Source organism: Tachypleus tridentatus, chromosome 3 (genome assembly GCF_004210375.1).
Source record: "Tachypleus tridentatus isolate NWPU-2018 chromosome 3, ASM421037v1, whole genome shotgun sequence".
Lineage (NCBI taxonomy): Eukaryota > Metazoa > Arthropoda > Merostomata > Xiphosura > Limulidae > Tachypleus > Tachypleus tridentatus.
This window is the reverse complement of record NC_134827.1, coordinates 100181831-100253919: the sequence shown is the minus strand read 5'-3', so window position 1 is coordinate 100253919 and position 72089 is coordinate 100181831. Positions and strand designations below refer to the sequence as shown.

Genomic DNA, 72089 nt, shown 5'->3' with positions numbered 1-72089 from the left:
TTGGAACTGTTGACAACTGTTGTATATGTTATTCTATAAATAACATATATACAGTTCTACTTCACAGTGAACGTATAAAATTTGCGGCTTTTCTGTTGACTATGTCAAAGACAATACCTTGTGTAATAATATGCATAACTAAAAAATGATTTTACATATCAAAATGTCAGGCAAAGAAACACATTTCAACGCTATCATTTCGAATTATCTATATGTTTGTTATGTTCATTTCCTTAGAAATTATTCATGACTTTTGTTGTGATTAATGTCGAACTTTTGATAACACACATTAATGATTTTGATCTTTAGCCCATTGGTAACTCAGCGTTGTTTAACTATTTATAATGTTAGAAATCGGGTGATGGGCAGAGCTCAGGTAACACATTATTTGGATTCGTACTTAATAAAAACAAACCATAAACAATTTTACAATAATTAATTAGACATTATACTATATACAATTAAGAGCAGTAATCTTCTCCCAGAAAAGATAATGTGTACTTGTGTAACAATAAACAAAACTTTTGTCAATTCCGTTTCACCTTTTATTTCAAAACCACTTGTTGAATTTCTTTTGATTTGTGATGTTTTCTGCGACGTCAATGGTCGATTCAATAATGTAACAGGAAGAAAGACACGGAACGTAATTTTATCCTTCTTTTACTTGGGGCTTTTGACCAGCGTGATTGAAATTATTTATTGCAACCTGTACATTTAGAGTAACGTGCAAGCGTATGTGGTTTTTGTAATAAGTGTAATGAAAATTTACTCAAGTCAACTGAAAGTATAAATGGATGAAAAACAATTATATATATATATTTCTTTGGTCATTTTAGCCTCTCAAACACCGACTTTGCTGTTGTAACCTTAAGAGCTATTTCATAAAAATAATCCTACGATAATATTGTGCCAAGGAAATTCACAGTTGTAATTGTGTTTTGGAATCAGGCCAGCTCAACAAGGGCATTTTAAATATATAATACACTTTTATAACACATACCTCGCGTATAACGGATGTTTCCATCTCTTGTAGTTCTGGTATCATTTGGTTTGTAATTATATTCCCACAACTAGTCTACTGATAAAGACAAATAACAAATTACCTGACACAATATATTTAAAAGTTCATCTGCAGCCTTTATATTAAACAATAAAAAAGTGTTATATTACCAGTCAAAATAAAACTTCGATTTGCATATATAATGTTCAACTTGTCACATATAAATGTGTGAGTTCAGCTATCAAGTTTTGGTGTTTAAAACACTTTGCACATAATACAATTTACAACCTTTTTTTAACAAAAATATTACTTTGAAAATAAATGGCACTGATGGCTTGTTTTCTTCGTCTTTTTATCTCTCTTATTTTACATTGTCCACCAATCACATTCCACGTAGGTTATGAACTCTCGTCTTTTAGTTGAGCCATACTTATAGTACCACTGAGTCATAAGATTCTCTTCCTCCTCATGTCCCATCTTGTCTTTAAAGTATCAGTTGGTAGAAAGTCATATATGATTCTTTTAGCAATATACATTTCATGATATAGTTTTGTTTCATTCTTCATGGTGACGTAATCAATGATCGAGTCTCCTGCACCTCTGACATAGGTCAGCTTCCCTTCATAGTTGCTTTTGACTCATCCATATCAAATTACAATTCAGAAGAGTAAGGGCAAATAAACTCACTGAGAGAAAAAGAGATATTCCACAAGTACAAATCCTGGTCATGGTGTCAAATTAACTTCTTCCTACTTACCCTGCAGTATTTTTAGGTGACTGATCTCTCTCAGAGTGATTAAGTAAGTTCTATAGAATAACAGGAGGTTTCAAAAGAAAACATACTGCAGGGAAATTCTGAATTATTTTATCCTCGACTGCATATGAAACCAAGAAAAAGACTGAATGCAGTGTATAACACAATTAAACAATATTTATTTGAAACAGACAATAATAATCAAAGACGAAAGCAAGTGTATTCTGTGGTGATTTTGCTGAAGAGTTTATAGCATTGATTGAAGCAAATCAGTATCTGTAATAATCATTATACTGTATTCTAAAAAAATTGGATTATATAATGAAAGGAACAATTCCATTCTTCTCATGGTATAGGTGCTATCCATGTGACTAAGAGCCACTTCCACTACAAAATAATGTATGTTGTTTCATTGAGGTGTCACCTACCTGACTTGCTAGGTGCTATCCATGTGACTAAGAGCCACTTCCACTACAAAATAATGTATGTTGTTTCATTGTGGTGTCACCTACCTGACTTGCTAGGTGCTATCCATGTGACTAAGAGCCACTTCCACTACAAAATAATGTATGTTGTTCCATTGAGGTGTCACCTACCTGACTTGCTAGGTGCTATCCATGTGACTAAGAGCCACTTCCACTACAAAATAATGTATGTTGTTTCATTGAGGTGTCACCTACCTGACTTGCTAGGTGCTATCCATGTGACTAAGAGCCACTTCCACTACAAAATAATGTATGTTGTTTCATTGAGGTGTCACCTACCTGACTTGCTAGGTGCTATCCATGTGACTAAGAGCCACTTCCACTACAAAATAATGTATGTTGTTCCATTGAGGTGTCACCTACCTGACTTGCTAGGTGCTATCCATGTGACTAAGAGCCACTTCCACTACAAAATAATGTATGTTGTTTCATTGAGGTGTCACCTACCTGACTTGCTAGGTGCTATCCATGTGACTAAGAGCCACTTCCACTACAAAATAATGTATGTTGTTCCATTGAGGTGTCACCTACCTGACTTGCTAGGTGCTATCCATGTGACTAAGAGCCACTTCCACTACAAAATAATGTATGTTGTTCCATTGAGGTGTCACCTACCTGACTTGCTAGGTGCTATCCATGTGACTAAGAGCCACTTCCACTACAAAATAATGTATGTTGTTCCATTGAGGTGTCACCTACCTGACTTGCTAGGTGCTATCCATGTGACTAAGAGCCACTTCCACTACAAAATAATGTATGTTGTTTCATTGAGGTGTCACCTACCTGACTTGCTAGGTGCTATCCATGTGACTAAGAGCCACTTCCACTACAAAATAATGTATGTTGTTCCATTGAGGTGTCACCTACCTGACTTGCTAGGTGCTATCCATGTGACTAAGAGCCACTTCCACTACAAAATAATGTATGTTGTTTCATTGAGGTGTCACCTACCTGACTTGCTAGGTGCTATCCATGTGACTAAGAGCCACTTCCACTACAAAATAATGTATGTTGTTTCATTGAGGTGTCACCTACCTGACTTGCTAGGTGCTATCCATGTGACTAAGAGCCACTTCCACTACAAAATAATGTATGTTGTTCCATTGAGGTGTCACCTACCTGACTTGCTAGGTGCTATCCATGTGACTAAGAGCCACTTCCACTACAAAATAATGTATGTTGTTTCATTGAGGTGTCACCTACCTGACTTGCTAGGTGCTATCCATGTGACTAAGAGCCACTTCCACTACAAAATAATGTATGTTGTTCCATTGAGGTGTCACCTACCTGACTTGCTAGGTGCTATCCATGTGACTAAGAGCCACTTCCACTACAAAATAATGTATGTTGTTTCATTGAGGTGTCACCTACCTGACTTGCTAGGTGCTATCCATGTGACTAAGAGCCACTTCCACTACAAAATAATGTATGTTGTTTCATTGAGGTGTCACCTACCTGACTTGCTAGGTGCTATCCATGTGACTAAGAGCCACTTCCACTACAAAATAATGTATGTTGTTTCATTGAGGTGTCACCTACCTGACTTGCTAGGTGCTATCCATGTGACTAAGAGCCACTTCCACTACAAAATAATGTATGTTGTTCCATTGAGGTGTCACCTACCTGACTTGCTAGGTGCTATCCATGTGACTAAGAGCCACTTCCACTACAAAATAATGTATGTTGTTTCATTGAGGTGTCACCTACCTGACTTGCTAGGTGCTATCCATGTGACTAAGAGCCACTTCCACTACAAAATAATGTATGTTGTTTCATTGAGGTGTCACCTACCTGACTTGCTAGGTGCTATCCATGTGACTAAGAGCCACTTCCACTACAAAATAATGTATGTTGTTCCATTGAGGTGTCACCTACCTGACTTGCTAGGTGCTATCCATGTGACTAAGAGCCACTTCCACTACAAAATAATGTATGTTGTTTCATTGAGGTGTCACCTACCTGACTTGCTAGGTGCTATCCATGTGACTAAGAGCCACTTCCACTACAAAATAATGTATGTTGTTTCATTGAGGTGTCACCTGCCTGACTTGCTAGGTGCTATCCATGTGACTAAGAGCCACTTCCACTACAAAATAATGTATGTTGTTTCATTGAGGTGTCACCTACCTGACTTGCTAGGTGCTATCCATGTGACTAAGAGCCACTTCCACTACAAAATAATGTATGTTGTTCCATTGAGGTGTCACCTACCTGACTTGCTAGGTGCTATCCATGTGACTAAGAGCCACTTCCACTACAAAATAATGTATATTGTTTCATTGAGGTGTCACCTACCTGACTTGCTAGGTGCTATCCATGTGACTAAGAGCCACTTCCACTACAAAATAATGTATGTTGTTTCATTGAGGTGTCACCTACCTGACTTGCTAGGTGCTATCCATGTGACTAAGAGCCACTTCCACTACAAAATAATGTATATTGTTTCATTGAGGTGTCACCTACCTGACTTGCTAGGTGCTATCCATGTGACTAAGAGCCACTTCCACTACAAAATAATGTATGTTGTTTCATTGAATGTCACCTACCTGACTTGCTAGGTGCTATCCATGTGACTAAGAGCCACTTCCACTACAAAATAATGTATGTTGTTTCATTGAGGTGTCACCTACCTGACTTGCTAGGTGCTATCCATGTGACTAAGAGCCACTTCCACTACAAAATAATGTATGTTGTTTCATTGAGGTGTCATCTACCTGACTTGCTAGGTGCTATCCATGTGACTAAGAGCCACTTCCACTACAAAATAATGTATGTTGTTTCATTGAGGTGTCACCTACCTGACTTGCTAGGTGCTATCCATGTGACTAAGAGCCACTTCCACTACAAAATAATGTATGTTGTTTCATTGAGGTGTCACCTACCTGACTTGCTAGGTGCTATCCATGTGACTAAGAGCCACTTCCACTACAAAATAATGTATGTTGTTTCATTGAGGTGTCACCTACCTGACTTGCTAGGTGCTATCCATGTGACTAAGAGCCACTTCCACTACAAAATAATGTATGTTGTTCCATTGAGGTGTCACCTACCTGACTTGCTAGGTGCTATCCATGTGACTAAGAGCCACTTCCACTACAAAATAATGTATGTTGTTTCATTGAGGTGTCACCTACCTGACTTGCTAGGTGCTATCCATGTGACTAAGAGCCACTTCCACTACAAAATAATGTATGTTGTTCCATTGAGGTGTCACCTACCTGACTTGCTAGGTGCTATCCATGTGACTAAGAGCCACTTCCACTACAAAATAATGTATGTTGTTTCATTGAGGTGTCACCTACCTGACTTGCTAGGTGCTATCCATGTGACTAAGAGCCACTTCCACTACAAAATAATGTATGTTGTTTCATTGAGGTGTCACCTACCTGACTTGCTAGGTGCTATCCATGTGACTAAGAGCCACTTCCACTACAAAATAATGTATGTTGTTTCATTGAGGTGTCACCTACCTGACTTGCTAGGTGCTATCCATGTGACTAAGAGCCACTTCCACTACAAAATAATGTATGTTGTTTCATTGAGGTGTCACCTACCTGACTTGCTAGGTGCTATCCATGTGACTAAGAGCCACTTCCACTACAAAATAATGTATGTTGTTTCATTGAGGTGTCACCTACCTGACTTGCTAGGTGCTATCCATGTGACTAAGAGCCACTTCCACTACAAAATAATGTATGTTGTTCCATTGAGGTGTCACCTACCTGACTTGCTAGGTGCTATCCATGTGACTAAGAGCCACTTCCACTACAAAATAATGTATGTTGTTCCATTGAGGTGTCACCTACCTGACTTGCTAGGTGCTATCCATGTGACTAAGAGCCACTTCCACTACAAAATAATGTATGTTGTTTCATTGAGGTGTCACCTACCTGACTTGCTAGGTGCTATCCATGTGACTAAGAGCCACTTCCACTACAAAATAATGTATGTTGTTTCATTGAGGTGTCACCTACCTGACTTGCTAGGTGCTATCCATGTGACTAAGAGCCACTTCCACTACAAAATAATGTATGTTGTTTCATTGAGGTGTCACCTACCTGACTTGCTAGGTGCTATCCATGTGACTAAGAGCCACTTCCACTACAAAATAATGTATATTGTTTCATTGAGGTGTCACCTACCTGACTTGCTAGGTGCTATCCATGTGACTAAGAGCCACTTCCACTACAAAATAATGTATGTTGTTTCATTGAGGTGTCACCTACCTGACTTGCTAGGTGCTATCCATGTGACTAAGAGCCACTTCCACTACAAAATAATGTATGTTGTTTCATTGAGGTGTCACCTACCTGACTTGCTAGGTGCTATCCATGTGACTAAGAGCCACTTCCACTACAAAATAATGTATGTTGTTCCATTGAGGTGTCACCTACCTGACTTGCTAGGTGCTATCCATGTGACTAAGAGCCACTTCCACTACAAAATAATGTATGTTGTTCCATTGAGGTGTCACCTACCTGACTCGCCAGTGAAACATTTCAATGTCTATTTCTATACTATATGCCCCAATTTACAGAAATCTTTCCCATGAGAAAGTTCAGTGAATGACCTAGTTTAGTAGGAATTAGGGAGAGAGGAAGTTAGTGGTTCCCTTGATTGACATTTTACACAGTATGTTTAAAAATTTTGAACATATTATGTTAAATAAAGGAAACATGTACAATGCATACATACCACAGAGAGACAACATCAACGTTGTGAATTACAATGGTGGAGGTTAGGGAGATTAACATGAACAGGGGTTTGTCCTGTTGCCCTTTTAATATCTGGAAAGTGATTTTTAAAAATGCCTTAAGAAATCCAAATTTTTTAATAAAATAGAATAAAATATAAACAATAGTTAATAAGTCATAGCTGCATTACATTTTTGGAATTACATCCAAATATTTCAATAACAGCAAGATGGCAGCAGATTAGCAGTAAAAAAATAGAATGTAAAATAATTAGTAATTAGTACATATTAATTTAATAAACAAAAAAATAGACAGACTATTAATTATTACAACCAGAGAATATACATTTTATAACATAACTAACACTATGGAACACACAAAGGTATTATACGTAATTTCTAAAACGTTAAAACAATACATATTTACAGAAGTACTGGACAACCTCTCATGCTAATAAAAACCCATAGTTTATAAGTGTGATTTATTGGGCATTTGCATTTTTAATCATAATTTACCATTAACATAATTCAATAACATATACTAATTTAGCCATGACAAGAACACCTGAACTATCATTTGTTTCTTGAGTATTGTTGATTATGCTTCTTTTAACCCCTTCCACGATTTGCATGAGATAATTTCATGCTTCAAAAAATACTTGCCTGAGTTAAATAGGACAAACCGTTTTTTGATATATTTTCAACTATTTGTCTGAATGTATCATGTATAACACTAACATATCAAAATGTTAAATAAAAAACTGTCTATTTCTTTAGAAATTCACTTAAAAAAGAAAATAAATCATTATAAACCTGACACTGAAGGGCCTAATTCAACATATATTTTATTTGTCAGTGTTATAATAAGTCATATTTTTGCACACTCAGATGTTGGGTCAAGACTTCAATGTAAAAATTAAGTCAATAAGGAAATAAATGTATGGCTACCTTGTTTGATAAGCACAGCAGTATTATGGAATTCTTAGGTATTTGCTCTCCCCTTCCTCCCATGGTACAGCAGAATGCCTGTGGATTTACAATGCTAGAATCTGGATTTTGATGCCCATGGTGGGCAGAGAAGACAGGCTCTGCTGGTGGTGGGTTAAAATTTCTAATTTGAAATTATATCAGTTGTGCTCCTGTTGAAATTGCACCAGTTGGTCCAGTAAGATGCTCATGGGTGATTGCAGTTATTAATTCCTTTAAACATGCCAACTTTTTGGTTTACAATCCATGAGATACTTTAGATTATTAACAGTTGGTTTGTTTTAATTATTTGAAGCATTCAGAACTATTAATGTTTGCTGATAAAATATTATTGATGTTATATGTTACCCAATGAGTCAATTGAATATTTTTAAACAATGAACACGGTTCCAACTAAATTTGAATTATTTACAAATTCAGATGTCTGAAAGGATCCCCTTTATTAGTTTTTAGCATTGTGTTGATTATTAAATTTCAATCCAGTTCTCACAGTTCAAATTTGGTAACTATACCTTTGATAGTGCAACTGAAAAAGGAATACTGTCAAAGTGGAACCACACTCAAAACATTGAAGCAGTTTTTTGTTGTTAGCCACACTCAAAACATTGAAGCAGTTTTTTGTTGTTAGTCATAAAGTTTACTGAAGTTTTGGATGTATTGCAGCTATACTGATTACATGCCAAAATGTTGTAATTATCTCTATAAAAATCATAATGTATATATATCTATGTCTGAGAGTTAGAACTTTGTAAATTGTATTAAATAACTGAGTTGTACTTCATCTAGCACTTACCTTTCATATCAGAGCATTCTTATTATGAAATTGCTTCCATTTTATGATCTAGATAGTAATGAAGCAGCTTGTTTGTGTTCACACATCATCTAGTAAGTGTAACAGCAGTTACATAGTGGTAGAAGTGCAGGCTGGTATGCGTGTGAAAGAAGTTGGTAGATATGTGTTAATACCTATTAACAGGCTACTGATTTTAAGATAGCACCTACTGATGAAAAGAGTACGTTTTAAAAAGAGAATAATTTTATTTTATGAGATTTCATATTTTGCAAAAATGTTCTAAATGTCAAAGTCGCATCTTAAATTATTATGGTGTTTTTGTTTCTTTTTACGTTCTGAGTGTTTCTTGTTCTGTCTACGAATTGTAAATTATTATGGTGTTTTTGTTTCTTTTTAAGTTCTGAGTGTTTCTTGTTCTGTCTACGAATTGTAAATTATTATGGTGTTTTTTGTTTCTTTTTAAGTTCTGAGTGTTTCTTGTTCTGTCTACGAATTGTAAATTATTATGCTGTTTTTGTTTTTGAGTGTTTCTTTTTAAGTTCAGAGTGTTTCTTGTTCTGTCTACGAATTGTAAATTATTATGGTGTTTTTGTTTCTTTTTAAGTTCTGAGTGTTTCTTGTTCTGTCTACGAATTGTAAATTATTATGGTGTTTTTTGTTTCTTTTTAAGTTCTGAGTGTTTCTTGTTCTGTCTACGAATTGTAAATTATTATGCTGTTTTTTGTTTCTTTTTAAGTTCTGAGTGTTTCTGGTTCTGTCTACTTTTTGTTTCTTTTTAAGTTCAGAGTGTTTCTTGTTCTGTCTACGAATTGTAAATTATTATTCTGTTTTTGTTTCTTTTTAAGTTCTGAGTGTTTCTTGTTCTGTCTACGAATTGTAAATTGTTATGCTGTTTTTTATTTCTTTTAAGTTCTGAGTGTTTCTTGTTCTGTCTACGAATTGTAAATTATTATGCTGTTTTTTGTTTCTTTTTAAGTTCTGAGTGTTTCTTGTTCTGTCTACGAATTGTAAATTATTATGCTGTTTTTGTTTCTTTTTAAGTTCTGAGTGTTTCTTGTTCTGTCTTTGTATTAAATTTATTAATTTTGCTTTTTTAAGTTCTGAGTGAATATCTTATGGGTTAAGATATTGAACCAAATATAATATAAATTATACTGCAAAAATAGATAATGTATAAATTTACCAAGTATTTTTAAGTTCTGAGTGTTTCTTGTTCTGTCTACGAATTGTAAATTATTATGCTGTTTTTTGTTTCTTTTTAAATTCTGAGTGTTTCTTGTTCTGTCTACGAATTGTAAATTATTATGCTGTTTTTGTTTCTTTTTAAGTTCTGAGTGTTTCTTGTTCTGTCTACGAATAGTATTAAATTTATTAATTTTTGCTTTTTCTCATACAAACTGTCTCAAAGAATCTATGTATAGCAGTAAAATATCTCCAACTATCACAAGTTATAACAGTGAATATCTTATGGGTTAAGATATTGAACCAAATATAATATAAATTATACTGCAAAAAATAGATAATGTATAAATTTACCAAGTATCTCAACTGTGGAACCAGAGAACTAAATGAAAGACATAAAAATAATTATAACTTAAACAAAATATTATGGAGATTCCAATAAAAATAAAATTAGCCATGACATTACAAAAACACATAGGTTCAAAAAGTCTTAGCATAAAACAGTAAAAACTACAGGGTGGCACGTAAGTTCCTATCCGTCCATATATCTTATGTATCCAGTGTATCTGTGTGCTGTCCCTCATTCTCGCTGCATAATATTATGCGATGCCATGTTCTGTGAGACATTTTAGTGTAAATGGGCTTACATCGGCCATATTTCTCTGAAAAAAAGAAACAAATTTATAATACATGCGTAATTGAATATAACATAATAATATATGGATGGGTAGGGACTTACGGGCCACACTATACAACCTGAGCACTTTCAAGAGATTGATCTATATTCTTCTTCTGAAAAATGGTCCACCTTTCTAAAGCACTTTGGTTATAGGATTTTTATCATTTTAAAGTAAAACTACTTATATGAAAAGCAGCTAAATAAAAACTACAATACACGAAACTAAAATTTGGAAGTATTTAATGAAAAGTAAGAAACAGGTAAACAAACAGAAGCAGTCAGAAATGAAACAGAAATGGCATTATGGAATTGTTATATGAAAAAATAAAAACATTAAATTAAGTATGAAAACAGGACTACAAACACATCAAAGTTAAATTCCAACATCCAAGATGATCAACTATGAAAACATGACAACAAACACATCAGAGTTAATTTCCAACATCTAAGATGGCCAATTATGAAAACAGGACCACAAGCACATCAAAGTTAAATTCCAACATCCAAGATGGTCAACAATGAAAACAGGACCACAAACACATCAAAGTTAAATTCCAACATCCAAGATGATCAACTATGAAAACATGACAACAAACACATCAGAGTTAATTTCCAGCATCCAAGATGGTCAATTATGAAAACAGGACCACAAACACATCAAAGTTAAATTCCAACATCCAAGATGGTCAAAAGTTAAACAAAAATACATAAATTAAATAACTGTTTTGAAAGAACTTAGTTCTATTTCAAAGAGATATATTAAAACTGAGAGAAATAATGCAAACAGCAGTGGCACAAAAGATGAAAAACAGATGTATGTTAAATAAATATTATGGTTTATACAGTATGAACTGTGACAATGAAAAACTACTACAAGTGAAATAATAGTGGGAAAAAAAGTACTGACAAACTTCGTAAAATTATACGTATGTAATAAGCCCAGAATGTATAAAATGAACTGAATAACTTGGGCAATTATATATAATCAAAACACTGTCATACTCACACATAATGTATATCTACAAATAATTGACATTCAAAAAGTGGATAAGCTACACACACCACACTAGTTTTCAAAGATTGTACTTTTTAAACAAATAGAATACAGACAAACAAAGAGTGAGGTAACTGAAGGCTAGTTTTTCTCATTGTAAATGGTTTTCATTTCTTGGTGGATAGAGGATGATTGTTTGTTTTGGACTTTGACTGTGTGACCCTTTTCACCATGCCAGGGTTTATGTTATGCCTTTTTCAACATCAGTGACATTCTTCTCCTAAACTTCAGTCTATCTTAACTGTCTAGAATTAATTGTAATGTTTCAAATGCAACATGGATGTGTGCTGTGATGTACTGGTATGAGCACTCAAGCAACTGAAGACAAAGTTTGATTTGACTAGAGTGGATGGCTTTACTTTAAATGCAAAGGTTATTGGTTTTCATCGTAGTGTTTCAGCCCAAGAACGTTTCTTTGGTTCTATGTTCTTGTGACCTTTGTGAAGGTGAGTATATGATTTTTTTTTTAATACCACTGATGTACTGTACATCATTCTGCAGAACCTTGTCATCTTTGGCTGGTACATCTGATGATAGCTGAACAGTAGATTTTTTCATCATTTCTTCAGTACTGATTAGTGACTGATGGATTAGAAGTTGTCATAGCTAATGTGGTTAGATGTTCTGTCCAATATGCTTATAGCTTACACTCTTTAAAATATAGTTTATAATAAGGTGTTATTGTATTTATATTTACCGTTAAAGATATTAGTTTTTATTATCAACCTCCTTGGGACAATTCATAATTGATAACTTCTAATGACCTAAAAAGCAGAAGAGAAGAGAATTATTTTTCTAAATCAAGTATTTTTTGATTGGTCAATTCCAAATGCATATTTCCAACTCATATATCACTAATATTTCTTCATGGAATTTTTTTTTTGTATGAACCTTTTTCCTTGACAAAGACTGCTTTTGGTTCTAAAAACAATTAAGTAACACATATGCCTCAACAGTTTTCCATAAGTTAGATCATTCAAGCTAAGAATTAAAACACACTAAACTTTTCCAGTAAAATGTTTTTGTACAAAGATGAATGAAAGTTGTTAAAAATCATTTCAAACTAAAAATCTCCTTCATAATTTCTTACATCTCAAATAATTTCTTACATCATCTCAAAAACAGTGCAAAAGTAGTCTTACAAAATTCTAGCCCTAAAACCTATTTTTCTCAGTAAAAATAGAAATAAGTTTTAGTAAATAACTTCAGATATGAAAACAATTCTGATATCAACCACCAGTTAACTGGTTTTATATGAGTGAACTGCATACATATACTTTACATCTGCTTAGCCATGAAAAACAAGACACTGGTTCATTTTTGTTCCCTTTTCATGTAACTTTCAGTAGTGGATTGTTTTGTTTTGTTAGTAGGGAACAAGAAAAGTGTAGATTGTTTTGGATGGTTGGGATATTCTAAAGCTAGGTTCATAGTGTAACTCACCATTCACAGAAGGTATTCTTTTAATGAATAAAGCACAAATCACAAAATCAGTTTAATTAAACACAAGTACAATATTTATATTAATATTCAGCAGTTTTTGTAATAAACAATCCACATCTACAGTTTTTGTAAATTGCTTCACCTGTAATAGTAAGACTTGACCACTGTTTCATATTTTTTAAAGAGATACCTGGTTAATTATCAAGTATACAAAAATTTTTCAACTAACTATTTTTGGGGTAATGGACTTATTTTGTTTCATCTCTAACAATGTGGCATGATCATGCACAACAATCAAAGTCTTTCACTGTAAGGGTAAATTATACACAAAGCATTATTTAAAACACACCAACATTAACCTAAACAGTCATGCCACTAATTCGTAGCTACAATGTTGGTAACAGCAAACAGATTTGCAGGGCCAAGTGGAGTAGCTTGCTTGTACATTTTGGGTGTGAAAGTTGAAGTGATGAATTGGCTCTCCACTAGGTGGTAGATGTATAGAACTAGACTCCTACAAAAATTATACAGTAGTACTGGAGTAAAAGTGAGAGAGGTTGTGTGCTTCAGACTTTCTCATACTATATTCAATAAAAACATGCAACAAACACTGGCTAGTTTGTTTTATTTGCATTTTCATGCATTTAATTAATTTAGGTAAAAAGACATGTCTGTTTGTTTTGAATTTCACGCAAAGCTACACAAGGACTATCTGCACTAGCCCTCCCAAACTTAGCAGTTTAAGACTAGAAGGAAAGCAGCTAGCTATCACCCCCAACTCTTGGGCTACTCTTTTACCAATGAATAGTGGTATTGACCATCACATTATAAAGCCCCCACGGCTGAAAGGGTGAGCATGCTTGGTGTGACAGGGATTCGGACTTGTGACCCTCAGATTACAAATCGAGTGCCTTAACTACCTGGTCATGCTGGGCCAAGAAGAAGACATGTCAATTTTGTTAACTTGCATTTCTTTTTTTTTAAGTTTACACTGTGTGGGGAGGGTCCCCATTGGCTCCAGAGTGAATATTACCACTGGTAACCTTGTGAATATTTTAGACTCGGTAGTGATTTACTAGTATAAAATTAAGTGATAAAAGTATGTACTCTTATAAAGATAAAAAAATTTAGGATTTTCCTTCAACCTCTAATCACACAAACAAATCACATATAGACAACAAGGAACCACCTGATCCTCTCCAGGGCTGTTTCTGTACACCTACACTTGAGATAAGCAAAAATTTACTTTTTTTTAGGAAATCATCTGTCCTCCTCATACACTGCTGTGAAGTACCAGCTTCAACTGATTCTGACAGCATCTCATTTTGCAAGCCAATCACTCAAAACTGCCTTAGCTGTGGCCTGGCCTGTCTTTTCAAAATCTTAAGAATGTATCCTCCCTTCAGAATACAACAGAAATAAATAAAAGACCTTTAATCTATTGGTTATACAATTCATATTATGTAAGAAAATACCATATTCTGCAGTAATCTGAGAGACTAAATAGATATACAGACAAGGAAGGAATCATACTGGCCAGTGTTCATTTTCTACACAAAAACTAATAATAATTTGAGAAGAGCTACAGCTAGCTTATAATGGGACAAACTTTTGTTCAGTGTGTATATATATATATATATATATCTTAACTAGGTTAAATAGACTTACTGAGCTTTCATAAAAGACACTACAGCAACATTCTAATTTTCTAGGTAGAATATTCAAATGCATCAAAAATAAACACTATTCTTTCCTTGTGAAAGTAAAAATTGTCTAATAAACAATGAAATCTACTTCAGATCTAGCCACCAAGGCACCATGGTGGATCATAAATATTTTTGAAGGTTCTGTACATAAATAAATAATATGCAATTATGTATGCACATTATTTGGGGCCATTTAGCTGACATTTATCTGAATAAAAGCTTATGAAAAATAATTATAATACAAGTATTTTATTCACTTGTTGTTCCAACTTTTGGGGGGAAAGTCTGTAGTTTCTTTAATTAACAATAAAAATAATTATAATAATGAATTGTTACCAAATTAACTAATATTTCATGTAAATATTTCTTTTGTTCAAATAAATGTAGTTAATATACGTAAATGTAAGAAGTGCAAAATAAACATTTATCTGATGTACATTTTGAAACTACTTGTGTTCATAATAAGATATTTCTTTCTTTCCTAAGGTTTTGTGATAAAACCATCAACATTGCATTCTCGGGAGTGTATTTATATACAAATATTTTGAACTATACATATTAATCTCACACAATCACATTTTACAACTGGATCTAAAATACTTGAAATTCTGCAAATAACCATACTACATGAAAATACATGCACAATATTATTTATTTTCAAGAAATTCACCAAAACACTATGCATGTTAGCAAGGTATTGTTACTTATTCATAGAATCAATGTACAGAGTTTCCTGGTATATCTTTAACAATTTCTTGAAAGTTATCTTTTTTTTTTTTTTTTTCCTTTTAGATGACTCTCTCCACCCACTGGCACATTGTCATGTCTGTGGTTACACTGCTTGAAACTGGGTTTTTATACCTGTGGTGGTCAGAGTACAGACGGCCCTTTGTGTTTAATACAAAACAACTTTCTGATGGGTTGATTAATCATAAAAAAACACACACATTAAACGAGATTATAATATTTCTAGAATATAAAAAAATATCAAAGGTAGAAACTGAACAAGATGTGAAGAAATAAGTGCAAAATTTATTTATTTCAGTTGGCTACGAAATGTGAAGTTAGGGTATATTATGGGGTGGATATAGTATTATTTGCCCTGTCATATTTGACGGACTGTACGGTAGTTGATAAATAAAAATTAAATATTGAACGTTTATGAAAAGATATGGTAAATGCAAAACTGTTCTCTTGAAATTGGAATATAATATCAGAGCGCATTTTATGAAAATGACGAATATGAAATAATACAATTAACAAATATATAAAAACAAACATTTATTGCAGCTATAAATTAATTCACTTAATTATCTTCGTGCAGGAAGCGAGGATCGAATATAAGTATAAGAAATGTGTCAATTATCTGTTAAAAGTTACTAACGTTGAAAATATTGGGGCTTAAACCTAATACTTTTTCTTAATTATTCTATCACTGACAAAAAGTTCGGACTTGATTTAGTAACTACGTTATCAAGCCTGCAAAATCCAAAATAAACAACGCTCCATTTGCTATCGGTTAATACAATTTGCTATACATTGTTAGTAACTTAAACGTTTGAAAACCATTACTACGATACCAGTATATGTTGTAGTAGTGGTGCACTCATATAAACAGGACTTTGAACTCTCTTAAATTTCATTTGCTGCTTATCACAGCCATCTCTCGGCCGAAGGCTATAAAAGCCTGTTTATGCAGTGGCTAACAGTGAGAGAAAGTCATTCCCAAAGCTACCATACAAATGAAAGCTTCTTATTTTCCATGATGGTGAAAACAGATGCGACAACAGAATGTTAGTTTTTAACGTATATTTCAACATTTTCATACTAATGGCTATTTGTACAAAAACTGATAAATATTGTTAGCATACATTTTTATTCATAAATAAGTCATACATATAAATGCCCATTGCATTGTTTTGCAAAGCAAAACTATACATTAGTAATTTTTAAAATATGGTTGCTCATTTGTTTTAAATTTAAAATTATATTAAAATTGTACTTTTAATTACAGCGAAGTAAAAAATCTGTAAAGTTTTACTTCCACCATGAAATTAAAATTTTTCCCACGTTTAAATTCACTTCAAAACTTTCAAGTCACAACATAAGAAAACTAGGATTATGGGATTGAAAGGCGTAACCAATAATATACTCTACTCTCTAACTAAGACTATTTCAAGAAAACCAATCAGTGTTTGCTCTACACAGTGCCTGTTATCCACCTGTACGTTATTCGTTTAATGGTGATCATACTCTTAGCGAAGTAGTTTGAGGCACCTGTGAAGTAGGTAGTTTGATACGTTTAAGTAAGTGATACGATTTGATGTATTCAAACGTTAACTATCTTGGGTAATGACGTCAACATGTCGAACAATAATCATTCAAAATCAACTTTAGATGGACTTCCCAAGACATTTGTTTCAGCGATGCGCACGTTATTTGAAATATTAGACGATAGGAAGACAGGATTTGTAAAGTTCACTGACATTGAATCTCGATGGCAAGAAAATGGCACAAAGGAGTTGCCCAGAGGTGTTCTGGAAAGCTTACGAAAAGTCACTCCACCTAATGGATACCTAAGTTTTGAACGATTTTGTGCTGGTCTTAAAATTTGTTTGCTTCGTCATAGATCGAATAACTCAAATGAACCTACCTCACAGAACAAGCAAGGTGTATTTCAAGGCTCAAAACTACCATATTTTCCTCGGCAAGATTCTTCTATGTCTCATCGGCCCGCGTCAGTACCTCTTCCCGACATAGAGAGAAGACAGGCCCCAAAAACTAAGCTATTGCCAGCGGCAGTTATACGAACAAACAGTGTTTCGCCAGAAACTATGCCTCAGCAAAGACAGTCCGAACAACCCAAAAGCGCCAACACCGCAACCGTCCGTCCAAACAACGCTATAGTGCAACAACGAGCTGTCAGTATGCCACAGCTACAGACTGAACATCAAGGCTTGCAACCGAATAGTCATAGCGAACGTTTGCGTGGTATGAGAGGTTTCAAAAGTGAACTGCGTATAAATATTCCCACCAATTCTTCAAATTCTGCAGATGCACAAGTTATGGGACAACGAAGAAATGGTAGGCTAGACAAAAATGGAATTATGGATGCATTACAGAACTGGCGTTTAGGCATGATAATGAACAACGATGTCAGTGGTTTTCAAAACAATATAACAGAAAAGCCCTACTATGATGGAAATGAATTTCTCCCTAAGTATTACCTTGCCAACAGAGAATATAACCAGATTGATCCTCAAACCACTTCGACAAAAATGAGGGATAACAACAATCTACTTGGAGGAGCAGTGAGTGATGGTAAGTTTTGAAATGTGTAAGTGTAAACATCTCAGTTAGTCAGTAACTGAGCAATAATTTTATTCATTAGCTGAATTTATACATCTACAAAGTCGGCCAAATAAATTTCATATACGTTAACAAATCTACATCGAAATTAATTTTAGTCTATGCTTTGTTTTGGAATTTCGCACAAAGCTACTCGAGGGCTATCTGTGCTAGCCGTCCCTAATTTAGCAGTGTAAGACTAGAGGGAAGGCAGCTAGTCATCACCACCCACCGCCAACTCTTGGGCTACTCTTTTACCAACGAATAGTGGGATTGACCGTAACATTATAACGCCCCCACGGCTGGGAGGGCGAGCATGTTTGGCGCGACTCGGGCGCGAACCCGCGACCTCAGATTACGAAGCGCACGCCTTAACGCGCTAGGCCATGCCGGGCCAATTTTAGTCTAATACAGAAGCTTTATTATCCCTTTTTTGTATTTAAAAGTATTTGTCATGTAAAAATATCAATAAAAATACAGAGTCTGTTAAAATAGACAAAAAGTGTCGTCAGTAAGCAATTTGAGTTTCTCAACAAGCTGAATATTTGTAAAATAATACTTAACTTTCAAGTTGAACTTTATATATTTAAACAACATTATTTGACTGTAGTAGCTTCCACCTTCGATTGGACAGCTAAGGCTAAAAGTATTACATTCATTTTTTTATGCTTAGGTAGTACATGTGTACAAAAACTTTTTTATATTGTTTAGTGAGATGTTATTAACACACACACACACCTTTGCATTCTTTCACAGCGCGGTTTGACTTAGCATTCTGTTTTATTCATGTTACAGTGGTGTTTGTTTTTGAATTTCGCGCAAAACTACACGAGGAATATCTGCGCTTACAGTGGTGCATATCAGAATATAAAAGACTTTTTCTCACATTGGAAACCTATGCTATACCATTTGTGCTACAGTGATACTATTCACAGCTTATTACATACAATAAAATATGTATTTAACGTCACAAATTTCGTGGACAGAACTCAATAAATCACTCTCACTGGTTCTTCACAGCTGTCTTCGGGAAAAGATGAAATTTATACTCACTTTGCTTTCCAGGATATCTTTGATTAAGTTCTTAAACTCTTGTAAAGTGTTCCTCTTCACACTACTGCCGGGCCCGGCATGGCCAGGTGGTTAAGGCACTCGACTCGTAATCTTAGGGTCGCGTGTTCGAATCCCCGTCACACAACAGCCCGCCCTTTCAGCCATGGGAGCGTTATAATGTGACGGTCAATCCAACTATTCGTTGGTAAAAGAGTATTCCAAGAGTTGGCAGTGGGTGGTGATGACTAGTTGCCTTCCCTCTAGTCTTACACTGCAAAATTAGGGACGGCTAGCGCAGATAGCCCTCGAGTAGCTTTGCGCGAAATTCAAAACAAACCAAACCACTACTGCCGACAGCGAGCCATTCACCTTATAAAAATACAGCTTTTAACTCTTAATCTCTTTTATCTCCCAAATCTTAAACTTGTGTCCTCTGATCCTGTTATCTTTAAAGTATAGTACAAAGAAGTTCGACGCCTTTATTCAGTCGATTCCGGATAATTTTAAGCTTCAGTAAGAATACCTTTTACTTCTCTTTATCAAATTAAGAGAACTTGGCAGTAAAATTATATTGAAAAAAAAAAACGGCCATTACTTTTTACATATTAATAAAATAGTTTTTACCAACGTTTCACCGTTAATGTTTATCAGGGCTGAAAGTTCGAGAACTATTCTTGCAAGATAACTATTCCACTTCTAGAAATATTTTAGCAGCCTCTTCTCTTAACAGTTTCTGGCAAGTCTTTACACATTATTTTAATTTGTTTATTCTCGTTTTCCAAGCTAAATTTAAACTGTCATCCATGGATATATTTAATTTCCCTGAACAACTTACTCACTACAAGCCCGTAGTCAGGGGGTGCGAAGGAACCCTCATTCCTGCCGGACTTGCGCCCACTTATGAAATTTACTTTTTTATTTTTTTGATGATGGATTTTGATTATAAAATTTCTTCTGTAATACGTAGTAGTCTGCACATACATGTGAAAATAGCATTTTCATACTTATCAGAGGTCATTTACTAGAAATGTTGTTTGTAGTGTTAATAAAGGAAGTATTACGTATTTTGAAAAAAAAATTTTTTTTTCTTTCCTGGACACTAACGTCACACCTGAAACGGGTTCTAATTTGGATAAAAATAGAACTTCCTATCCGCTTCCAGCTCTGGCTATTAGGCTTGCTTACTATCTGACGTACCTGAGTGGAGTCCATTTTTTAGAATATAAATTATTTTCCGTGTATATTTTCACACAGGTCCAACTATACCACTTGTTCTTCTAAGCACATATGTTAAATTTTTCACTCAAGTCTTGTATCTTGCTAATTAATTCACTCCAACATTTGGTCTCAGGAAGTACTTTCGAAAGGATTACGTTAATTTTATCCTTATGGCATTAATTTTATCTTCTGTTAGCTTAACCTATGAAATCAAGTTAGTTTCTTCCAGTTATATAATTGTTATATTTATCACTGTTACTACTTTTTAATTTTGCCTAAATGGTCATTGTTAATGTTTTCTGTCTTATATCTTATCACTTTAACATTTCGGATAATTCTCAATATTTAACATAAATTGAAGCTGAGTTTGGCCAGTTGTTAATGTACGAGACGATGGATTGGCGACCCCATTTGTGTCCTTTTCATTCCTCACAAAAAAAACTTAACAACAAAAAATAACGCGATGTGTGCTTTTTGGCTGTGGGTTCGCTGTTAAGAGTGTGGTCTAATTCCACTTTTTGGTCAGTCAAATGGTTTAGGATTTGGTTGTGGGAGCTGTTAACTCACAAACCACTTTATAGGGGTCAAAATTAGGGACCACTTGCGCAGACAGCCCTAGATTAGTTTTGTAGGAATATCCTAAAACAATCAAGTAAACTTGTAAATTGACCATGTGTGTAGGTGGAATCCAGGACATTTTGATAACACTTGTTTATTATACAATTAAACAATAATTATACGAATTATCTCCATTATATGAACTGTATATATATCTAGGCCTACTATATTACTATTGTAATTTATTCCGTTATATAAACTGTATAAATCTAAGTCTATTTTATTTAATTTTTAAATTTGCATTACGTGACTTAAATTAATTAGATATATGTTTATTATATTACCAGTTTAAGTTACTTCATTATTTGACCCTAATGGTAACCGGACAACTAAACAATTATTAGGTTCTAACAACTGTCCGGTTTCCGTTTAAGGTATGCGCTAGAGTCGGATTTGTTGTGTTATACACTTTTCATAACATGATAGTGAGTTTTCTTTCGGTTATATTTAAACTGGTTATTTAAATATTTCAAATATTTATTCCACGATTTTTTTGTTAAATTTTGTTGTACATTCGTACTCATTAGGTTTCCGCTGGATTATCTAGCTACCCGATTCTGTAATTAATCAGTTAACACGTGTCGTAGCCATTTATATCTGATCTTAAGCTATTCGTGAGTTACGCTGTTCAAGTTGTTAACCAGCCCTTCGCTGATCACTGAGGGTTGGTTCAATAGGTTGATATTAAGTTTTACGTATTTTGGTAAGTTACATTCTATCTTTAATGTTAGTTTCATTAATAATATAAGTCCAATATTATTATTTCTGTTAACGTGAATTTTGTTATTAGACATACATTTATTATAATAATTATTATTCTGCGTTAGTTTGATGTATTGGCTTAGGACTAACAAATATATATGTTAAGCTATTATTGGCAATCCTACCAATTACCGCAAAGTACACCAAACACACATGCAAATGAGCAAAAATATTATCCGTCACAACTATATTGTAATTTCGTTTGCAGAAACCGTCAAAATGGCTCATAAGAAAGGATATTAAACCGTTTTATCGATTAATCACAGTATATTCTGTGAAATCTTCTGGTATTATTTTGTTCTATCTGAGATGTCTGTTATTTCGTTTATTTTAATTACCTCTGTTGTACATATGTATGAAGACATAAGTTACGTGTTCTAGTTTATATATTGTAACAAGGGATATTTGCTCAAATGATAATATATACATATATTTTCTTTTATTTATTTATTTTTCATTGTGTAGTTTGTGGTAATTTTTAATCAGTTTGTGGTATCTGTGTTGTACTTTGTGGTAACTAGTTGGACTTGTTAGCGGCTGTATAGCCTAAAATATCGTTGAAAGCGAGAGTGCACAACTGATGAATCAGTGAATCCTCATATTATGTGTATATGTTTTATGATGTTGCCATCGTCCTAGTTAGACCGATATATATTAAATTAGGTACATAAATTATTTAGTTAATTTTAGTTGTGATCTATATAACTAGTTTTGATAATTAGTTGAGTGCTATGAATCAATCCCGTCTAGGTCGAATCAAAAGGTTTCTTTGTTTTGAATTCCGCGTAAAGCTACACGAAAGCTATCTGCGCTATCTGTCTCTAATTTAGCAGTGAAAGACTAAAGGGAAGGCAGCTAGTCATCACCCCTCACCGCCAATTCTTGGGCTACTCTTTAACTAGCGAATAGTGGGATTCAGCGTCACATTATTTACGTCCCCACGGCTAAAATGGCGAGCGTGTTTGGTGTGATGGGGATTCGAACCCGCGACCTTCATATTATATATTGAGTGCCCTATCCAAAAGGTACTTTTATGTGTTTAGATATATTGTCCACCGCTGGGACAGCGGTAAGTCTACGGATTTGCAACGCTAAAAATCACGAGTTTAATTCCCCTCTGTAGACACAGCAGATAGCCCGACGTGGCTTTGTAAAAGGGAAAAACAACAACAAAAAGACACACTTTAGATATAATGTACATTTAGTGTAACACTTTTTTATTCTTTTGTAACCCTTAATCCCCTAATAAAATGTTGAGTTAAAATTAACTGGGAAGCAATTAAAAACATAAGCGTCATATTTTGTCACAGAGGGTTTTCTCTACAGAGAAACAGAGAGAAAAAAATCTCCACATAATACTAACAGAGAATAATGACTCGAATAGTTCATGACCGCAGTAGAAGGGTAAGGAAATTCCTTTCTTACCTACTCACTTCATAGAAAGGTGTTCAAAAGATACGTGATGAACAAGTCAGTACAATACACACAGGAGTAGGGGAGGGATTTCTAAAGTATGTGGTTTAGTCTGCCAGGAGTTGAGCATAACCTGTACAGTTTTCAGCCCCACCTCCATCTTTTCAAACAGGCCCCCACAAAGCATGAACTACAGAACTACGCCACGCGTTCTGATGTGTTGCTAGAGAATAGCTGTGTGGCCTTGATGTGTGTTGTTGGTTAGTGTGTGGAAAGAATATATTGTTAAAGTGGAATTAAAGAATAGTCTGTTGGCACTCACGCGCCACTCGAGTTTCCTGGAGGAAGGAAATCAAACGTACTGCTCCCGGACATTGAACTTTTATTTTTCTTCTCTTCACTCAACACAAATGAAATGTTTATAACAGCTAAATAATCTTGACCATGCGTATAGGTCGTTTCAACTGAAACGACAGAAGAGGTATTATTTTTTAACACCTGTTTTGAGCTCAGCGCAGTTATCGTCACATAATTTCTTATAGTTATGATTTCATTAAAATACTTTTGGGAATCAATCGTCTAAAGGTCATGAAACCCATCAACGTATCAAGTAAATATTGTTAACACAACGAAATTGTTAAATTTAAGAGTTTAAAACCCACACATTAACACAAATTGTAAGAAAACAGAAATTGGGGAATCGAAATAAAATGATTGAGGTATTTATATTTAACATTGTCAGTGTTAGTACGTTATATATTTAAAAAACTTAACTAAGATTATTTTGTTTTTAGTTGAGCGAGTAAATCGTTTCAACTGACCCCTGGAGGATCAGTGGCAAGTCTTTAGGTTAGCAACGCTAAGATGTTGATTTGTTAACCTCTTATAAAATCTGAAAAACAAAACACTAAAACATTGTAATGCCATCGATATTAGCTTGTAACAAGAGCCACATTTTTTAATCAGGAGCAAATAAAACTTTAATTTTTCTTCTCGATTAGAATATAGCTACACGTGACTTTCTATAAGAAAACTCAAACATCGCTTCAGCCTCGAGACATTTATGAACAACTAAAATCATAAATCATAATGACTAAATTATAACAGCTCTTATTTATCGAAACCAGTACTGTATATTTTTACGGGCATTTATTAGTGTTGACGAGCTGGATTGTGAATCCAAAAGTTGATGGTTATCGTTCTATTGCAGAAAGTAAAAGAAGTTGTGCGACGCAAATAAGTGGCAACAAATGTGATATAAGTGTGACAATCATATCGCGCGTTTTGGTTACAATAGCTCAAGAGTTGGTAGATTGTGCTATTGACTAGTTGCTTTCTCTCGAATCTATATTATTTCAAATCAATGGCGGTTAGCACAGATAGCTGTTGTGTAGCTTTGTGCGAAAATGGAAAGTAATTGTATTTCCAAATTGATTTTATTCTGTACTTAAATATTTTTCTAAATGTAATATATTTGATATCGTAGGTTAGTTTGAACTTAAGCATAAAACTACACAATGGGTTATCTGTGTTCTACCCACTATTGGGTATTGAATTCCGATTTCTAGTGTTATAAGTCTGTAGACATACCATCCTGCCACTAGGGGCTTTTGTTGTAGGAAAAAAACAAAAAACAACATACATTAAGAACTTATAAATTCGAACAATTAGCAGATAAGAAATGAAGAACAACAAACACGTTTTTTTTTTAATACTGCATAAACAATTAATACACGTGGAATCATTATAGTTGATTTAGATAGCTTTAAAATTACATTTTATGTATGTTCATATAATGTAAGGCCCAACATGGCCAGGTAGTTAAGGCACACGACTCATAATCTGAGGGTCGCCTGCTCGAATCCCCGTCGCACCAAACATGCTCGCCCTTTCAGCCGTGGGAGTGTTATAATGTGACAGTCAATACCACTGTTCGTTGGTAAAAGAGTAGCCCAAGAGTTGGCGGTGGTGGTGACTTGCTGCCTTCCCTCTAGTCTTATACAGTTAAATTAGAGACAGCTAGCGCAGATAACTCTTGTGTAGCTTTGCGCGAAATTCAAACCAAACCAATTATAGTTTATTATATAGCTCAGAAACCACATTTGGTATATGTTCATATAATGTAAGGCCCGGCATGGCCAGGTGGTTAAGGCACTTAACTCATAATCTTAGAGTCACGGGTTCGAATCCCCGTTACATCAATCATGCTCGCCCTTTCAGCTGTGGGGTCGTTATAATTTACGGTTAATCCAAATATTCGCTGGTAAAAGAGTAGCCCAAGAGTTGGCGGTGGGTGGGGATGACCAGCTGCCATCTCTCTAGTCTTAAACTACTGAATTAGAAACGGCTAGCGCAGATAATCCTCGAGTAGCTTTGCGCGAAATTCAAAACAATATAATGTTAAGAAAAGAAAACAGTAAACAGGTTTCGCTGCTGTTGCGTTGGTGCACAAATGACTTGACAGAGGGCCGTTATTAAAACTATATTTTTGATTTTTCATTATCTAAATTACTTCCAGGAGATCAAGGACATCTGTCGCGTGGTAAAGATCTGTCAGAACTAGTGTGTTCATTCTAAAAAACTTTTACGCAGTCTAACTATAAATATACCATTCGCTAATTGGTTATATTTTATATAAATAAATTGCACTGTTATTACGAATGTTATCACAAGCCACTTCGTCAGGATATTTTTTTTGTTAAGTGGTTAACAATAATAAACTATTTCCGGTGTAAAAATATAAAAAAGAAATCATTGTTTCACTTTCGGTTATTGGGCGTGAGTTATCTCTGAACAAGATAAGAGACATAAAAGGTAACTCAAAATTACAAGTTAGGATTTTATGTTAAGGATTAATAAGATACTGAAATTGTGTTTACAAATAAATAAATGAATTATAATAATAATCAAGATAAACGTTTAAAAGGATTAAGATAATAGGGAGGCCCTGGTATGGCCAGGCGGTAAGGTACTCGACTAGTAATCTGAGGGTCGTGGGTTTGAATCCCCCGTCACACCAAAGATTCTCGCTCTTTCATCCGTGGGAGTGTTATAATGTGACGGTTTATCCCATTATTCGTTGGTAAGAGTAGCCTGAGAGTTGCCGGTGGGTGGTGATGACTAGGTGCCTTCCTTATAGATTTACACTGCCAAATTAGGGACGGCTAGCACAGATAGCCCTCGTGTAGCTTTGCGTAAAATTCAAACAAAACCAAAAACCTATTACGGACCCTAAATTTTGTAATGATCAACAAGGCATAAAAGTTGAATGTGTTTTCTCGAAGTTGCGGCAACTCAGGGTCGAGACGTTTAGTTATATTAAAAACACTGTATATTATGTGAACATGATAGAAACGAAAGAAATTTGTATTTGTAGGAGCAGTTTAAATTAATCATAATACAATTTCCCCTAGGTAATTAAGATAGTGTTTTCTTTCAAAGCAATGCTGTATTTCATGTTGGAATGTTGGAAACACATGTATATAAATAGAATAAGATAAATACATAAAGGTAAAAATACGAAATGTAATCTCGACAGGTTAGGAAATCATCTATGCTGAGTTTGTCTGTCATCGATTAGGTGGTTAATTAATATATCAATTATAAACACGTATTATTAAATACCAAATAATCTTCTGGTGGGTTATCGGTGATCTTCCGAACTTAATTACAACGTCAAATGTCCAGGGATTGATTCATCATGGTTGAAAGTGTGCATATAGACCATTGTGTAGTTTTGCGCCAAGACAAACAAATGGTAAATATGCCAACACTTGACAGTCATTTTAAAGTAAACAAGAACTCGTTGGAAAAAAGCCCATTGAAACACGCTGGTAGGAGGAACCTTGATACAATGTTGATACAATCGAGCGCTTTCGAAAAGTAGACCTTTTGTCTTCAGGCATATCACCATTATAGAGTGGTAGTGGGATAAAGAAGCGCGATTTCCAAAGACTAACAGTTTACCATTTCTTTCACGGCAGTGAAGGAAATAAGACATAATATTTACCTTATAAAAATACTTGTTCCTTTTTTGTAAGTTATTGTATTGTAAAACTCACAAGCAAGAAGTGTTGAAACATAAAACTTATGAGAAAAAGAAAGAGTACACACTTTGCAGTTGGGACAACAACCACCTGATGTCGTAAATGCCGTTCAATAAATTATCCTTAGTTTGATGAGAAAATAATTTTTTTATTAGGGGTGCTTCATCCAAGAAATGATTATTTCTCAAACGTTTTCTTTTCGCTTCAAAGAAACATACACTGTATATATGTCGTTTTATTTTGTATATTAATCCGTTTTGGCTTCACGAGTCCAGTTTTATACACTGTGACACCGATTTTCCATTGTTATATGTGTAGCTACTTCTTAAATGTTCTGAAGCAAATAAAAATTGCTCCGTCACGTTCTCGGGCAATTGACGTACAATGACATAATATTTAACAGTGCTTAAGAGATAGACATTGATTGTCTATTTTCGTCCAGTGCATCTTTAGCTCACATAATTTAATCATAAGGCGTCACTAGGCGCGGACACACGGGGCCCGTGCCCCAATTTTGTTTGACACTCTCGAAAAATCAAAATAGAAATCTATGATCAATATTATGTTGGAATGCCGACAATTTCTGCGAGTTATGGGCCCGAGTCTGAAATCGTTTAAGCACCTAACGATGTCTCTGTTTGCAAAATTACTTTTTGTATTCCACAGTTCATTGATTTTGTAGAACTTGTATATATTTACAATTTTAATTTTTTTTTCTTCTAAAATCTTATATTTTATAGGTGGTGCTGCATATAGGCAGACAGAGAGCAGACCCGCAGCCAAGAAAGCTTTCAATAGAAGGCGGGAGCCAAGAAGACATACTTTAGCTAATGGGATTGATTACAATATGGTAAATACTAAAATAAAGTATGCCTAATTTATTAATAATTATGGGCAAAAGCATGAAATTATTTAAATGTTTATAAGTTAATTTTGGCAAAACCAGAATATAGCAAGACCATCAAGTTTTAACAACACGAACAGCACAACAAATAATACGTGGTTCGTTAAGCTCGCTAATAGGCCTAAAAAAGCAACAGACTCAAGGCGTTCAGGAAAGTACATTGGAGTTTATTGGGTATTTTTCACAATGCCTGAAACTAACAGTATTTTCCTCAACCATGCACATGTCTGTTTGAAGACAACATTGAAGCGACTAACAGTTTTTTTTTTTTTTTGTTGTTGCATAAAACTACAGGTTGGATTATCTGTACTCTCCGCGGGTATAGAAACCAAGTTTTTAGCGTTATAAGCCTTCGGACATACCGAAGTTAACCTGAAGATGACCTGAGAAGGTCGAAACGATGGAATACCTGTTTTAGCTGCTATATTTTTTATGCGTTTCAGGTACTAAGTTTTACGTTATTATAGGCTATAATCACCAGTATTCAGAAAAATTGATTGGTCGACTAGTTAAAGTAAATTATAATAATTATATATTATTATTTCAAATTTAAGTTTATCTGAACTGTAGGTTTACTTGTGGTTTAGTTGCGTATTCTTTCACTGGTACTATCACTGGACAACTAGTTTTCGAAAATTGGCCACCGCAGAAAGTGAATTACAAATTACGTTCTTATGGGAACAAACACCTCAACCTAGGCTATAAATAATTTGGCACTGGTGTGTACTTGAAGATAGACTATCTTCGATGTGGTTATAAACCATTTGTAATTAATGTTTTGTTTGCCATTTATTTTTAACTTTCTAAGTTTTGTCCTTACACGAGTTTGTTTCGAATCGTATATATTTTTCATTTCTTTGTTTATTGGTGCTCATATCTTTTGCTTTTTTGCATTTGATGTTACGTTCGTATATTGTACGTTAGTGAAGGTCAGTCTTACAGGGAAACTAACAACCTTCCTGATGTAGTAATTTACGATGATTTCGATGATTTATAGCCGTGTATCAGATTCCGATGTCGTATTTTTCACCTTATAAAGTCTGAAAAATCACTAAAGCAGTGTAAAGCCATCGACATTAGCTTGTGTTGAGAGCCCTATTTTTAAATCAGCGGTAAATAAAACTTCAATTTTTCTTCTCGATTAGAATTTCGCAGTTGTTACTATTGTGATTGCTTGTGTTTTCAAGTTCGAATGTGTAGTGAATATAGCAGATCTGCTGTAGGGGGCGTATTGTAATACGCTCTTTAATTTCATCTAAAAGTTATTGTAACATACAGGATGTCTGAAAATGAATATACTGAAAATATAGAATAATAATTTTATTATTATTTGAGATAGCATCAAAAAGTGAACTTCAATATATATAGTGGGCTTGTAAGTTTTGCTTTTTTGTATTGTCTTTCTTTGACGAACTAACTGTTGCTGGAAATTCTGTTATCAACACGTGCTACAAGTTTTTTTTATTCCACAACTCCAAGAAACTCCTGATTTCTTACAAAAAGTTATCTTACAACAGGATGGAGCGCCACTCCACTTAAAGTGTTTTTAAACAAAACTTTTCCAGATTGTTAGATTGGTAGGGAGGGCCTATCAAATGGCCCACTTGTTCGGCATTTTCATCTCCACAGCTTTTTGAAAACAAAATTCTTCCAAAACAAATTAAATGACCTTGACGGACTAAAACATTATATTTGAGATACTATATTATACATCCATACTTATGTTTTGGAAAATGTTTTCTCAGAATATGAACGCAGAATTATATTAATTTTAGTGAATGATGGAAGACCTGTAGAAGGCCATTAATTATTAAAACCAAAACTTACAAACCTAATGGAAGACGACTGTAGAAGGCCGTGGGGTGTATAATGTTCAATCCCACTATTCGTTGGTTAAGTCTTACACTGCTAAAAACTGCGAAATTTCCAAACAAACAAACAAAATACAAACCTAATACTTGTCTTTATATTCATTTTTATTGTTATCTCAAATAACAATAAAGTTAGTTAACTTTGTTTTTTGGTATATTCATTTTCGGACACCCTGTATTTATATATCAGTCTTTAAAAACTATGACCACACTCTTTATATAAATAAATTCAAAATTTTATGCACAAATATGTATTCTAAAGCGAGCTATTTTTATTTTATAAACATAATTGGTGTTGTATGTTATTAAGCACAAATCTACACAAAGAGCTATTTATGATTTGCCAGTCACGGATATCGAAACCTGGTTCGAAGCAGCATAAGTCCGCAGACACGCTACTTTGCCACCAGGGGAGCGGGAAATAAGATATTTGATGACTATATTATAATTTATATTTTTCTAATACTGAGAAAAAATATGAAACGGGACGAGTGAACTGCTCTAATAATCTAACAAGTTGTTCAGAATTTAGTACATACACAGTGTTTTTGGTTATAAATTTATGTTCTTCCTATGATGGGTCAGCGGTAAACTTAAAAGATTATAACGACACAATTCTGAATTCAGTTTCTGCAGTGCAGGGTGTGAATTTTTGCTCAAGGAATAAAATGATACAAAAATCTCATTGTCTTTGTTAAAAATGTACTTGCCACCTCAATCCCTCCCCCCACACACACACAAAAAGAAGCAGATTACAGCTTTCAGGATTTTTCTTTTATTTAATTAACACTGAGCACAATTAATACAATTTCTTTGGCAGTTCAGTTTTCTCTGGAATGATGGACACTGTGCATAAGTTTCATAAATATTCATTCATTTATCGTATTTTTAACATTTAGGTATGGCCTGGTGGCTGTGGCGCTTGACTCGTAATATGGAAATCTCGGGTTCGAATCCCCATCGCCGAACGTGTTCTCCCTTACAGCTGTGGGGGACGGGGAGGCTTTATAACGTCATGGTCAATCGCACTATTCTGTGATCAAAGAGTGGCCCGAGAGTTGGCGGTGATGTTGTTGATTGCATGTCTCCCTTGTAGTTTATCACTGCTAACTTAGGGACGGTTAGTACAGATAACCCTCTAGTAGTTTTGTACGAAATTAAAACCAAACCATTAAGTTTTTACACTGCAGTGTGAAATTTCCCCAACACCAGCAATAACAGCCACAAACATACAACCAAAATTAAATAGAATAAGTGAATACTTTCAAAAATATAGAATCAAAATAAATACAACTAGTCGTATTTACCAATTTGACAAAGCACAAAAAAAGTACAGCCTGAAATATATATGAATAGAACATTCATTCAGACTGCCACATCTGCAAAATTTCTCAGTCTAACTATGACTCAAAATTGACATATATTAACCATTAAATGAATTTAAAAATAAAGTCTGGCGAAGAACCAACTATGCTAGGAGTCTAACTGGCAAGAACAGTGAAGCATCAATAGACAACATACTAAAAATTTACAAAACCTACATCAGACTAGTAATTGATTATGCAGCTCCATCTTGAATTACTGTAAGAGACAAGATAATCAAAACCAAACTATAACCAATACAAAACACTAATTACAACAGCATACGTAGTTCCCAGAACCACATCATCATACACAAATATTCAAACATTCCAACCATACCAGATAGACTCCTTCCTACACCGCACAATAATGTATTTCGATAAAAATTGGATGAAAAAGGAATTATTATGCGAACTAGATAGGTACCGTATACATGATGAATATAGTCTTGAACATCTCTCCTTGATCAACATATATTTTAAACACAAAAATAATTTAAAATAATACAAAAAAATTAAAAAAGGGAGGAAAAATAAAAGGCCACCATCAAACTAGACTTTATACCGATAGGGTAAATCATATCGATAAATGTACGAAAATAGCACTTGGACATTTCCCTGATAAGGGTCAGAGTAAACTTAGACTGTTCTGACCCTAAAGTAGTAGCTACACCAACTCATACCGCATGATCATGAAAGTGAAGGAAGGAGGAAGAGGTCAAAGGGTACTTGACCCTCCAGGGTACACAAGTTCACCCAAATACCGAGAGAGAGAGTTCAGTGTGTAGCATAGCGCACCTATGATTTGGTAAAAAAGTTATGGATTAATTTAGTACAACAACAAACTAAAATGGTGTTTAATTTTTATTATATTTTTTTTATAACTAACAGTCAAATAATTCACCGGTTTCTTTGTATAGACGAAAGCAGTGTAGTGATGTTGTTGCATTAATTTAAATACGTTTATTATCGCCTTTGTATGTAAATAAAGGCTTGTGAATTAAAGATAACACGTATATCTGTGTGTAGTTTTGGTTTAGAGGTACGTGTTTCAAATATTTGTGTGTATGTGTTGTACATATCCAGTTTCCACAGTTTTCAGAAAGTTGTATGGCTCCATAAAAATCTATAGATTGTTATTCCAAGCAGTGGAACGAACAACAACAACAAAATCAAAGGGCAAAGTATTGCGTAAAACTTTTTCCTGGTTGTCGGACAGTATGAATTCCACAATCATGGTGGCCATACCACAGATAGTCTATTGTGTGCTTAACTATATAGTTCAGGCCGAAATTCTTGTTCGAAAATCTGGTGATATAAATAACATTTAGAGAATTACTGTGTCTATAGTATTTCAGCAGAACCGATGACACCTATTACAGTGGAGCGCCATTATGTCGCGGACCAGTAAACCACAAAATCGCTTAAGCCGCTGTAGCAAGTCTTGTCCCAAAATTTTTGATGTATTAAATCTACTACCTGGCTTTTTAAAGTTTCTCACACTCTCCTTGTCTTTATAACTTCAATGGGATATTTAAAAATGATTTGCTTTAATTTGGGAAATAAATAAAATATATTACAATAGAAATCGACCGTTAATCTACCTTATCCGCTCTCTATGTCAGCTTTATGGAGGCCGCCATTGTTACCGAATCACACCTCTCCAAACATTAAAGTTAATCCGCGGAAAATCCGTGAAAAAAGTGATCAATAATTAAAGTATTATTTTTAATTCGATAATCCGATATTTTTATGGAATTGTATAAATATTGGCCACAAACCCAATAGAAATAACTTCAGTTTCTGAATTAATAGTGAGCATATCATATTGACATGGCGGCCCCATGTAACACTGGAAGACGAAATTTTACAGGGAAAAGCGAACCATCGCAATGCATTGGTCGTTTGTGTTAAAACGGCACATGTCAATTGTATCTGAATAGTTTATACATTAATATTATAATGATCACGCAATGGCCCGGATGAGGCTCCTCGGCGGAGCTGTTGGCGACTTCGGCTTTTAAGTCACAAAGGTTTGAGCCGCGGACCACTTAAGCCGTGGTTAAGCAGGTTGACCCCCAAATACCGCGGCTTAACGGCGCTCCACTGTATTAGGCGAAAGGGCTGTTCGTATAACAAACAAAAATATATAGTTATAGCTAGTTATGTGCAACAGTTAAAAAAGAAATAAACTTATTTTGCTTACAAAAAAACAACACATTTATAAATTATAATTATTCATTATAACTTAAATGAAACAAGTACGACATATTTTCTTCTTTTCAAGATAAAGCATGCCCAACTGGTCTTGCAATAACAGTTGTGAGACTTTCATATTTATGAAAATTACATTCAGTTCTTTACACAACTATACATTTTTAATATATGAAAATTGCATGTGTGTCGTATTACGTAAAATTATGATAACATTAAAAATAAAATGTTTTCACATGCATATATTACTGTCGTAATAGTTTTCCTCTCCTAATTAATTGAATTAATTTCTTTGGTAATGTTTTGTGAAAAATAAATTATATATTTTTTTCATTTATAAATTTGCTTTTATGTTGCGTGCAATTTAAAATAAATTGTATAATAATTGTTTTCTTTATCCTCTCCTACACCAGAGGGTTAGCGGTAATCTCGAAGGTTCCAAACACCAAACTGTTCATTATGATACGTTGTTACAGACACGAACAAACATTTTAAAGTAATCCACTATAATTAACAAAATTTATTATTTCCGTTCGGGTTTAGCTATTTTTTATAATGCAAGGATGAAAATTTTAGTGCAAAAGTATTAAAATTATTATTATTATTTTTTGAACTGATTTACTGGAGGAAAGGCACTTTAGTCGACAGCATCCATCATTCACTGTCAGGTGATTCTTATTAAATAGTTGGATTTCCTTAAGCTTTTATAACTGTTACTCAGTCCGAACACGTTTATGCGACAGTGGGACTTTTTATTTTAAAAAGTAATTTTATAAGTACAAAATGACAAACAAACAAGTTATTGTTAGATCACAATACGAACATAAACAGCACTTAAAAGGTAACTGCTCTAGTTATGTGAAAGCTTGTGTTTTTTTTTTATGTCTGGATGTCTCATTTTTATTTCTACACACTTAAGGAATAAACATCCATAGGAAACTAAATTAGGCAAAGGGAAATTATTGTTAACGTTTAAGTGTATTGTAACAAATTTTATTTTGTTTTTTTAACTAATAAAGACTACTGAAGCAGTAATTTCACACACAAATAGTGGATGAATGCACAGTGTTTGGGAAATATGATTTAATTTTTTAATCAGAAGAGGTTTTATCAAGTATTAAGTATCTTTAATATCAGTTTAAAAAGTCTGACACATTTGTTCAATTACATTTGCATATAAGTAAGAAAAGTGTAATCATATTTTTATTTGAAGTAATTTTTCTTTGCAGCATTAGTTTTTCCTTTTAATCTCAACAGGGAATGTATAAAATAATGATTGTTTTTATATGTATAACATTTATTAATGTTATCTTAGAATACAAGAGTTGGTAGAGATGAATTTGAAAATGTTTATGCAATCTTCTCCCAAAAAATATAGTCAACAAATTTGCTTGGAAACTGACTTCTCTTATGTATTAGTGTCATTGGATTTGCTTATTGGTGACTGCTTAAGTGCCTGAAGGCTTAATAGTGACAGATGTTTGATTTTTACAATGTAATTAAAATTAAATGAATAAACAAATTTATAGGTTCATAATAGGTGAATGCAGTCTCAACTGTAAAGTTCAAGGGATGCATCTTGCTAGGGGTTTGGGGGATCAGTTGCCCCTCGTAGCTTACTCTTGTTTTAAGTGCAAATAACAGAAATATTTTAATTAACATTGTAGTGTACATTTTGTTTCATTGGCCTGGTGTCAAGATAATTTTACTGAATGGAAGCTTTCAACATGAGTTGAGGATAAAACATTCGTTGACATATTACTGTAGAATAAGAACCTCAGTATTGTTTCATAATTATGTAGGCTTTGTAGTTGATACAATACATACATACAAGAAAATAACATTTGAGAAATTACGATAAACATTATCCACCTGTTCACGAGAAATTGCAACCTTTAAGGTCTTATCTTGGGGTGTGTTTATTGTAAAAGTTCACAAATTTTAAATGCCAAAATTTAATTGAGTAGATGGTGTTTGAGGGCTACTTGTACATAGAACTGTTAGATTATGATTTTGAATCTATGTATTTGTTATCAGAAAACCTTGGAAAAATATTTAGTGGATAATATTCTAATGATAGAGGATACCAGAGATTAAATTTAGCACTGTGATGCTGTTTGATTATCTGTTCTATAATAAACGTTAAGTTCATTAAGTTTTTAGTCTTTGAAATTTTTTCATAAAACAACAGTTGAAACGCATGAAACAGTTTGAGCAGGAACGAGACATTTTGTTCCAAGGATTGGAAGCAGTTGAACGAGCGAGGGACTGGTACCAACAGCAGATTGGTAGTGTTCAGGAGAAGATGCGCTATGTCAGTAAAACAAACACGAACTCTGTAAGTGATATAAGTACAAACTTTAAGTTTTATATTAAACTCTTGTTACTGATATGCAAGTTGTCATTTGTTAAAACAATGCATCATTTGAAATGTTAGTTACTTTTAGTTTCAGGAAATTAATTTTATGCAGAATATTTATGGAAGTTTACACCATATATTTTTTTACAAGCATGGATTTGTTGCTTGAAAGACTTGACCATCTATCAGTTCAACTTTGCAAATAGTTAACTTTTATTTTTTTTTAATATATAAAGTATCTAACATTAAGAATAATCTTTAAAAACCACACACATGAATAAAAATAGAAGATAAGAAAATAAGAGACTATCCACTTGGTTAAAACAATGCTATAAAATAAACTGTCATCAATTATTCCAAGCCACAATAAATGGTTTAAACGCTGTATAATCCAATAAAAGTTTTTTTTAGTGCCCACAACAAACATATCTGTCTATTTAGTAATTTGTGTTGGTGTTCATAGGTGTATTTAATTTTAATTATTTGCTGGATGAAAATTAATTAAGTACAATTACAGGATATACTAAATGGAATAAATACTTTGTAGAAGGAAAAATTACAACCTTTTCTCTTGTCTACAAAACTGTGTACTGTTAAAATGCTATTTTAACATGGGATGTTTTGCAGAGGTGGATTATCACTGAGGCTGAAGCTTCAGGCCCCATGATTGAGGAGGAGGGGCTACCCCAATCAGCTCAGAAAAAAAAAAAAGTTCATATAAATATATATAGAATATAATATTGATATATCAAATCTAAAATAACCATAAAAATGTGTTTATTATACACCCCTGTTTTATTTTATATTTTATGGACCTTAAATTAAAACTTTATACTGTTCTGTTTTAGCAACTGACAAAATATGCTGTGTTAAGGTGCTTTTATGTTTTTTGTCACTTTGCCTGAGCACTGTACAACATAAGTTGTGTAAATGTAATATGTACTGTATACGTACATTGATTGTTAATCAAAATCTATATAAAAGGGCTTAGAAAATAAATCTAGCCTCAGACTACAAGTACAGTTAATCTCATTCCTGGATATAGGTGTGTAAAGTTTGAGAAGTTTCACAGATATTAATATAAATTAAACATTTGGCCATGTATAAACAGATGTTCTGTCACATGTTTTTTTACCTAACTTGTAAATAATGTGCTATTCTTAGCTGCCTTTGTATTAAACATTTTCAAAAGTTCTCATTGTATTACATTAAAAATTCATTAACTGGAAAAGAATCCTGGAGCAATGAATCAGTTTGTGGATCTTAATAGAGAAAAAAATTGTATATATAAAAAATAATTACTTAAATATATAATAATTCAACTTAAGGTGCAGTTGCAAAATACAATACAATATAATGTTAATAAGGGGAACAGAAATGTGAGGAAAATGATTCATCTGGGCGTATCTTTCAAATGAGGTGATTCAGTATCTACTAAGAGCTAGGATGATAAAATTTTTTCTCTTTATTTTAGTATGTTCTCTTTTTCATTATTTATTCAACTCTAAAATGTTATGCATGGTTGTTGCTATCTAACCAATGAAATGCCCTTGGTCTATGATCACGTTTATAAATTGAAACTGTCGTAAAGATAGGTTTTACAGTTGTGTTTACAAATGATTCACAGGTGGTTACTGCATTGATATGTAACAAAGAGCATGGATACACTTAAATTATAGATTTGTGGATTTTAATATATATATTAATATAAACATTGAGTAGAAATTTTCTTTATTACAACTTACAGCTTTTACAGTAAGTAATATTAAAGTTTAAAATAGGTACTGTAAAAACTAAGTTGTAATGAAATATACTTTATAAGTTAGTAAAACTAAAATGACACTGATTAGTATTATCATATTGTTTATGAATATTTGTTTTTCTGAAAATCAGGAGTACTCCACTGACGCTTACCAAGAAAAGTTAAATTTTCAGATGACACGGATATTTGACGTAAACCAGCACATAACAGCACTTATAGAAAGCAATGAAAAGGTTTGTGATAAATGTGAGGTTTTGTTCCTTTCCAAAAAATGTCTCATGAGAAACTGAAAGGTTTCACAGTTAACAGCTTACATAATAATAATAATATATAAAATGAATTTTATGAATGTAAAATTTGCATGTCGAATTTATTTATTATTTTCAATAATAATTTTCTCTTATTTTGTAGTTGTACATTTTTAATTACTGTTTTATTTTCTCACCTCCAGGTAACTTTACTTAGCTGTAAAAAGAAAAGTACAATTCTGTATAAAATAGTAGATAATTGTATTTTTATGTTTATTTTTTTTGGGGGGGAGAATATACAAGTTTGAATTTTTTGTATATTTTACTCTGCATAGTAACTATATCTAATTTTGTACAGATTGGAAATTATTAAATTATTTTAGCATTTTGTTGTTATAATTTGTTTTGTTGGATTTTTTTTTTTTTGATATTTTGGTTAAGGTTATTGTTGTTGTGAAGATCATATCAACATTTCTTAATAATGTGCACACACATAGTTTGTTTATAAAACTGTAAGAAACTATTCATTTGTAGCTTAAACTCTGAAAGCTGACAAACCAATAGGTCTAACATTTTTGATAAAAGAAAAGTACCATATCTGTATTATTTTAAAAAAAGTACCATATCTGTATTATTTAAAAAGTACCATATCTGTATTATTTAAAAAAGTTTCATATGTGTATTTTACCATTCTTCTTAATTTTTATTTTGGATTTGAGACCTTGTTATGTAAAAAAAGTTTTTGTCCCTCCCAAATCATTGTGTCTGATAGGCCATTCATTAATTAAGTTCATTCTGACAAAACATTTGAAGCTATATATATCAAAATATTGTCGAAATACAAATTATCTTCTTTCAAACAAAGGTTATAATAACACAGAAGATATAGGTAACATATAGCACTTTTTTAATTCTGTGTTTTTAAACTTAGGGCTTTCCACTGCACATGAATCTTGCTGTTCGACAGCCTGCACTGCTTAACAGGATGCAACAAGATTCTACACAGTTAATTATTCAAAGGCTGAAAGAACAAAACAGAATGCTAACTCAGGTAGGATTTTACAGAAGGGTAATTTTGATTGCTTACGGTTCATTTTAATTAGTGGCTTAAAACAAATCGGTAACAGATTATAATGTTTGACTTTATATGTAACCTTTTCAGGAAGTAGGGAACAAAAGTGAACGAATAACTCAGTTGGAAAGAGAAAAATCCTCCCTCATCCGAGAGTTATTTCAAGCAAGAACTCAACACCGTCGAGAAATAGATGACACCGCCTTCATGTGATATCACAGTTTGTGACTTTCTCAAAGGGCATAACTAAGTTAATAATTTAACACATAGGTTTTAATGTATACTCCACAATCATATAAGTGCCTTTTTTTTTAAATAGCTTTTTAGCATTAATTCCAATGTACCAAAGTTTTAACTCTTATATGTAGTGAATTGGGTAGTAACAATGTTTCTAATATGTAAAAATTGTGTATTTAAACAGACCAGTTTTACTATTTTATGTGAAATTTAAGAAAACCCTCATTAATTTTAATTTTCTAAGTTATTATCTGATGTATTTTTATATTTATATCCACTTTATTTCATACAGAATAACATTTTTCTATGTTTGTTTTCTTCTATGTGAGACTAGTTTTATAAAAAATCCTAGTGTCATTTTCTACTTTTAAAACACACAAAATCAAAGTCTTGTATATGTATATAATCAGTCATATGTTTATTAATGTTTGTGCATATCTTGTACTTATTCGTCTTAAAATATTGAGAATTTCATCCCAGAAAACTGATTGTTGATTGTAAAGTTTGGTTAAAGTATTTGTGGCTACTTAATAAACTGCTTGAACTAATGTTTTTTAAGATTTATTCCAAGTTTTACTCTGTATATATATAAATTTCTTATTGATTTGTGATTAACTACCATAATACTGCAAGACTTCCTGTCTGAAAGTGCGTGCTTTCTTCATGTATTATCAGATTGATGACTCGTGTGTACACATACACATGATTTGGTGTAAAAGAGAATTCATAAGATTACTGTATCATATAAATTCATTTCTTTTTGTCCCTTTCGAATACTTAACTGATTTGCAGTTTCAAGAACTTCTAGTTAAGACAGTCATAACTGCTCTAATTCAACAAATGTCTTCATTAAGAAGCAGTCCAGCTGTAAAATTAACTTTCAAGTAAACGTGTAAAATGCTTTTGCACACAAAGAAAGTAGTTTCATAGAAATCCATTTCTAAGAATGAAATGAACAGAGTAAGTTTTATTATTTAATCAAAACTTTTGTAGTTTGTTAATTATAGGTACTTATTTATGTAGTTTAAGAACTGCAAGTGCTTGTTTGGTTTATCAAGTATGACACATTTTAATTTTTTTCAACATGAATTTTGCTGAGAAGGAAATGTATTGTAATTTGTGTAGAACATCGAGAAACTAAAGTAAAAAGAATTTTGTTAAAACATTAACAGTTTCAACACATGGACTTGTCTTCTTCAGAGGTAAGTAAGAAGATAGGTCTTGATGAAACCACTGGGGTTTATCTGAATTTAACCTAACAAAGATTTTTGCCCCTGTACTGTGTTTAATCATAGAAATTATAACATTCTTATATATATGTATATGATTTTTGTTTATATGTGAGAAAGAATGAGATAGGTGTAATTCTTTTATATTATTAATTAATGCATTTCTCTGTCATTTGTGATGCAGTTAAAGCACATTGTTGAACGGGATAGAAACTTGAGCTAAATGTATGAATATAATTTAAAACAAAAGGAAATATGTGTTTGACATTGATGTCTAAAGTAGAACTGTTTAGAAACATCGTGAAGCCATTCTTTCAATCGTGTTTTTGTAAAGTTTTTCAATTATGAAATGACCAGTAAATATAATAAAACATTTTTATATTTAGAACAGTTGAGTGTTTTTCCTCAGGTAGCTGCTATCACAAGTATGTCTGTACTTAGATGTTGTACTGTCTTTTTTTGACAAAACTTCTGAATTGGTGGGTTGATATTTATTGCAAGATCATCTTACTTTGTCAGATTCACCATTAACTAGTAAGTAAAAAAAACACTTGTGACAGTTGGGACGTGGTTTAGTGGGATATAGATGTCTGCTTGTTAATTGACCAATCTCAATTTTTGCTCATAAAAACAAACAAACTCCATGCAATATCTATGGCTAAAACACTTTAAAAAACTTGCACTTCCAATAATGATGTGTCAGGAAACAAATTCAGGGCTACATAATGTTATTGATGTAGTTCAAGATTCCTGACTAACAAGTGGAATGGATTTTTTTGTTTATGTAGCTACATTAGGAAGTTAGAACAGATCAAATGTTATGCTAAAGTATTACTTTTTAATAACTTTATCAGTTTTTGTGATAAATATTTTTATAATATTTAATAAAGCTTTTACTTTTAGGTATGTAATACTTAATGCAAAGAGTTATTACATTAAGTTTTAAAATTACACTTCTTCATGCAGAGAAAAGCACACAGGAAATGTTTAATGTAATGACTTTAATTAGCAGCAACTACAAAGTATTAAATTGGGTTTATTTGTTGTTTTTTTTATAAAGAAGAATATTTGATATGTACTACATATTTCTTGTAGTATTTAAACTTTGAATATTTGATATGTACTACATATTTCTTGTAGTATTTAAACTTTGAATATTTGATATGTACTACATATTTCTTGTAGTATTTAAACTTTGAATATTTGATATGTACTACATATTTCTTGTAGTATTTAAACTTTGAATATTTGATATGTACTACATATTTCTTGTAGTATTTAAATTTGTAGTAATTCAAATTCGCTATTTTCTAAATTACTACTTAGCTTACATTGGTTAGTATGTAGAAGAGACGAAGCTATAGTTGTAGTATATATGAATAATTATTTTATTGTATATTTATGTATTTGAATAAATTACTAAATGATAGTCTTATATTTGTATCAATTTTGTTCTGATGAGAACGGTTTTTGTAGTACTGTTTATGGGAGTTTCTGTTCTGGTGAACCTTACTTCAAGTGCTTCATACAACATACTCATCCTTGTTAGGAAATTGTAGAATTGATGACTGCCTTTTTCAATAAAATTATAGATGATTATAGATAAATTTGTTCGGTTAGTGCTTGTTAACATTGCACTTCCTGAGGAAAGGCTTAGGCCTAAAACTTTGATTTTAACAAAGAAGTGTAGAAATCCCTTGTATGTTTGTGTTTCATGTTTTGTGATTATTTTTTTCTTCTGTTGTTTACTAATATTTTAAAAAATAATTTTATTAAAATATTATAATCCCCCAACCCCTGAAAATAAATAAATAAATGTATAAACCATGCATGGTGTTTTTAGCTAACTTTTCTCATCATAGCAAACCTATATTTATATAGGACTTGACAAATATAATATGTAGCAGTAACGCTAACAGTTTAATATTCTGTATTATTGAGCCAATGTGCTGTGTAAAATGTTAAAAATTAAGTCACTTGAATCAGTTTAGGAGAATTCCACCTTTCGTCAGTAACCTTGGACATTAATCTCATAATGCCAGTTTTGTGATTCATGCAGACAAATAAACTTGTAATATTATTGCTACATATTTTTCAAATCATGTATAAGTATTTGGAGAGAAACATAACTGAAATGTGATACATATAATGTGTAACTCATCAGTCATTGTTCATGTTACTGTTGAGGGGTGGAAATACTCTAAACCAGTGTATAACTCAGTGACAAAAAGTGACAGATTTGGTTTTTTTAGTTAATTTTTAATAATGTATCTAATTTTCAGCTGTAACAAAAGATTGACCATTATATGAAATAAAACATTTTTAGGTTTAGATCAACTGAGTGTTTTTTTTCTCAGCTGATTCTGTTGCTACTATCAATGGTGTTTCTATACTAAGATGTACTTTGTCTGTCTTTATTTTGAAAAAAAATCTAAATTAATATGTTTGTATTTGTTGCAACACCATTTTGCTTTGTATATTTTTATTCAAATAAGGACAGTGATACAGTTATTATAATTTTGTTCAGTTACATGTTATAGAAAAGTAGTTTTAAGTACCTCAATATGACAAACTAAGGATTTGTTTTTTGTATTTGTGAAAAGATTAATGACTTGATAAATAAATATAACTGGTAGTGTATAATAAATGAATGAAGTGTTAATACATAGTATGTACTCCATTATTTGATTTCAGAATTGAAAAAAAAAAGAGAACAATTTTAGGGCAAGATTACAAACTGTTTTGAAATTCTTTCTGTCATATTCTTTGGATTTAAGCTTTGATATTTATTAATTAAGGTAATTAAACAGTACTTTTATGAAGGATGGTATTTAACTGGCCTTGGATATTATTGACTAAATCTTTGAACCTGTAAGGTGAATAAAAAGATGCTTCTGTAGTATCTCTAACCAAATTATAAATAAGGAAATTCTAAATGCTACTCAAATTTTTTATACCTGTGGTGTGGTTTAAGTACTAATTTACAGTGTATAAAATATGAATAACTGTCCCAACTGTTTCTTTAATGTAGTAATAAGAAAAGAAACTTGCTTAACAACATTTTACCTTAAACTATTTGGATGTAAATCATAACATTCATTGGTGATTAATTTCTACACTTCACAGCTGAAATAAAGGTTAAACTTGACAAACATAATGTATGTCAATGAATGTTGGACTTTTACCTCAAAAGTTATCTCAAGCTAGAAAGATGTTAGGATACCCTAATTTCAGTTACTCAGAAGGTAAATAACATTTCATCTTTTGTACTATAATTGAAGCTGGTTTTTTTGTACATCACATCAACCACAATTACTAGAAATATCTTTATAAATATTTTATATTTATGAAATTGTTATCTAACATATCTGTAAACTGATACATACAAGTGCATTTATTAACTAAAAATATAAAGTCTTAAATGGAGTTAATTGTTTCAAATGAGTTAAAATCTTAAAGCAGATTAGAGGAACTTTTAAATAAATTTGTTTTTGTCATCATGATGTTACCTACATTCCAATAGAAAACATTTCTGTTGTATTAAATATAGATCAGAATCTAATCTGTAGAGTAATGATTAATAATATATATTTTGTAAACTGCATTTATTCTTTCAATACAGAATGGTAAGAGGTCCTGTACACAGAAGCAACATCCATTGAAATTCAAGGCCTGTCTCAAATATGTTCATATACACATCTAAACAAATTACTTCTCACAACATTTGATTGTATGGTAACCACTTCTGCATTTTATATTTGAAAATTTATAATGAATTGTTTTAAATGTCTTACTGGTTATGAGTTTCTGTATTCAGCATAAATATAAACATGTTTTACATTTATACGAGTAAACGTTGTAATTCTCGTTTAACCCTTAAGCTACCAACTTGTTTTTATACCATTCACAAGTGAGGTTTTCAGTTTAATCATATTGAATAATTTTATGTTTTGCTTGTTTCAATCATTAGTGTAAAGAACTGAAAAAATATTTTTGTGACACAGTGGTATGTTTGCAGACTCACTCTGCTGAAAGCAAGGTTTTGATACCCATGGTGGGCAGAGCACGAATAGCTCTTTGTGTAGCTTTAAGCTTAATTCCAAACAAACAAACATGAGCAGTAATTGAGATTGAGATTGATGGTACATTTAAATGGGGTGCAGATCTTGTTTGTTTGGTGAATAAAGAGTATAGGAAAGTGTGGTTGAAATGGAGTCAGTTTTTCCACCAGTAATTTTTTTTGTGCCAAGGGACAATGTCCCCTCTCTCAGAACAGTAAGTGGGAAAAAACAGAGATTGCAGTTAGAACTGAAAACATTTTTATTTCCTTTTCTTCTTAACCTACAGTAAAGTTTGAAAGTTTCATAGGAGGTCCAGTGGATAGCATGTCTGCCAAAACAAATCTCACTTTGGGGCTCTTGGTTTGTCATGAGAGTGATGGTCAAATATTACTACTTGATCTTGCAAGAATTGATTGTTGTTTATACAATAACAATAAAAACACTTTGTAAATTTAAAATGATGTATGGATGGAAGTGTCAAAAAAGAATGCTAACAAGAATAAATGATGCAAAAGTTATACATAGATCATCTCTGAAAGATATTCAGTTTTAAAATTTGATATTACACTGTAACCTGTATGTTAGGAGATTGGTCAGTTCGACGAATCTCGTAGGGAGAGTCCATAATAATCAAGACATGCTTTGACTCAACTTGGTTTTCTTTGTACACAAGTCCAGCTTAATAGTTCCACTACATTGATGCCTACCATGACATAACCATAATATCATAATAATAAACTGCATACCAATAGTAAGAGATAAATAACTTTCAACTGCAATAATATTTAAAGTTTAATATTGAAAGTCATGTAGGGATGATCTATGTATAGCTGTATCATATACAGGAATGATCTATGTATAGCTGTATCATATACAGGAATGATCTATGTATAACGGTCATCCTTGTATTTTTGTTTGTGATTATTTTCATACTGCCATCCATACATCATTTTAATTCACAAAATGTTTTCATTACTTGTTTTGTGATGTCCTCCCTCGACTAAAATTTATTGTATTCAATGGATGCGTGTAGTAAAATATAATTTAATGTCGATTAAAGTGTTTTTCATCCACTTCATGCATAATAAAATGGTTGGCTTACTAGAGACACCAACTGTATAATGTACAAAGCACTGAGTGTTCTGCATACTACAATCAACCAATGTTCATATATTATTGGCTGGTAATCCCTATATCATCTTGTGCTTAAACTCTTTAAAGGAACACAACATTTCTGTAAGAAAGCTAACTTTAAAGGGTAAGTATAATATAATTTACACTAGAATTATAATTTTTTTAATTATGACTAAGAGATGACATCGTGCACTGCCCAGAAACACACAGAGTGGATTTAGGTTTAAACTGGTGTTAGGGATACAGTAACTATAGAGTTATCTCGACTGAAACAAGAAGAAGAAAAATGAATAACTTTCTGGTTTGGTGTCTTAGCGATGGTTTCTTGTATTGTTTTTGGGCTTGTTGGGTAGAGAAACAAAAGTGAGTGGAAATGTCTTTTGAAGTAAAATACTGTTCTTGTTGATATTTTATGGTACATCTTTGTATCATGTCTATTGAGTACCTTGACCATCTTTACATACAAAGTTTACTGACTGAGATTATTCTTTTGTTTTGCTACGGATTGGTTTGGTTTTGTAACCTGTTAGTATCCTAAATTTTTTATTCTATTTTTTTTTTGTACTTCCACAGAAAAATGCTTTTCCTTTTGGCTTTGTATCATTCAAAAGACTGCCAACATAAACACCCTTCTAGCCATGATTCTATTCATAGTGGTATTCGATTCTTTGAATAGTCAGAAATTCAATTTAAATCAAATGTATGTGTAAACGTGTTTCATAGCACCGACATTTCTAACTATGATGACATTCTACTGTACAAACATATACAATTATTTAAGATATAGTCAACTTCTGTAATACTATGTTTTTGAAACTTAAAATGTTTAACGGAAAATAATAAGCAAAATGAAGTTATCACTTAGTTGTCCATATAGATAGAATACGTTGATTCAAATGTGTACATTTTCTTAAAAACTAAGAAATTTGTAAAGGTGCTTTTCTCTACGTTTACCGTTGCCTCACCTGTTAATTGAACTCATGCATTTAGTTACAAACTGAAAATTATTTATTGTAAGCTTTGATTTGAATTTCGCGCAAAACTACACGAGGGCTATCTGCGCTAGCCGTCCCTAATTTAGCAGTGTAAGACTAGAGGGAAGGCAGCGAGTCATCACCACCCACCGCCGACTCTTACGCTGTTCTTTTACTAACGAATAATGGAATTGACTGTCACATAATAACGTCCTCACGGCTAAGAAGGCGAGTATGTTTGGTGTGATAGGGATTCGAACCCGTGACCCTCGGATAACATTACGAGTACATTAACCGCCGGGCTTTCTTTTAGCATGGTTTATTTAAATACATGACAGGATTTGTATCCGTGTTAAGGAAATTTTGCTTCTCTTATTTTACGCTACTGATAATATTGTCGAGTATTATTGATTGTTTCTACATGAGGTTTTTTTTTTCCATTTTTCTGGTTCAACTACATAGAGCTGGAGAAAAAAACAAAGAGAACTGTACGTTTCAAAAATACTTCCTTCATTAAAGTCCATGGTTTTGCTAGTAAAGGCATCACGAAGTACAGACAGAAATGATTTGTAAACGAGTTTATATAAGCTTAACCAAAGAACCAGAAGTAACCTTGACATTCTCTTTTAGACGAACCTGTCATGGTCATGTGGTTGGGCGCTTGACTCGTAATCTGAGAGTCGCGGGTTCGAATCCCCGTCACACCAAGCAGTGGCAAATTTTAGGTTGTGTGGGCCTACATCTCATGTAATTTTACGTAGAATTAAATTATCAATTAAGACCATGGACAGTGAGCCTGAGCACTTCCTAGCCCCTACCTAAATACGTCATTGACACCAAATATGCTCGCCCATTCAGCCGTGAGGGTGTTATAATGTTACGGTCAATCCCACTATTCGTTAGTAAGAGAGTTGACAGTGGGTGATGATGACTAGCTTTCATCCCTCTGGTCTTACACTGCTAAATTAGGGATGCCTAGTGCAGATAGCCCTCGTGTAGCTTTGCGCGAAATTCAAAACAAACCAATACAAAATACAGAACACAGCAAGTTTGTGAGATATTGGATGTCTTTTTTGTTTGATTGTTGAAGTTAGGTATAAAGCTACACAAAGGGCTATTTATGTTCTGTCTGTCACAGGTATCTAAACTCAGCAGACGTACCACTGAGGGGCTTGGATGTCTTGAAGAAATTTGTATGATGGTGTCAATATAAATCGATTTCTGAACAGTTTGAAGGAATGTATGCTGCTATTTATGTCAATACTTTAGACCAAAAAATTAATGTTTTCATTTTCACCGAATTCCATAGTAAATTTAATAAATTCGTTCTGTGAAGTTAGGAACGTTACAAAATTATCAACTTGATATTTGAAGCCTGTCCAAAGACAAATCATACCATCAATATATCTGTACCATTATTTAACGCTTTGCATTATTTTTATCGTCAACAATTTCTTCAATACATGAAATAAATCTTCTGTAATCAAAGGAGAAAGGGGTGATCACAGCTAACCCGTTATTCTGTTTATATATTTGGTTATAAAATTTGAAGTAGTTCTGATCTAAGCAAGATTTTACGAGTTATTATGTATACATTTACAAATCACTCAATTTGCTTACATATCTATAGATCACTTCATTTGTTTGCACACGCAGCACAGACTGATACGTAATGTGTCATTTTTAGCACTATATTTGTAGGGTTAGTAATATATAATTTGCAATATGTTTCGGCCATATTTGTTAGTTTGTTAGTGTCATCATCAGACGACCTGCAACATGTAACAACATATATTTGTTTTTGCAATAATAAATAATTATGATTGAAATTCTGTATTACGTTTAAGAAATTAATTAATGAATATATAAATGTGTAGTTTATCTCTGTAGATATACCGATGAGCGCAAACTATTTACTATCACAGTAATAATATTTCTCAGCAATCGTCCTTCAAAGATTACCGAATGGTGGATAAACGGTAAACTTGTAGGTTAACCACGCTATACACTGGGTTTCAACACCCCTGATGGGCATAGAAAAAATAGCCCATTGTTTTGCAAAAATGTTTCTTCGTAAGCCACTCTTTAAAACGGAGGTCATAAATAAATACATGCAAAACTATAAATGAATGAAAATGACAAAAAAACAAACAGTATCTCACTGGAACTTACTGTTGGAGTAATCATATATGACAGATCTTTCCGTTAAAAAAAAGTGTATAATCGAATGTCAACAACACTATTTTTTAATTGGGTCCAAATTAGTCATAAAATCTTTTATTAAAAATCAAGGGCTGAGGCCAGAAATTTCTGGGTCGTGGAACAAGTCTTTTTGAAAAGAGACCTTTCTCTCTCTTCACTTAGAGATAGTACATTGACAGGATTTACTTCGTAAATGGCGTCGCTCCAGGACCTGAAATGACAAGTCCCTTGGTTACACCTTTTACCCAGATGCTATTTCTGTTCCGCACTGACCTATCTCACGGACGGAAGTATTTGAGCAGACAATTTTTTCAGTAGTTATGAACATAACGGAGTAACTGTGTTAGTGTCAATAACGTCCAGTACAAGATTGTTTTCAAACAAGCTTTTATGGGCGAGTTAAGCTTTTATATCTGTTTTTTATTCACACTATTATATGATTACATTAAGTTTTATTAAGTACTAACTATTAACTATAATGTTGAAGCGATCGAACTTCAGTTGTTGTAATACGTAGTAGGCCTAAGGTTTAGAAAGGGATCCTGGTTCACTGAAGTCTAACGTAACTTTATAATTTATAGAGAGTTATAACAGAATTTAATAACTAGACTTAGGTTATCGTTCAGGCTACTAGTAACTTATAACGGCTTAATTTAAAAGGTTTTTTTATTCATCTTCTCTTATGATCGAAATTTGAAAGTATTGATGACATTTCTTTTAAATCTAATCCAAGATCAAATTTAGGCCCTGCCAAGAAATAACAATGGCCTAGCTACACCTACCAATATTATAACTGGCGTAAATTGCTTGAAGTTTAAATAAATAGGATAGTACTATCACTAAGACTATAAATTGAAACGTCAGCCATTAATTGTGAAAAACGCTAAACGCGGCTAATTATAAAATGCTCGAATTCAAAGCAAACTTCTAACTAGAAACTTTGCAAATGGCAAGCGTAATATTTCCCCAAAACTGTCCTAAAATTCATTAACACTCCTACGAAAAGACGTTTCTAGTCCTGATTTCTCCAAGCCCGTTCCCCTGGCTGTGGTTTCGCTAGATAGTAGATAGGGACAGTGGGAATCTCGTTAATCCATTCATTAATGGATTTAAATGGCAATTTCATTTAAATACAAAATTATTAGACTAATATTAATAACCTTTCAAGTTGCTCTGAGGCCTATTAGGCCCCACTTTTCGTAGGAGTGTTAAAAAGAGGCCTCGGTTTATTAGTAAGACAAACTATTAATAATGTTATAAACACGTTAAGTCCCATAAACAACTCTCATACAGTGAAGAACGCTTAACCTGGCTTACTGAGAGAAAATTAAACAGATAAATTTTATGTCTTCACGGTTAACATGGCTTAAATATACATGCAAAATAAAGTTATTGAAGTGTTGTAATCATCTCTGAAAATATCCTGCTTTGGTAAATTGCTCTGGATGTGAAAAATGGTCAGTACAATCAAGGGTGCTCACAGAATGAGGAAAGGGGGCAGTTGCCCCTTCCACGAATTTCAGAATAACTTTTATTTGAATGATATATTAAACAATTTATTCGAAAATTATACTGTAAATGACGAAGTTAGATGTACATAAATAAGCCATAATCAGTCAGAGTATGCCATTCGAATTTCGATCCCCCCCCACACACTGACAAAGCAGAACGTCCACAGGCTTACATCTTTATAAACCTGGATTCGATACCCCTGATGGGTAGAGCACGTCTAGTCCATTGTGTAGCTTTGTGTTTAATTACAAACAAACAAAATCAAATTTCAAGGCAACGGCCCGCACGCTGCAAAGGCTATTGTGTCCACAAGCTGTGGGATTGTCTCCATCTGGAATAAATTATGTGAATGCTTGTACTTGAAAAGGAAAAGAAACAACTGGGAAATACAGTTGCAGACTTACATCTGAAATAGTAATCAAGATCTGTGATATTTTCTAAAACATCAATAAAACATTAATCTCTCACTCTGTTGCTCCACTGCGACAGATGTCGTATGACATTTAAGTCATAGCTACTGTGGTTATGAGTAGACCAGCAAGGTTTCTCTGATTCATTTGTCATTGCTTTTGCAGCTGAAATTGTGTTCAACCACTTATTGTGAGAATGCTTATATATTTTGTTAAACAGTACCATCAAGTGCACAAGCTATTCAGGCCAACACTGCAACAGATGCAGAAAGTTTTATTGTGAGTTTTGCCCGCAGCTAGTTACTCCATACAGTAGAAACTAGTGGGGCTTGATTTGAATCTGACTACCAGTTCAAGTGAGTGTAGCAATTACCTTGCACATAATGTTGCGGTGGTTGGTTTGAATTAACTTAGATTAGGCCTCATGTGGTATATGCTAATAACAATATATGGATATGAGGTTGAGTTTTTAGTGGATTTTAAAGCAATTAGAGTCTTACCTATCATTTCCATGTGTCAGATGTTCCAAGAAAAAACAAACAAGAAACTTTATTTTTACTGGACAGCACAGGCTTCATTCTGAGAAATGGCAACAAGCTAAAGGACAATACAGAGGTTCATTTTCAAGAACATTATTTTTGCAACATTACTTGTCAAATATAAATGATCAGTTTTTGATCTGGGTTCATGCATTGGTGTTTTAGGGACAGACCTATTTAAAAGTTCTCAGTTTTACTTGTGTGATATGTGAAGTATACTTTGTTGGACGAAGCCACTCAGTGCAAAAAAAGTTTGGCCCAATAAACGGTAAAAAGTGCACACACATTGAAAATTATTTATATGATAATTTTGCTCGAATGTACAAGCAGAGTTTTTTAGTTTACTATGGATTAACTCTGGTTCATTGCCAATAGTTACTGTTGATAGAGCCAATGCAGTAAATACCAGTTGTTTTTTCTCAGCTGCAGTTACGTGGATAGTGAGCTGTCTGAGTGTTATAACAATGACAGTCTTACACATTTTGCTTTCCACCTTCTGGTTGGAATGACCATTGACATGACAATACAGGAATAAGTTATATAAGCAAGCAATCTAGTACTGCACTCACTGGATCGTGTCTGAAAATAAACATGAAATAATGAAACAAAAGTGTTCAAAATAAGTAAAAACACACGTCTGTGACATAAAACAAAACAAGAACTTTATATTCATTTGCGCCCATCGCTAATACAGCGTTATGTCTCCGGATTTACAACGCTAAAGGGGGGTTCAATTCCCCTCGGTGGACTGAGCAGATAGCCCGATGTGTCTTTGCTATAAGAAAAAACAAAACAAACAAACTATATTCATTTGCAACGTTTCAGGCTAAAGCTCTTCGTCAGGTAGTTTAAACTGCGTCACAAAGAGAAAAAGGGCAGACAGATTCGTTGAGGGATTACAATATAAATATTCTAAATTACGTCTGAACCGCGTGGAGCACGTTGACAAAACTATGTTATAAAAAACATTGTTGAAGTAGTCTTAAAAACGGAAAACAAGTATTAAAGTGATAGAAATTGGATAGAAACATAAAATAGTAAAATGGCAATTTTATAATAATAATAGTCACAGAAATATGTGTAGACGGTTTCAAGTTAACAAGGATGGCAAAGAGATGAAGACAGAAGCTAGTTTTTACTTAAAAACGTTCATGGTACAATAGAATTTAGTTTAAATATCTGTTTATGCTCTAGGATTTCGCGATCGTATTTGTCGTGGGGGGGATGTAATAAAACGAGTGCACTCATGTCGTCACTTCCGTTGTGATCTGGGGAGTTGAAGTTGTCTTATATTGGGTGGTCGAGAGTGCCGTTGCGTGTAAGTCGGAAGTGTTCGTGGAATCTGAAACCTAATCTGCGCATATATTTCCCCAGTGTAGAGTTGTTTAGATCTCGTATAACGAATACAATAAATAATGCACTCTGATGTACAGGTGAACTGGCTTTTTACGTGAAAGGTAGAAGAAACGGAGATAATCGATAAGTTAGTGATATAACCACATGTAAAACACAAAGTTTGACCACACGGACGAGTTCAAGTGAAAACACTTCAGTCTGTTATGTGGAAGGCACTAGACAGTTTTTCAAATTCCTCTCACGTTTGAAAGAAATTAAGGGTAGGATGGTAAAAAAAAAAAAAAAAATGTCCCGAGATGTGTTGTCTTTTGTTAGTGAGGTAAAGTTGCGTTGGACAATTTTGCTAATCTGTCATGTTAAAGACCCTGTGGGTTGTCCTTGGAGTTATAAAGTAAATGTGATAAGTTTAGCTTTCTCAACGGTGTTGTTGGGATAGTTCTAATGTCCAAAATAACGAGTCATGTCGTCTGCTTTACACGTGAAGTCAGTGTTGTTGGAGCACAGGCGTCTCAAACGTAGTAATTATCCCTTAGGAATAGCGTGTTTGTATTCACAGGGATGGATAGTATTAAAATGTAAATAGGAATGGTTATCAGTGGGTTTTTAGTGTACGCTGATAGTGATTGTAGGTAATGTCAACAGGGACGTCTAAAAAGTTAGTTTTATAACTGGAAATATGAGAAATAAATTTAAGAGATGAGTGGTCAGTTTGATGAATGAAAAGGTCGAGTTCGTCTTTGTGTCCAGTAAAAAGACCCAGAATATCGTAGATGTACCTGATTAAAAAAGGTAGGAACTTTTTAGGTGAAGGTCCTGGGAAGTTGCTGTTCAACATAGCCAGTAAAAATGTTTGTATAGAATGGACTCATTTTGGTTCTCATGGGAACACCTTGTAACTGTTGATATGTTTTTTCGCGAAAATCAAAGGCACTCAGTCAATAAACCAAAGTATGGTGTCCGTGGAGGGATAAAAGTTGCTTTCTTTGTTTAGAAAATATTTAAGTGCAATCATTCTGTCATTGTGTGGCGTAACAGTGTGTGTGTGTTTTTTTTCATATAGCAAAGTCACATCAGGCTATCTGCTTAGTGCACTGAGGGGAATCGAACCCCTGATTTTAGTGTTTTAAATCCGTAGACTTACCGGTGTATCAGTATAACGGTGTATAGAGATTGAATATCCATAGTGAAAATGTAATGAATAGAGGTGATAGAGACAAACCTGTTCAAGAGATTAAGGACACGAGTTTTATCTTTAACAAATGTAAGGAAGGTTTTTACTAGAGGTTGAAACATACTGTCAAGGTAATGGAAATCATTTCAGTGGGTTAGATACAGTCAGATGTTATGGGGTGTTCTGGACAACCGGGTTTGTTAATTTTGGGTAGCATATAGAAATAAGCACTTCTGGGATGTTGAAGTAGTAGATTTTTGATAGAAGGGAAGGTTGGTTGAATTTGGTTTTTCTGTACTCTCCAGGATGAGTTCCTGAAAACGGGGAAAGAGATCGGCAAAGAGAGGTTTTTAAGAAGAAGGTGGAGTCACTCAGTCACTTGTTAGTCTCTTGAACATACAGGCAATTTCCAGAGAATATGAAATCTGTAGTTCAGGATCATACAAATTATTGAAAACTCAACATAGAGATATTAACTCAGTGAATTGTCTGGAAGGTTTATTGGTGTACATGTGTGGACTCAGATGGTAAATTGGGTCAGTCAACAATTACAAATCATTTCAAAGCTATTTGTAATGTATGTCTGACAAAGCAACTGCCAAGAATTTAATCAGTACTAAAACCAAGTAGACTTTTGAGAACCAGACAATTATGGTACAAGAGCTCATGCATATGTGAAACAACTGAATTCGCTAACTGGTGGCCATTGCCGTGATATGGTATGTTCAAAGTTCAAAGTAGCTGTGCATTTATTATTTGATATGAAGTTGCTATGGTACACATCCACTTGAAACAAATGTGTTCTGATGCAATAATGACGAGTGTGTTTGGCATGAGCAATGTGAGCAAAGTGTTTGTACTACATCCATTTTTAGATGGATGTTTTTCTATGAAAAGGGTCTTATTGTATTATGATTGCTTGTTAAATTTCTGACCTATTACAATTTGAAATACTTTGGAATTTTCAGTCCTGGCTTTTGCTGGAGCCACAATCTCATGACGTACCTGAAAGTTCACTGAATTTGTGAGAGGATAAAGGTGAACCTCCAAACAGACGTGAATACTACAGACTAATGTGTCGGAAACACGTTGTTGTTGTAAAGGGATATTTTGGGCGACACATTCTAGTTTCGGCTATATCAACTGCTGATGAAATGTTTTATTCTCAACCAGATATGGGGAAATAATATTCAATACTGCGAGATAGAATTTGATCAAGACTTCTTCATCCACGAAAATTTATGTGTAGTTAATCACAATGCCACATAATGGGCTATCTGTGCTGTGCCCACAACAACCGTCGAAACTCGGTTTTTAGCATTATAAGTTCACAGGTTATCACTATGGCACTAAGGAACCATCCAAGAAAAACAGCTTGAAGAACCTCTACTAATTGCATAATAAATATTGTTTATTTCTTCAACTTTATGTCAACCGTACATTCTGTTGTGTTAACTTGTTTTGAATTTCGCACAAAGTTACACGAGGATTACCTGCACTAATTTAGCAGTGTAAGACTAGAGGGAAGGTAGTTAGTCATCACCACCGATCGCCAATGTTTGGGCAACCGTCGCATTATAACGCTCCCACGGCTGAAATGGTGAGCACGTTTGGTTTGACGGGGATTCGAACCCATGACCCAGCGCAATAACCACCTGACCATGCCGGGTCCCGAACTGATATTTATGATGGTTATTTTTGTATCTCGAAGTATTTTCAATATTGTTTTTTAAAATTTCAGTTAAATTTTTTAAATTAATTTACTGATTTTCATATCATACGTTTTATAGTTAAAAGCAGAATTTTTATTTCAAGTTTTGTGTTGTAGTTTTAATTCAGATTTTGAATCTTTTATTTCAATTTTGACTTTATGTTGTGATTTTTTCTAATTATTTCTTTGCGTTTTAAATTCGTTATAGTTTGAATTTGATGTATATTATGGCGTATTGCATGTCATGGCCATTAATGTTTAATCTTAATGTTTGAGTCTTGAAAGACCTCTGAGATAAGAAAGGGGGTTTGCCGTAGATGAATAACTGTTAATTTTATCTTTTCATAACCATTTAGGAATATTTCTGTAGTAAGGCAAATTCAGGTAACTTTTCTAAGTTTTCGTGTAGGTGTTCTGCATGTAGTTTACGACAATTATGTAAATCAGATGTTGAAAGGTCACAAATATATAGAAATCCTTTTGCTTAGGCAAAAGTTACATCCGACAGTGGTTCATGAAGGTTTTTAACAGAGTGTTTTCTTGTCTTAGCCTTCAGCTTTAGATGAGGAAGCCCATCTCTATGGATGGCACAGATGCTCGTACTTGTTGGTATGAGGTAGGAATTTTTTTTATTTATATGTTTTATTTGGAATATTCGTACACATAGGAAACCTAAGAATTATGGAATACTGTACTAGTATCCTTTATCTGACTTAAAATGTGATATAACATGATACTTTATTCTGTCGTTATCATGTGCAGACGTGATTATTCTTAATTTTGCACTTTGTTGGTTCACATATATTTGGAACCATTTTAAGCCTCGTCGGTAAAGTGTAGTTAATCCGTGAAAAGAAGCCGAACAATGTTGCTTGAACAGTGGAATGTATGAATAAGGGTTTGATTATGTGCTCATTTGGGTATTTCTGTTTCCCTTGACGATTGTTTTTAAAATCTTACCCTTCATAATATTTCTGGAATTGGTCTATTGAGGATACTTATAACTACCAATACATTGAAGAAATAGAGAACATAACAACATAATTTCGTTACCTTAAATTACAGCTTAACCTTTTCAGACAACAAAGCTAAAGGCAAAAGATTTGCACATATAATACAAACAATTGTTTGTTTGTTACTAAGCGTCCATTTTGAGTCACCAAACCCGAATTTTAGCGTTATAAGTCCTCAGACATGGGATTTAGCTATCGATGGCCAGATGCAGACATGTAACACCAAGGTAAAAGAAGTGGTGGATAAAATGAAATCTATATAAGGATCTGTGATAGGAGTATAGAAAAGAAAGTTATAATATATTTTTAATTGAAAGAAAAAAATAACAAGTATAAGGCGTAGACTGTTAAAAAAATCAAACACATTAATAAAAAGTGTTTGTTTTAAAACTACAAAACTACTTTTCACGATTTAATAAACATCTTTTTATTTTGTATGCATTAAAAATACATTCCTTATTTTGAACTATCAAACAGGAAGTCAGTCAACAGCACCCTTAGCTCCCACAATCCACGTTAAAGGACAGACTCTAATTCTTATAATGTGTACAAACTTTAAAATGCGTGGACTATTTTGTGGTATTGCACGGATTCGAACGCAGCTCGCTGGTTCCGAAATCGGTGCTTTACCACAGGGTGAGAAACATATATGAGGTCAAGCACTACGAGTTTTTACGTTATCTACTCGACTGCTTGTGTTTTTATTTCACTGATTGTTTCATTTTTGTTCTCAATGGTAGATTTTTATTTATTGCATCTAATAAACTAATTTTACTAGAGAATATTTTTAAGTAAACATTGCTATTTTCTTCCCTTTTTAAGCATCTAACCTTGTACATAATTAAAAAAAATGAAAATTAACTTTACAAAAAGTTGCACAGATTTATTTCCAATATAAAATATGTTCGTTACTAGATGGCGCCAAGACATTTATTCAAAATTTTCCGGAGATTACTGTTTATCGATGTTAGAAAAAAAAAAAAAATGTTGGAAGCGACGCAGAAACTCAGGGGATGTAAAGAGATGACACGGAAATCGCCTGATGACTAAATAGGAGCCACGAATTCAAGACTAGATTAATTATACAGCCTCACCAAGACCATTTTAAGATGGTACAGAAATTCGATGTGACTTTAAAAATATATTTGGAATTTTTATACCCACCCATACATTCAGCAATAGTCTTAAAGTGACTGATTTGGCGGTCACGAACAACGTGTATTATAACTGCGTTGATTCAGGATCATAGGTAAGACCATCTAGATTTGGATCAAGACCACCTGACATGGACAATCCAAGATTGAGCGCTGTTGCTTTTCGAGGAAAAGTCAATATTTACAGATGGTCAACTTGAAAAGTAAAACGACCAAATAAAGATATTAATATCAACATAGCTAAGCGTGGCTGTTATGTGGAAATGCTATGATAATAGCAACATACCTTGGTTTGTGGCAGCATCAGTTTCAATAGCAAAACGATATGGTTAAGAACTCTTTGACAGCTGTGAGGTACAGGGGTGAAATACTGGACGTTTACACCGTCGCCATTAATGATGATATCCGCCCACACCATGTTCACATCATAGAGGAGTTTCTTTAGAGGGAGCCTTTTGTCCATGTGCTCGCTCAATATCCAGTTATAAACCCAATTGAACGTGTCTGGAACATGGTTTCAGCTTTCCTTGTTCAGCCCGAGACTGTTCGTAAGCTGGAAAATGCCCTTATGGAGGAACGAAACCATCTGTCACAAATCAATATCTAAGAGCTAATCAGAAACACACAGAGACCTAACTAGATAGTTGTCAGTGGTTTTTGGTGGTATCCTTCGCTATTGGAAGAATTTTTGTCCCATCTGTTATTTTCTGACAAGTTAAAACAAACAAAAACACCGTATTTAAGTAACTAAAGCATTCCATATTGAGGTGGCGTTCTCTTTTGTGTTCAGTTGGTAAAAACATATAAGGAGAAACTGACCTTGTGTATGAGATAATCTAACATAAATACTCCATAAATTTATATGCTTTACTAGTTATCTAACATTTACTATATTGATTTTGTAAGGCAGTCTCTTATCAAATTTGGAGTTGTGTATAACATGAGCCTGAATACACAGTCCAACATGTAGAAATAAAATTTAGAAAAACCTAACAATTTCTCTTAAATCAGCTCCCTGCTGGAACAGCTGTAAGTCTACGGATTTACAACGCTAAAACCAGAGGGTTCGATTCCTCTCGGTGGACACAGCAGATAACCCAGTGTGGCTTTGCTATAAGAAAACACACACACATACATTTAAATCACTGAATAGTGCCAGATTAAGTTTAAATTATCAAAAAACGTCATAATAAAGATTAACAAAAACAATGGCCCCGGCATGGCCAGATGGTTAAGGTACTCAACTCGCAATCTGAGGATCGCGGGTTCGAATCTCCGTCACACCAAACATGCTCGCCCTTTTAGCTGTGGGGACGTTATAATGTGACGGTGAATCCCACTGTTCTTTAGTAAAAGAGTATCCCAATTTACAAAAGCCAGTTTATTTTTAAAATATTAATTCTTTTCAACAACAAACTCCTAGTGGCTCAGCGTCATGTTTGCGGACTTAAAACGCTAAAAACCGGGTTTCGATACCCGTGGTAGGTAGAGCACAGATAGCTCATTGAGTAGCTTTGTGTTTAATTCAAAAACAACAACAATTCAACAACAACACACCAGAAATAATAAAATAAAAATACTCACTTGTTAGTTAGTGTATACCCGATGATGTATGTCATATGTGCTTTATTTATTTAAATATGACTTTGTTTGTTTTTAATTACTGTACTAAATGTGAAAATATCTTAATACTCTTAATTATCTCGTTGCGTAATTACACACGTTACAACCGTGTCAGTTGATAATAGCATTAGCTGAGTGTATGGTGAAAGGGTAGGTTGAATTTACGCTCACGGGAATTCGTGCTTACAATTCGACTTCATTGCTATGTTACTTAGGTAGAACATTATATGTATATGTATATAGCAAATATTTACACTGAATACATTTAATGATTATACTTGCAACATTAATTCAAATTTTTGATTAATGTTTTGCTTGTCACCAGGAGACACGTTCAACGCGAAACGCGCAAGTCTAAATACATACTTCAAGGTTTCTGTCTAAAATTATGTATATGACTTTTTCTTTTCTCAAAAATCAAATAAATATTGTGATAGACATTTGTTAGAAGATTGGATTATCAACAAACCAAGAAGTTTTAACTCCTCGCGGCAGTGAGACGTGTTTCAGTTTTAAATAAAAAAAGTTTACCAAAATACGCGCATAACAAATAAAGCACCAGTAAAACGATTGGTTAGAGAAACGTTTAAATTTTGCGCAAAGCTACACGAAATCTATCTGTTCTAGGTGTCCCTAATTTAGCAGTGTAAGATTAGAGGGAAGACATAATCACCCACCGCCAACTTTTAGGCTACTATTTTACCAACGAATAATGGTATTAACCGTCACATTATAACGCCCTCAACGCTGAAAGGGCGAGCATGTTGGGTGTAACGGGGATTCGAACCCGCGACTCTCGGATTACGTGTCGAGTGCCTTAACCACCTGGCCAGGCCGGGCCTATTTTAGGTTGTGCATATTTTGGTTTTTCTACGAAAAATTAGTTGTGTTTATATATATTTATATATTTGGTGTTTTTACCCTTATCATTGTATACCATGTTGGTTTGTATCGAATTATATTGTATCATCGTCTTGGTTCGGCATGGCCAAGCGCGTAAGGCGTGCGACTCGTAATTCGAGGGTCGCGGGTTCGCGCATGCGTCGCGCCAAACATGCTCGCCCTCCCAGAGGTGGGGGCGTTATAATGTGACGGTCAATCTCACTATTCGTTGGCAAAAGAGTAGCCCAAGAGTTGGCGGTGGGTGGTGATGACGAGCTGCCTTCCCTCTAGTCTTACACTGCTAAATTAGGGACGGCTAGCACAGATAGCCCTCGAGTAGCTTTGTGTGAAATTCAAAAACAAACAAACATCGTGTTTTTAAATAAACTTGTACAAAATGCTTCGATTAGCTTTATTATTATGAAATTAAAATATGAATAGAATTGAACAACTGATTCGTATTGTCCTTTTCAGTGTGCTAAATGCATACATATGGTTTTAAAATATGTTTTCATGAATGTTGCGATTATAGATGTTCTTAAAGTAATGTGTTGACTTAAGGTTAATTCTTATATAATTATACCCCCAGACTCACAATTGTCTGTGGACTGATACTGCTAGAAACTGGGGTTACATACCCCTGGTAGGTAGAACACAGATAGCCCTTCGTGTAGCTCTGTGTCTAATAGTAAAACAACAATAACAATTAATCACCCCTAGAACAGTGGTTCCCAGCCTTTTTTATGCCCCGCACCCCTAAAAAATTTTAGTATATTCTCGCACCCCTCACGGTAATTATTTATTTAAGAATAAGGTGAAGGTGGCCAAAACAAATGTTATCTCGCATCCCCTGGAACGCTATCTCGCACCCCTGGTTGGGAACCACTGCCCTAGAACCTAGATGTCATCATGATTCCCCAACTCTCAGGTGAGTAAGCACGTCTACCATTGTGTTTTTAATGTACATTAGCGCAAAATATGTGAACATTAATGCACTAGGCAATACAAGTCTCAAAAACAACTAATACTCGGTTAAAGTGTGTTATGTTAGTGAGCAGATGGGTTTGCAAAACGTATTTTCTCTTGTTTTTACGACTACAATAAGTTTCTCTTGGTAATTTATGGAAAATTAGCGTGAAATGTCTTTGAAAGATGCAGTGTATCTTGTATTTGACACTACCTGTTTCATGGTCTTGTTAAGTTCTTAAAAATAAAGCGTTTGATGCAGTTGTCGACTCAAACTGTTTTATGTCTAAATTTAAGTGGTTTCCCGGTTGCTTAAGAGTAAACGTATAATGGTATATTTTGGGATTTGATCCAAACGGAAGACGCAGTCCAAGTGGCCTCTGTGTAACTTTAGGCTTAAACAAAAACAAAACAGAATATAAGTACTGCATCTTATATCACTAATCAAAGCACCTTACATTACCAATTTAGGAGGTGGTTCCTTAAAGTTAGGGTTGTTAGGGTGCTCGACGAGTAATTTGAAAGTCGCGAGTTCGAATCCCCGTTATACCAAACATGCTCACTGTTTCAGCTGTGGGGGTATTATAAGCAACGGTTAATCCCATTATTTGTTGGTAAGAGAGTAATCTAAGGGTAGGTGGTGATGACTTGCTGCCTTCCATCTAGTCTTAACATAAATTAGGGACGGCTAGCGTAGATAGCCCTTGTGTAGCTTTGCACGAGATTCAAAACAAACAAGCCTTCAATTTATTTATTAGTTTTGAATATTAGATTTCTATTGGACTTTTGATCTACAATTAAAACACTTTTGGAATAATTTCGATCTTAGTAATAGAGATAATTTACCTTGTGAGCACACTTATACATATTATTATTGGTGACTTAGAAATTGTATATTTATAACTAACAAATTATTAGAAACAAATGACCTTAATATAGATGATTTAATCATGTAAAAACATGACATCATAGACAAAAGAAATCACAAAAAGAAACTAAATTTCTATCATATGTTATCTACTTACATAATTTCTGGAGGTAAAATACTTTATTTTGAAATAAAATGGTTAATTTAAAGATTTATACTAAAAGCTGTTTCTTTTTCTAAGTTTAAAAACTAACATTTTCAGGCTACGATTAAATTAGTTCACAACTTTTAACTTTTAACGTGTTAAACTATTAGTACCTCCAAACCAACATAAAAATTAGATTTTTATCAGCTCAATAAAACTGTTAGCCATCCTATTTAACAAAATTTTGCACCTATTAAAAAACGAAATTTGAATTTTTTAATATAGGTGTCGTGACTTTTGGAACTTAAATAATTACGATATAGTTTAACATCATCTGGAAACTATAAAAGAGAGAAACAAATTCGTGTTTCAGTAGCCATACTTGATTTTAATACTTTATATCAGAATGTTTATAACTGGTTTAGTGTCTTAAACTTGTCATTGATTCATTTATAAATACATCGATTGAATTACATACTTTTAAAAGCCTTTGTAACGAAAACCATTAACGATCGTATCTTTCTATTATAACCTTATCGATTTTAAACATACACAAATAGGTTACTGTCATCCATATACGTGTGATTATTCTCTCAATATGGCTAACTAAATCTTTCTTTCGATGAATTGTTCATATACAGAAAACGTTCGAAATTATATTATTTATTTACATATACATCGGTGATTTACTTTTCTGAATAATTAGATCATCAGTAGCTATATATCTACAATTTATTCTACTAAGTTGGGAATAAAAATGCTACATTTGATTCAGAAACGATCCACAAAACCATTACTCAGGAAAATATACAATTATTCTGTTTATATAAATATTTATGATAAACGACAGATTTATCATAAACGACGCATCTTTATACTGTGTAGCAGTCTGAATAAGATAAAGGAAACAGTCTTTAAAACATTTGTATTCATTCTCAGTTTTTATTTATACTTAAATAATTTCTCAAAGCAAAGAAAAATAAATCAATAGATTAACCTAGTTTTTCTATATCGTTCGTGTTTCTTATTCACTCAGAATTATTTAAAATATCCAACTTTAACCTAATATTGTTTGTCTTTTATTCATACTTGCTTGTTTCCACGTCTAACAAAGCATCTCAGAAAAAACAAACAAACAATGAATATATTTTGATTGGTCATCAAATAATTATTTATAACAACTACGTACAGCGTGGGTGCTTTTGTACGACATCAGTTTATTAAATTTGAAGATGAATGACTCTTCAGATATATAAGGATACAAAAACAACAGAAACACAAGAAATAATTAAGATGTTCTTATATATTAGAACTGCTTTAAGAACAACAATAATAAATACAGTTGGATAAGATCAGGAAGTTAGCTTAAAAATAATGGAAATGTTTGTTAGTTATTATGATGTTAGACAACCATAAAACATTTATAAATCAATGTTAACGTATTTATGTCGTTTTTTTTTACACTAGCGAAATTCAAATCAGAGTGCTTTAGTCTTATTACACGTGAATTCGATAGTTTACATTAAATACATTTTATACTAAGAATGAATTTAACATTGCATTAAGCATTTCTTTAATTTTGCTTGTTCGTTTGAATTTCACGCAAAACTGCTCTAGAGATATCTGTGCTAGCTGTCCCTAATTTGAAATGCTAGCTAGTTGACACATCTATCGCCATCCTTTATAAACGAAAAGTAGAATATATCATTACATTATAAAGCCTCTACGGCTGAAAGGGCAGACATGTTCAGTGAAGGATATTTCTTTTGGTGAGTGAAAATCTCTACCATTTTGAACTCTATATTTCCAAAAAAAACCAAAACATAATTTTTTTTCCGGTCTTTCACAGCGTAAGGCTTTAATGATACTATTTTATTACACTCAATCCTTTATACATCGACTTGAGACCGATTTGGATTTGGTTACAATATATTCATTATTATAAAGATGTTGCTTTATGATACTGCGATGACGAAGATTTTACTTAGATCGTTTTATAATCAGTTACTTCACCACGCTTCATAGACTTGTTTAACTTCTGTGTTTCTACAGGTTTCTTCTATCACAACTATCGAAATGGATTATTACATTTACAGTGACCAAGCACAACCGAGATTCAACAAAGCTTAAGAAGTGGAATGATCTTTAATTTAATTTATAATTCTAGTAAATTGTTGTGAACAGTATATCTATATATTAATAATAAAATAGCGTGTGCGTTAGATTTGGTAGTTCTGTTTGGAAATTTGCGCAAAGCTACATGAGGGATATTTACACTAGCCATCTTTAATTTAGCAGTGAAAGTATAGAATGAAGGCAGCTACTCTTATACTAACAAATAATGGAAATGTCATAATGTGACGCCTTCAGGATCCAAACTTGTAACCTTTGGATTGCATTAATAATAATTTATATATACACATAATTGAATGGACTATTTTTATACTCGCCACTTACTTATTATTGCAGTCAACTATTTCTTATGGAATAATAATCCGACCAAATGGAAAGGCAAACATGTTTCTCTTTTTTTTTTTTATACCATTTTACACCAATGATCGAAAACTTAAGTTTAGGTGGAATTATACAGGTTCACACGCCGAACTACTTAATTTAAGTGTCCACCTATAGGCTTGATGGAAATTTATAAATACCCAGCTGGATATATTTTAGACTAACAATGCTGTGTGTGTGTGTTTTCTTATAGCAAAGCCACATCGAGCTATCTGCTGAGCTCACCGAAGGTAATCGAACCCCTGATTTTAGGGTTGCAAATCCGAAGTCATACCGCTTTACCATCGGGGGCTGAAAATTGTGAGAAAACTTTGTATCCTACAAATCGACGAAATACCAGCAAGTTTTTAGCTTCGCCTAACAGATGAACAAAACTCATGCTCGCTTTACATTATTACAGCAAATAACAACCATTAAATAAATAACGCCAAAAATCACACACACACATGCGCAAACACGGTGTACTTAATCGGTGTGCTGAAGATTTAGTGTGTCAGGTATCATCTTATATCTGTCTTTATGTTCGCCGAGATGCTCCTAGGACGTCTTTTGTTCAATACCAGAACTTGTCAGCTGGATTGGACTATCATGGTGGCAGCCAGAAATCTATCTAAAGTGTTATACACAGTAAAGACGTTTTTATTGTGTTATCCATCTGCAGTCAGATGTAGCTTCATCAAAAGTATAAAAAATCTTTATGATTTCACTGCACTTCTATCTGCTACAGTAACTAGTCTCGATTGGCTATTTCTCCTGTGTTGTGTTTAAGTTACATTGCTTGTAACTTGTGAAGGTGTGTATATGTGTTTTCTTAGAGCAAAGCCACATCAGGCTATCTACTGAGTACACTGAGGGGAATCGAACCCCTGATTTTAGCCTTGAAATCGTACGTGTAATATAACAGCATTAATTACATAGTGATCAGCAGTTGCTGAATTGTTTTTTATTCCAAAAATAATAATAACTTAATTAAGTAATTACATTAATAAAACAAGGGTTAAGTTTCTTATGGGCCTGGCATGGCCTAGCGCGTAAGGCGTGCGACTCTTAATCCGAGGGTCGCGGGTTCGCGCCCGCGTCGCGCCAAACATGCTCGCCCTCCCAGCCGTGGGGACGTTATATTGTGACGGTCAATCCCACTATTCGTTGGTAAAAGAGTAGCCCAAGAGTTGGCGGTGGGTGGTGATGAATAGCTGCCTTCCGTCTAGTCTTACACTGCTAAATTAGGGACAGCTCGGTGCAGTGAGCTAACAACCTACTCACTTGCAGCCCTATGTTCCTAGATAGAATCTAATGGTGATAACTAACTAAGTTTCTTATAGTTATAATAAGGTATTGGATTAATCATATCATAAAATGTATTATTACCTCTGTTTACTAAACTAAATATTTTAAGAAGTTTCATCCGTTAACAAGCAACATTACGTTGACAATCGCTATCGTTTGATTGGTTTGTTTTGTTTTGAATTTTGCACAAAGCTACACGAGACCTATCTGCGCTAACCGTCCCTAATTTAGCAGTGTAAGGCTAGAGAGAAAGCAGCTAGTCATCACTACCCAATGCCAACTCTTGGGCTACTCTTTTACCAACGAATAGTGGGATTGACCGTTACATTATAACGCCCCCACGGCTGAAAAGGCGAGCATGTTTGGTGCGACGGGGATTCGAACCCGTGACGCTTGGAATAGGAGTCGAACGCCTTAACACGCTTGCCATGCCATGCTAGTATTTGGAAGATATTGTTATGATAGTATTTAGGGTTAACTAAAACAATGATGATTTGTAACAAGCAACAAATATGGAGTTGAAGAAAGTTTTAATACAAAATAAATATGTATTAGTGATGAAATGATTACAAGAACCGTCATACGTGAAAGTGAAGACAATACTGTAAAGACAAGACTGTGATAAGAGGTGGAATTTGTGATAATACTTGTAGATTTGACAATAATCTATTTGATAAAGGCCAACGTAATACGTGCGGTAATTCATATGAGGATAACAAACACAAGTTCATGATAAAAATTAACAAAAGGTGTAAGATGAAACGTTATGATAGTAATAATGACGGTAACGGATTTAGGATGAAGTGTTCTTTGTGGCCATCAGTGTTCACCATGTTGAACAAAAGAATCACGATAAAACGTTATGACTGTAAGAGTTTATTAAGTGTAGATTGTGGAAATCAATCATCATGGAAAAGACGAGTTTTATAATAACGAACGGATGGTATGCGAACCAAAGAATTACCAAATTTGTTTTGTATGTCATTACATTTTCTCATCCGTGCATCGAATGTGATTAACCCATATTTAAGCTACTACAGAATACCCTGTTTAATACGATACACTGCCCTGAAGCTAGGAGAGTCATAAAAAGAACTTAAGAGGGAAGAGTCAATGTTTTGATGGATTTTTTACTACGTAATATACAAATAGCTTAAATATTATACGTAACATTAAAGAGACTCGTTCTCCTCTATACGTAATACGTATTTACCAACAAAATGTTAATATAATTTATACATACGCATAACTAAGGTCGTAAACCTATCAGTCTGTTTCTGGAACGTTCCTTCAGTTACGTTTTGTCTCGTTATTTCACGCGTTAGAAGTCAAGTGTTATGAAAAATAAACATTTGCGTTATGCCTGAATGACTTAAAATAACAATAATTCTTATTGAAATATTCCAATTACAGTTAGTTCAACAGCATCCGTTTATAGTTATTTCAGCACAAAGGTTTCTGATCTGAAGGTCTGGTTTCACGGAATCCTAGAGAAGTAATACATAACATCATGTTACTGTCAGCTCAGTTGAAAGTAACATTTTGTACACGTGCGTCTGGGGAAAACATATTGAATCAACGGCGTCTTAATGTTGTGTCCTACGATTCAGTCCACCATGAACTAACGTACACGTCAAAGAAGATAACAATGTGTTTAATCCTATTTCTCACCCCAGGGAACAATCACGTAACCACTTGGCTGAATTGAAACTTTCAAACCCGTTCCCCTTGTATTTCGCATTATTTAAGTATCTTTCCTTTTCGTTTCTCGTTGCTGGTGTATTTTTAATCTTAATACGAGTGGAGATTACCTCAACTTTTATTGCGATATAATGTCTTTCTTTTATTGTATTGTCTAATATTCTTACAGGTTATCTTACTTTTATTCTAATGTATGATTTGTTTGTCTGTTTGCTTTTGAATTTTGCGCAAAGCTACACGAGGGCTATCTACGCTAGCCGTCTCTAATTTTGCAGTGCAAGACCAGAGAGAAAGCAGAAGTAAGGCAGTTAGTCATCACCACCCACCGTCAACTGCGGGCTACTCTTTTATCAACGAATAGTGGGATTGACCGTCATATTATAACGCCCCCACGGCTGAAAGGACAAGCATGTTTGGTGCGACGAGAATTCGAACCCGCGACTCTCGGATCACGAGTCGAACGCCCTAACCACCTGGTCATGCCGGGCCTGTATTCTAATATAACTCTTTTATCTGCATTCTAATGTAACTCTTTTGTCTGTATTCTAATGTAACTCTGTTATCTGTATTCTAATGTAACTCTGTTATCTGTATTCTAATGTAACTCTGTTATCTGTATTCTAATGTAACTCTTTTGTCTGTATTCTAATGTAACTCTTTTGTCTGTATTCTAATGTAACTCTGTTATCTGTATTCTAATGTAACTCTTTTGTCTGTATTCTAATGTAACTCTTTTGTCTGTATTCTAATGTAACTCTTCTGTCTGTATTCTACCTTCTGCACATTCATGGTTTTCATTCTCTAGTTTCTGTCTAACAGATTAACTTTTTCTATCCTTTTAGAGTCCTATTTTTTTATTGAACTTAAAACATCTTTATATTGAATCATATGACTCCCCTTATTCATTCGTCATATTTTCGGGCTCCGGTTTTTATTTGTTCTTTCCATAGAATTCTTTCTTTGTCTTTAAATCTTTACTCGACTTTAAATATATTACATTTGCTGCTCTGGACGTTTTAGTCTTTACGTCACATCTGTTTTTCACTTTCTATTCTTTGTTTCTACGCTTCGTTTATTTACTTCAGCCTTAAGTTACTCCCTAATAACTCCACAGTGTGCCTAAATTCACTTCTTTCTTATAGCCTTTTAATTATTATTATCCTACTTTAGCTTATTTTGTCTTTCAACTAATTGTTATTATTTCCATAAAATATAAGTCACTTCTTATCTTTAGTTACACAGGGTGTTCGAAAAGTCACTGTGCAGTTTTGTAATCACCATTCATTCAGTCTATTTCAAGCCAGCAACTGATAGCTATGTGTTTAGAAACAAAACAATAAGGATCCAGGCTTGTATTGATGCCAATGGGGGTCACTTTCAACATTGTTTATAATTGTCATTCATATTTACCTCCTGTATTCTGTATTGAAACATGTCTGTTAATAAATATACAAGTGCTCAGTGACTTTCTGAACACCCTGTACCTTTTCTTCTTCATGTATCCAATTCTCAAGTTATACATCGTTTCACTTATCGTTTCTCATATTTATAATTCTTTTTTCATTTCTGTATTTTCACACTTAATATTTTGTTAGCATCCCACTATATTCTTTTTCCATATTATATTTTTTCTACCTATAGTTAAATTTTATATTCTATTTCCCAGTAACTTTTCTCAGTATGCCATATTTTTATAAGGTTTTTACTTTTTATTTTTTTATCATCATTTATTTTCCTGATATCTTCTCATCCGCTACTCCCGTCTTACTTTCTTCACTGTTTTCAGGAGTCATTGCATTTTCTTTTCATGTTATTGTATTTCATATATTCGTATATTCTCTCTTTTCTTCCAAGCTAGGAAATCAAAAGCATGGTTGTATTATACTCTTTATAATGAGTTCAGTAGTTGAATAGCCGTGCAAAGGAGAGGACAGTTACAGAATCCAGACAAATATCACTGAGTATACATCAGATATAGTCCTTCTGAACAGTCTCTGGCACATGATTTTCTTCCGAAGGAGAGTGTTTGTCTGTCACTCAAGTTGATCAAGATAATATGGAACGGTCAGTAGCCTGTCACTTGGTGGGTGAAAAACAAAACGAAAAAGTTCTAGTTCACATGTGCCATAACGTTGTTGATTTTATACTGAGTTTAGAGGTCCCGAAGCAGAAACGAAAGCGAAACGCTCATTCACTTATTCTCAGATTGTTTCCATAAAATATGTGTTGATCAATTAGTATTAATATCAGAACCTTCCCTCGCTGAACCAGCGATAAAGTTGACAAAAACCTGAAGATGACTTAAGAAGGTCAGAACGTTGTTCTGTGTTTTATTTTAAATAGAGTTTTAATACCCATACCAGCCGTCTTGAGAATACACTTTTATCTCAACAAATTAATTACACGAACACAATTCAGTATTCTAAATGGTTTTGTACAGAAAAACAAAAACATAAAACATGCCACTGTGTAGCCCTATCTAGACTATTTACTAGAAACTTAAATTTGTGAGAATAAGTTAGCGGTCATCATAGAATCTTGTTGAATGTATTTTATTTTTTCACTAAAACCTCAATAGATCGTGACTGTGAAAGAGTCATATTTTATCTGTAGGTGAGAAACGTATAAGTTTAGGATTCAGGATAGTATAGCGCATATATATATATATATATATATATACACACACAACGTATTATTCACCACTCTTAAAAGAAACCCCACCCGCATATGACAGAGTCCTAAGTCATCTCTTCTTTAAATAACATAAAATTTATCTCTTTACCAAAGCGGCCGTAATGCCTCAGACTTCTATTAAAAAATATATTGCTCCATATAAGTTTACTTTCAGCTGTGCACAAAAGATTAAAACTGGTTGTTATGAAACGTAATGTTAAAGCCCATGCAGGGCCTTCTGCAGAACTAGTGCAATTGTTGGAAAAACCGAATATTATGAGTAATATACATACATTTATACAAATACGGGGTGTCTATAAATTATCTGACCCATTTTAAAAATTAATAACTTCAAATATATTCTAGATAGAACACTGGTTTTATTTAAATTGACGAACGGCTCATTATGGGTTTTTGTTTTCACCTTTCCGTTGCGGATCCGTTGAAGGATCATTGCTAGAAAAAAACGAAATGGTAACATTCCCAAAAAAGGTGCAACGTGTGGTTTAAGTTTGCTGAATGTAAATCAACCGTGTCAGTACAACAAAATTACAGACACATTTGTGAAAAAGATCCAACTACCAAAAATAGCACAAACTTGGTTTGAAAAATTTCCCTGGAACTGGTGGTGTTTTACAAGAAAAGATATCTTTACCTAATCATGTTTAACAGACATTTCTCAGAAGCACATGTGGAAGTGTACTAAGACGAGAAAAGAATCAAATTAGTTGTTTATCAAGTTAATTAAAACGAAAGTGTTCTATTTATAATATATTTGAAGGTATTATTTTTTCAATGGGTCGGATAACATAAGGACGTACTGTTGTTTCAAACTCTATTCCATTCGTTCTAACTATTTTCTTCATATTATTTTATATGTTTGGTTTTGATTGTTGGTTTTCTTATTTTTTTAATTTCGCGCAAAGCTACACGAGGGCTATCTGCGCTAGTCGTCCCTAATTTAGCAGTGTAAGACTAGAAGGAAGGCAGCTAGTCATCACCACCCACTGCCAACTCTTGAGCTACTCTTTTACTAACGAATAACGGGATTGACCATCGCTTTATAACGTCCTCACGGCTGAAAGGGCGAGCATGTTTGGTGTAACGGGGATTTTAACTCGCGACCCTCAGATTACGAGTCGAGTGCCTTAACCACCTGGCCATGCCGGGCCTATTTTATATGTGATATATATATATATATATATATAGCCTGTTTTTCAGTTATTCCATAACTTTCAAACACTCAGTCACAAACGTGTTGAATATTCTAAAGAAGGGACGAGAGTATCTAGATGTCGGCATGCTCATAACTGTGAATCCGAAGATTCAAGGTTTACATCTCGTCATCGAAAAAAAATATGCAATCTAGTCTTTGCAGCCGTGGAGCTGTTATAAGAGTGAAAATCAAATCCAACTATTCGGTCAGGCATGACTAACTTATGAGTTAGTAAGTAGGTGCTTATGACCAACATTACGCTAAAAGGAAAGAAACCACGAGGAGGTTGTAAAGGTGAACCGGATCTCTTTGAATATACTATTATTTACAAACAAACAAAAATTAAAATAAATTTGTTTGATCTATACGACCCCTTTGGAATCTACTTCCGCCATAGTTTTCGAACCACAGTTTAAGAACACCTGTTCTAATCAATTTATTGTAATACAGCTTTAAATTTTAATTTAAACAACACACCCAGTGTAA

At 33.6% G+C, this 72089-nt stretch overlaps 1 protein-coding gene and 1 long non-coding RNA gene across 2 annotated transcripts; one reads left to right on the top strand and one right to left on the bottom strand.

Annotated features, from left to right (window-relative positions):
- Positions 1-15400: 15400 nt before the first annotated feature.
- Positions 15401-17567, bottom strand: LOC143247594 (uncharacterized). The gene is made up of 2 exons (XR_013026618.1): positions 17430-17567; positions 15401-15637 (listed from the first exon to the last, which is right to left on the bottom strand). It is a non-coding gene; the product is annotated as an uncharacterized LOC143247594 (long non-coding RNA).
- LOC143247593 (suppressor APC domain-containing protein 2-like) lies at positions 16517-40876 on the top strand. The gene is made up of 6 exons (XM_076495911.1): positions 16517-18097; positions 27975-28084; positions 35776-35922; positions 37837-37938; positions 38885-39004; positions 39116-40876. The coding sequence occupies exons 1-6, from the start codon at positions 17140-17142 to the stop codon at positions 39236-39238; spliced, it is 1560 nt and encodes a 519-aa protein (XP_076352026.1). The 5' UTR covers positions 16517-17139; the 3' UTR covers positions 39239-40876.
- Positions 40877-72089: the final 31213 nt, after the last annotated feature.

What these genes read in the sequence shown, in the direction of transcription:
- LOC143247593 (XM_076495911.1), top strand. Translation starts at nt 17,140, where the DNA reads ATGTCGAACAATAATCATTCAAAATCAACTTTAGATGGACTTCCCAAG. An exon ending in ATGGGATTGATTACAATATG is followed by an intron (nt 28,085 to 35,775) that starts GTAAATACTAAA and finishes ATAAAACAACAG; the next exon opens with TTGAAACGCATGAAACAGTT. An exon ending in AAAACAGAATGCTAACTCAG is followed by an intron (nt 39,005 to 39,115) that starts GTAGGATTTTAC and finishes TAACCTTTTCAG; the next exon opens with GAAGTAGGGAACAAAAGTGA.